Source organism: Panicum virgatum, chromosome 5N (genome assembly GCF_016808335.1).
Source record: "Panicum virgatum strain AP13 chromosome 5N, P.virgatum_v5, whole genome shotgun sequence".
Taxonomy (NCBI): domain Eukaryota; kingdom Viridiplantae; phylum Streptophyta; class Magnoliopsida; order Poales; family Poaceae; genus Panicum; species Panicum virgatum.
This window is the reverse complement of record NC_053149.1, coordinates 40,101,267-40,170,155: the sequence shown is the minus strand read 5'-3', so window position 1 is coordinate 40,170,155 and position 68,889 is coordinate 40,101,267. Positions and strand designations below refer to the sequence as shown.

Below are 68,889 nucleotides of genomic sequence, written 5' to 3'. Positions count from 1 at the left end.
TACCTCTCACGATGTTCCTACCTATGTGAAAGATGGATATTGAAATTATGGTGATGAAAAAAACCACTATTTCTAAAATATTTCCGGCTAACCTACACGCCCGCCGGACGCAGTCCCGCCCTCGATCTGAAATTATGAACATTGAAATTACGTGCTGCTCCCCAATCCCCTCCCACCCCGGTGCTGCTCCCCTCCCTTGTCCATTCCCCTCCTGACGCGGCGACGCCCCTCCTTTCTCCTTCCACGATTCCCCTCCCCTCCCACGCCCTCAACCTCCGACGTCGCCGCACTCCTGTCCCCAACCTCCCACATCGCCACGCTCCCGCCATCCTCCGTTTAACACCGCCTCCGCTCACTCCGCGGTGGCGATGCCGACGCCACGGGCGCCGAGTCCCGCGAGTGCTACCTTCGAAGCCCAACAAGATGGACCCCATTGAGATCCGCCTCTCGCGCTTCACCTGTTGCACGCTATCCGGGGAACCACCCCATACCATACCAGCATCCACAGCTGCCCTGTTACTACTGATGCTGCTTTTTTTTTTTGAGGGTGCTACTACTGATGCTGCTGCTACCACTCCAACCAAAGCTGAAGCCAGGCCTCGCATCTCATCTCGGCCCAAGGCTCCAAGCACCTGTTTCTCTGACCCGGAATGGGTCCGGCCCAAGTAGCTGTCGTAAGAGAGTTCGATTCTTGTATCGGTGAGCAGAGTATAAGAGAGGGGACTTGCCTTGAGAAGGATTCATGTAAAAGACACACAATTCATATGAAATGAATCTGTCCTCGCCAATTTCTTGCTAGCCTTCCCTGGTCTTGCCCTCCTCCCTCAATTCTACTCTATCTGCTAACATTCTGGTATTAGAGACTCGATTCTGGATTCCTATCCCCATCACCACTTCACCGCCTCCAAAAACACGCCGGCGCCTTTGATAAGGGCATGACACCTTCGGATACAACCATTGATTATATGGTGAGCTTGTTCCAAATAAATTTATCATATGGATTTGAGAATAAATTACTACCTAATGATTTAATTATTATTAGAAACCATGGAGATGACGAGGAGGACGTAGGGGAGGAGTTTGGAGGCGTGGTGTACCAGCAAGGGTAGCCAAGCCGAATTGGAGGCCCAATCCAAATTGAGTTCGAGTCTGCTTCGGAGTCCAGGAGCAGCGTGCAGTGAAAACAACGTCGCGGCCACATATGGAGTCCGTTTTGGGCGTTCTTTATATGGATGGAAAGATAATTTCAAGAAGCTTCCAATGAAACCGGTCTCAGTCCCAAATTCGTTAGGAGTTGACGGGAATCATTGAAACAATAGGACGCCCAGAATCTATCACAGTGCTGCAACACCATCTTTTGGGTTGTTGGCTCGTGTATCGTGTTGGGGTTCATGATGGACGTGGCTAGGGGGTTATGCACGCCCCAACACTCATAATCGGTAGCCGCCACCACATTAGTGTAACATCCCGAAAAATTTACCAAGATAAATCACACGCTAAAAATAATTTTCAAAATTCTCTTTCATCGTTGAGCTCAAATCATCCCTAAACCCCTTTTCCGACCGAGCCCCTAATCCTTCGAATTCCTTCCCGGAAATTTTCGCCAACCCTTCTCTTTCTTTCCCTCGTTTCGTGCAACGCGCTGCGCGTCGCCAACCGGCGCGCATGCTCGTCCGGCCGCGGTCGCCGGCGCGATCTCTTTTTCTCTCTCTCCCTTTTTCCTTTTTTTCCTTTTCCCTTTTCTTTTTTCCTTTTTCCCTCCTTCTCCTCTCTTCCTCCCTCTCCTCTCTGTCGCGCCCTCCCGCGCTACAGAGCAGCTCGACGCCGCCCCCCCTTCCTCACCTGCGCGGCCGCCCCGCCCTGCCACCCCGCCTCGTTGAGCTGCTGTGCCCCTTGCCACCTAGCCGCTCGCGCCGACCCGGCGAGCCACGGCGGAGCTCGATGCCGAGCAGCGTCGCGCCGCGCCGTACCCCCATGCCCTTTTCCCCACGCGCTGCACGCCCGCGCCTGTGCACCCACGCGACTGCACAGCCGCGCCGTTCGCCGCTGCCTGACTCGTCCCATCGCCTGGCCACCTCGCCGCTCGCGCCGCTGAGCCGCACTGCAGAGCACAGCACCCCGCCTCGCCGCTCAAGCCCGCACAGCCCGACGCCGAGCACAGCAGCCGGCCCCTCCTCCACGTGCGCCGCCCACCCCTGCTCATCGGCGCCCTCGACGCCCGCGCCGCTCCGCGACGCTCGCAAGCGGCCGAGCGCCATTAAAGTCGCCTCGCCGAGCCACCGGCTGGCCACCACCGCGGACCCCCTCCTCCACCGCCTTATCCCGCCTATAAATAGGCCTCCGCGTCGCTCCCGAGCTCCACCACCCCTGCCGCCACCTCTAGCCCTCCTTCCCGGCCTGCAGCACCGCCGCGCCGAGCTCCAGAGCCGGTCGCCGCCCGCCACAGTCGTGCCGTCTCCTCGCGCTGTCTCCGCCCAAGGTGAGGGCAAGGATAGAATCTCCTCGCCTCCCTCCCCCTTTTTCCCCGGCTCTGGGCCGCCGCCGAACCCCGCAGAGGCGCCACCACGGCCGCCGCCGCCCGTCGGCCGTCGTGGCCAAGCTGCCTCGGACCACCTCCGCCCGAGCTGCGGCAGGGAATCGGATCCTCTCACTCTCCTCTCCCTTTTCCCCCACATCCCGAGCGCCGTCGAGCTCCTAGGCCGCCAGCCCCGGCGCGCCGCCCCCTCCCCTGTTTCTCAGCGGGGGGAGGTAGAAGATGGGCATTTTGCCTGTTTTAATTAAGAGCCCTCCCACCTTTCTAGTTCTTTTACAAAAGAGACCCTTTCTATTTTTCTATTCGCAAATAAACCCTCCACCACATAGAAATAATTCTGAATATGCCCCTACCCCTTTTTCAGAATAACTCGTGTATTTCTAGAAATTGCAACCAAGTCCTTTCTCTCCCAAAATAATTACAAACAGGTCCCTGAATCCTTATTTAACCCCTGAACCCCTCTTTAATTCGTCATTTCATGCGTCAAACATTCCCTGATTGACTTCAAACTTTACCACGCCATTCCTAACATAATCTCGGCCGTGCCATTAGAAAACCGCCCAAAAATATTACTCCTATCTCCATATCTTAATTGTTTCCGATTCGAGCTCAACGATAAAACTTTTATTTCTTTTTATTTATCGTGTGCTTGTTGTGTGCGTCGTAGATCACGGTGTGAACGAGAGAGAACCCGTCGACTAGCAGTACCGCGAGCAAGCGTGCGAGGACCAGTACCGCGACCCCGAACCCAAAGGACAGTACCTCGATCAGGACTTCCCGGAAGGCTTTGAGAACGGCAAGTTCAATCACATCCTTTGATGCATATTTTGTCCCAGTTTTATAAACACAACCTATTGGCCTGTTTTACAAAACTGCATATGTTTTGACTGCTGAAAACATGGTTGGATAGCCACCCCTTGATTTGTTATAACTATTCCTTGACTACCTAGATTAATGTCTAAATATGATCTGTTCTATTTGGACATTAATCGCTGCTAGAACGCTTAGGACCTTAAAAACGGTACAACTTGTTTTATAAAAGGAAAATTTGTGGGAAGGGAAAAATGTGGAATTTTCGAAAGATGAGTTAGATGAGATGGATGGTACTTCTGTGTGAATTGCCGAATGGTGTGCTCGTACCTGTGTGGTTGAGCAAGGTTGGGAGATATCCATCTTATCACAACTAAGGACCGAGTTAATGTGTCATTTTGCCTAACTCCACTATCATGCAAACCACTCGACCGTTGTATGTGGCAACGGCTTAGCATAAACCCCACTAGTTAGTCTGATAGGCATCAGGAGAGCTGAGAGCAATGGGTGACCAAGGAGAAGGGATAAGCTCTGTGTGACTTATGCCCCGGTTAAACCTCGGCAATAGATCAATGGCCCCTTGGTGGATCCCGTGTGAAGCGTCCCCTCATAAGAGAAGACTTAAATGTGATACAATATCAGTCCTAGGAGGCTGATAACACATTTATTACATCAGATGGTACATCACTGTACAACTCTACGCGGTTGTTGGTGGAGAGTGTCTCCGGAACGGACGAACACAACAACAGTAATGGGCAACACGGAAGTCAAGTAACAAAGTGCTCTTTTTTCATTTCCCCAGATCCCCTTCAATGAACATTACACAGGGTATTTATAGGTGGCGTTACAACTTCAACGTACAATTACTCTATTGCACCCCTACAACGGTAATATTCCCGAAATATTCCTAGATGCGAGCGTAATTTGCCCGTTACAACTTGAGTGCGCCACAGCTCAACAGCGGGACCCACGCCGACCCCGGCATCTTCGCCGCATCCGACGAAGCTCCCGGACCCGCTGCTAAGTACTCTGCGAGACTCGTGGCACCAAGTCTTCGCTCCTCTCCATCTTCTTGCTCGTGGAACAGCGAAGACGGAACACCTCCGCGATAGCTCCTGGCGTCAGCTTTAGTCTTCCGGGTGCACCGTCTTTGCTTCCTGACCCGAAGACACGCGAAGATGGGTCACCTTTTTGCTAGTAGACCTTCGGCTCGCCCTTGACTCGATGTCTTCGCGTGCCTCCGGCGATCTGACCGAAGGTGGTGACCCCAACAGTAGCCCCTCGGAGCCTCGTCCCGATCTTGTTAGGGGCGTGGCTTCGACCTTGTGGACGCCGTCGGCGTCCCGAAGCGCCACCCTTCGGGCTGGGCGCCGTGCTGGTGGTCGTCGAAGCGCAGTCCATGTTCACCTGTAAAGAAGTTGTGCCCCCGTCGAAGAAGCCAAGTTTTTCGCTTTTGTAAACGTTAGTTCGCGCGCAAGATGGTGAATTCGAAATTTGGCGGGAGAAATTTGGTTGGCGCGAAGATATGAAAAGACCGTAAAGCCCTCGAATCGTCATGATCCTAAACGCACCGCGCGGGGCATTAGCGTCTTTTCGTCTCGCGCGCGGTGAATTTTCGCACTTGCCGTTTGCCTATAAGTAGTGGCCCTGTTATTCTTCATTTTACTTTTCACCGCCCCTGCTTCCCTGCCTCTTCGCTTCTCGATTTGCGAAGGTCCTCTCAGAGGTCGAGAGTGGAGTTCTCAGAACACTCGGAGTCTTCGGAAATGGCGCCGAAGAGGAATCAACCGGGAGATCCGACAACCACAGTCCTCGGTCTGTCCAAGATGACTTCCTCCCTCCTCGATGACCTGGCACGTCGGGGCTTCATCTCTACTGACGATGTCCATGCTCCACCACCGGGTGAGATTTCTGCACATCCCCGCCCCGATGAGGTGGTGGTCTTCCGCGATTTGTTTACCGCTGGCCTTCGGATGCCCTTGGATCCTGTGGTTGTGGATATTTTTCGTTTGTTTAGAGTGTACTTGAATCAAATGACACCTACTTCGGTGGTTCGGCTGAATCTGTATATGTGGCTGGCGAAGACCTGCCGCCTAACTCCGAGCGCTGAAGGCTTCGCTCGTGCCTTCCGAGTGCATTACCAGCCGAAAAAAATTTCAGTGGAATCAACCGGAGGTGTGGAGATATCAGCTGTTCCTCAGTACGGGTGTTATACCTTCGCATTTCACAAAAATCTTCCCAGCCCGGTCCCGGCGAGCAAGAACAAATGGGCCAACAACTGGTCCTCGTACTGGTTCTACCATAAGGTTACTTTGGACTCTGTCACGGGGACCCATCCTCTCGCCGTCGACCATATCTCTGATCTTGGTGACATTCCAAAGGCCTCCTCCAATGTCCGCACCGAAGATGAGGCTCTTCTCGCCCTTCTTCGGAAACTGTCGAAGACCTTTAGCACCCGCGACCTCGTCGAAGAGTTCGTAGCATGTGGTTGTTTTCCAGTCAAGGCCGGCTGGAGCGTCTCGTCCTGGTTAGCCGAAGACCGCTGGATCGAGGGTATTCCGGTACCTGACTTCGTGACCGTTTTCAACCTTCGGAGTGATCGTGAGTTTTCGAACCTAATCTCGTTAAGGAGGTGCAATGCTTCATGTTTTTGCTTACAGTTGTTGCTAAAACGGCGATGCAGGGGTCGACCCTACTGTCATCGAGACCCGGGCCGACGAGTTGATCGGGTCGGTGTCAAAGGACGAGTACAAAGCCCTCGCCGGCCATCTTGGTGGGGCCCGACGGAACCAGGTGTTCCACGCGTTGGGCGTCTCGGCTCCTCCTCGATCGGCAGAGTTGAAGCTTGCCAAAGGTCATGGCGGCCCGGAGAAGGCAAAGGCTCTTGAGAAAGCAAAGCGGAAAAAAACTTCTTCGTCCGCGGAGCCGAGGAAGAGAAGCCGGCTGCTCGATACCATTCTGCAGCAGTCTCCTCTGCGGAGCAAGGGGGAATCCGAAGATGGCGGAAGTGCGGACAGCAATCGTCCTCCTCTGGAGGCGGCGCCTCTTGACATCCCTCAGGTGGCGGTGCCCCTGAGGGCAGTCCGTCCCGCCCTGGATCTCGAGTTCAGCACTGCCCAGGAGAGCGAAGACGAGGGGCACGTCGAGGAGGTCAACATTGTGGCTGACTCCCCCCGCCGCTTGTCCGCCCTCGTGCAGCCCCTACTACCGGCGATGGAGCCGAAGTGTCTTCTGGAAGAAAAGGTGAAGCCGCATCCTCGTCCCGGAATACCGCATCCCCCTCCGAAGCGAAGTAGAGTGGCAGCGAAGCTTCATCGAGCTCGTCGGACGGCAGTAGTTTCTTCGTCCGCGATGCTGATCCCGAAGCTACTACTGTGGAACTCGGTGCGAAGCACAACATTGTGCTTGTTGGCGGGAAAATTGTGAAATCTCTTCGTTTTGAGAGCCGGGACCGCGAATGTGAGCTTCTGGCCGCGGCAGGCGACTCCTTCTGCTTTCCCCTCATGGAGAAGGACTTGATGGGGAACGGGGGAAAAGCATCCTGGAAAGTGCCCAAGATTTATCGCTGAAGGCCTTCGTGGCTGCGCGGTGTGCTGCTCGGCAACTGGCGGCCGAAAACAGTTCAAAAACTGCTGTTGCCGACCTGGAGGCGAAGGTGGCGTCTCTTGAGAAAGAGAAAACAGAGCTGGAGACGCGCCTCGCCAGATCCACCGAGGAGAAAAACACCCTCACCACGGAGCTCCTCGCGTCCGCTGAACGAGCGGTGAGAGTCGAGGACGCCGCCAAGGCTGCGAAGTTGCTTGCGGAAGACGCCGCGAAGCGCCGAGATACAATGCAACAGTGGCTTCGCACCTTCAAGGAGGCAATAAAGACTGGGTCGGAAAAACTGCAGGAGGAACTGCCTGACCTCCTCGCCCGTTATGGGCTTGTGGCTCTGGATATGTTCCCGGAGGGCGCCGACTCCATTGGCCTGGGCTCCTTCTTCCAGTGGCTTCGAACATGCGTCGCCATGCTGGATGCTGGGGCACACTTTCACGAAGACATCAGCGCCATGGTCACAGTCCGTACGCTCAGCGCCGCCGTGTACAGCCTCTTCCCCTCTGAAGCTGGACATGCTAGCGTTGTGACGAAGGCTCAACTTCATTCCCTTCGCGACCCCTCCTTCCGCTGGCCAGGCGAGGATACTGTCAACCCGGACGCGCTCCCTGCTTTGGCGAAGAACATCGCTGTCAGCTTCATGGAGCGTTTTTTCAAAGGTGAAGGTCGTGCCCTTGTTCAGCGCGAGGTCGAGCGGATGAAGAACCAGGTGACTTTCATTTATCTATTACTATGTTGATTCCTTGACGGAGAACTTGCTGACTTCTGAACTCCAATCTTTCAACTATAGTCTAAAGCTGATGCTATTGCGGAGCCCATTCTCCAAGAGGTTGTGCTCGTGGAAGAGAGACCTGGCGATGAGGGTGCGAACGGCGACAACGGGCGCGGCGGTGCTGATGCAGCCCCAGAGCTTCAAGACCAGACGAGGGCGTCCTCTTCCCGTCCTCCGGTTGGCGAGGTGCGAGGGTCGCAGTAGGCTGTTGTATAGGGTGTCAGTTGTAATAATTATTTTTGTACTCTAACACCTTCGGTGCCTGCGCAGGACCCTGCGTTGGCCCCTGCGCAGGCGGCCGAAGACGTTGCTCCTCACTGACTGAATCGGGGGAACTTTTATGTTGCTGGTGCGTCTTGGACGAAGTTTCATATTCGTTATCCTACGATTTCGTTCGAAGCATTCTGGGCGAATAGGGCGCGTGTGTATGATCGCCGGAACAAACAGGCGAAGCGTTTTTTTGCCGATTTCCAGCGTGATCCGGCGAAACATGCGAGGATCCTTGCTAACCGCAAGCTTCGTCGTGAAATAAAACGGATTCTTGATCCGATAGGCCTTATAATTCTCCGGCTGGTCTGCGCGAGTCGAAGCCGGAGCCAGTGGACGACGAGCCCCTGGCGCCTCACGAATTTATGTATCGAAGCAAAGGCATCTTCGCCGAGAGCTCTAGTTGACGTGCGTTGCCCTCGGTTTCAGGGGGCGACTTTGAAAAGTTTCTTCGGCAGACGGCCGAAGAGATAATAGATGCGGCGGTCCGAGACGTGATATCCGAGGTGGACTGCCTAGTCTTCGAAGAAGAGGCCTCAGATGTGAGCATGTGATTCATTTCTTCGTGCTTTCACACTAAGTGTAATTTCGCTTTGTACCTATATGTACTTTGTAATTTACTTCGTCTCCTCGGGCGATGTGTATCTTTGCTGTGTAACAACATGTAATTTGTAGTTTATTTCAACACTTCGGGCGGAGTGTATCTTCGCGGTGTATTGTGTACTTTGTAATTTATCATATTGTCAGGCGTTTCAACCTTCGATTGTGCACACGTGTGTTTTGCGAAGCGCCACCCCCCCTTTTGCACGGGAGAGGTTACACGTTTTTTTTTTGGCTGTTCATCTTCACTGGCGTCGTGCGTCTTGTTTTGCGAAGCGCCACCCCCCCTTCGCTCGACTGGCGGGGATGATGAACTCCGGCTTCTTATTGAATGTTGCATGCCTGTGGGGACTAGTGCCATCGCTTCGGCGACAGGGCTTTCCACCCGTCGCTCTGGCGGCGGGATTTTCGTTAGGGAACCTTCGGTTCTTTAGCCGGAGAGGTTCGCGCCTAGCCTTCGGTTTTCACACGACAGGACTTTCCACTCATCGCTCCGGCGACGGGATTTTTGTTAGGGGACCTTCGGCTCTTTAGCCGGAGAGGTTCGCGCCTAGCCTTCGGCTTTCGCGCGACAGGACTTTCCACCCGTCGCTCCGGCGACGGGATTTTTGTTAGAGGACCTTCGGCTCTTTAGCCGGAGAGGTTCGCGCCTAGCCTTCGGCTTTCGCGCGACAGGACTTTCCACCCGTCGCTCCGGCGACGGGATTTTTGTTTTCTGGGAAGTGGAGCTAAGGGGAGCGAAGACCTCGATTGGATTTTGCTCCTCGTGCTCACTTCTTTCAAGCGTTAACGGCTTGTTTTCCGCGCCAATGACTCCCCTCTTCGCGTTGACGAAGGGGGATAGATGCTTTTGCGCCTTTGTAACGCGCTCGTTTGTTGGGGGCTTTGTTTATATTTCACAAGGGGTTACATAGGGTCCCGCCTCGTTAAAAACCTCACACCTCCGGCGCCCGAGTGGACACTCGAAAGCTTCCCCCGTGAGGAAAAGAGTACGGGCCCTTTGGTACATTGTGCTAATTTACAGGAGAAAAGGAGAAAATTTTATTCTACGAGCCCCTTCGGTTATTTCCCTCAGGTGGCTTTTACACACTTCCCTATGCGACTTCCCTACACGCAGTATCTTTGTAGCATGTCCTTGTTCCATGAATATGGGTCTTCGGTGCCTTCTAGCGTGCGGAGTCTGCAGGCCTCCGGTCTTGCCATCGATGCGACGATAAACGGGCCTTCCCACTTGCTGTACATCTTCCCTTTCTACTTGGCCTTCGGTATTCTTCGAAGCACCAAGTCACCCTCTCTGATATTCCTGGGCTTCACCTTCTTGTTCCTCCACCTTCGCGTTTCGTCTTGGTATTTACAAAAGTTGATTGCTGCTTGTATCTTACCAGCTTCGATTGTGTCAACTGAGGGCTTGATGTCTTCTTCGATGTTTTCTGCCCCTTCGGCTGTTCTCCAGGATTTGAGCTTTATTTCCTCAGGTGTTACGGCTTCTTCGCCGTATAGGAGCTTGAACGGTGTGAACTTTGTGGTCCTAGACTCTGTCGTGTTATGAGACCACACGACCCTCGGCAGTTCGTCCACCCATTTTCCCTTCGGCAGCTCAGTGATGTTTTTCTTGATACCTGCGAAGATAATGCCGTTGGCCCTTTCCACCGCGCCGTTGGATTGCGGGTGGTAAACCGATGCGAAACATAAGTTTGTGCCAAGTTGTGTGGCGAATTGTCTGAAAGTTGCGTTGTCGATCTGTTTGCCATTATCCACTGTGACCTCCTTCGGGACGCCGAAGCGACAGACGATGTTCTGCCAGAAGAATTTTTGCAGGGCTCCTGCTGTGATGTCCCTGAGTGCTTTGGCTTCGACCCATTTGGAGAAGTATTCCACCGCCACAGCGGCGTACTTGTAGTTTCCTGGAGCTGTGGGCAACGGTCCCACTATGTCAATTCCCCATCGCGCGAGGGGCCACACCGGGGGTAGTAGCTGCACCTCGTCGGTTGGGAATTTGCTGTAGGGGGCATGCTTTTGACAGTTTGGGCACGTGCGAACCACCTCATGAGCATCTGCCACGCCTGATGGCCAATAGAAACCTTCACGGAAAGCTTTGCCGACCAGGGCCCTCGTCGCGATGTGCGAGGAACACATCCCTGCATGTATCTCTTCAAGCAGCTGTTTTCCCTCTTCGCGTGAGATGCACCTTAAGAGTGGTGCGCAGACTCCCCCTCGATATAACTCTTCACCTATGATTCTGTAGTTTCTCGCTCGAAGTGCCATTCTTTTTTCTTCCTTCTCGTCCTCCGGGACAAAGTGTCCGTGAAGATAGGCCATTATGGCGGCCCTCCAATCTTCGCTGGTTATGGCATTGATGAATTTAGCTGGTTCTTCGGCACAGTTTACAGAGGCCTGCTTTAATGTTTCGAAGAAAACATCTGGCGGTAATGGATCAAATTGTGCTGCTGCCTTCGCCAGTTGATCAGCTTGCTTATTTTTTGTTCTGGAGAAACTACGGATGCTGAACCCCAGGAAGTGTTTCTCCATGCTTCGCACTGCTGCCAAGTATTTTGCCAGCTCTGGCTTGAGAGTCCTGTTGGATTTGTTTATTTGACCTGTGATCAACTCTGAATCGGACCTGATAGTCAGTCTTCGTGCGCCCAGTGCCCTTGCTTTGCGAAGACCCAGGAGAAGGCCTTCGTATTCTGCTACATTGTTTGTGCATTCGGTGAAGTCAAGCCTTACTGCGTACTTCAGTTGTGTACCCAAAGGTGCTGTAAGAACTGCCGAGGCTCCTGCTCCATCTCTCTGGTAAGCCCCATCACACTCCAGTTGCCATATTGCTTCTATCTTCGGCTGCTCTTGCGAAGGTGCGACTGGTGTCCAGTCTGCGATAAAGTCTGCCAAGACTTGTGACTTGATTGCTGATCTGGAGACGAAGTCAATGGTGTGCTCGGCTAGTTGCGTAGCCCATTTGCCTATCCTGCCGGAGGCTTCTCTGTTCTCAAACATGTCCCGAAGTGGGAAAGATGTTGGAACCTTGATTTTGTGGCTCTGGAAGTAGTAACGCAGCTTGCGTGATGCCATGACCACCGCATATGCCATCTTCTCCATTTCTGAGTATAGCAACTTTGACCCGTTTAGGGCTTCGGAGACGAAGTATATGGGCGACTGGGTTAGTGCCCCTTCGACCATACGCTCTTCGACAAGGGCGGCACTGACGGCTGTGCCTGATGTGGAGATGTATAACAACAACTCCGCCTTCTCCGAAGGGCTGGACATGACAGCCAACTTCTCGATATACTGTTTGAGGTCTTCGAAGGCCTTCGCCTGTTCTTCGCCCCATTCAAAGTTGCCTGATCCTTTCAGCGCCTTGAAAAATGGTAGGCACTTCTCAGCTGATTTTGATATGAATCGATTTAGCGAAGCCAACCTACCCGTCAACTTTTGTACCCCCTTTCTGGTGGTCGGTGGCTTCATCCGCCTGATTGCTTCTATCTTCTCCGGATTTGCCTCCATTCCCCTTTCTGTTATCATGCATCCCAATAATTTTCCTCTTCGGACTCCGAAGACGCACTTCTCCGGGTTCAGTTTCAAGCCATGGCGGCGAAGGTTCGCGAATGTTTCGCAAAGATCTTGGATATGGTCCTCCCTCCTCTTGCTTCGGACAACGACATCATCGACATACACGGAGATACTCCTCCCCAGTTGATCTCCCAGTACCTTCTTGATCATTCTATTGAAAGTGCATCCTGCGTTGCGGAGGCCCTCCGGCATTCTCACGTAGCAATATGTCCCGAAGGGGGTAGTGAAGCCGGTCTTCTCTTTGTCCGCCTTGTTCATGAATATCTGGTGATAACCTGAGAAACAGTCCAACATGTTGAGCATCTCTGAACAAGCTGCTGCATCGACCAAGGTGTCAATTCGCGGCAGTGGGTATTCGTCCTTCGGGCACGCCTTGTTCAAGATTGTGAAGTCAATGCACATTCGCCACTTCCCGTTCTTCTTTGGTACCATTACGACGTTTGCTAGCCATTCTGGGTACTGGACTTCGCGAATGACGCCCGCGTCCAGCAACTTTTGTACCTCGGCTTGAGCCGCTTTCTGTCTCTCTTCGGACATTGATCTTTGGCCCTGCTTCACGGGTTTCGCCTCTGGACTCACCCTGAGCTCATGCTCGATGACTTCTCGATTGACCCCTCGCAGATCCGAAGAGGACCAAGCAAACACATCTTGATTGTTGCGGAGAAACTATATAAGCCTGGCCTCTTCGGCCTCTTCAAGCCCTTTTCCGATGATCACCATTCGATCAGGCACATCCTCGCACAAGGGCACCTTCTTCGTATGTTCTGCTGGGGATACACCCCCTAACTTCTCAGGCTCTTCGCAGTTTTCACCATCATTGACCTCATTTGGTGCTTCAATGACATGGACGTTCTTGTCTGAGGTTGATGCGTTGTCCTCGCACCTTCTTGCTTCTTCTTGGTTTCCGAAGACTGTGATAATTCCTCCGGCCGTGGGTAGCTTCATGCATAGGTATGACTGATGAATTACTGCTGCGAATTTGACCAAGGTGTTACGACCGAAGATTGCGTTGTAGGGATAGTTGATGTCGACCACGTCGAAGGTGATTGCTTTAGTTCTCTGTCCTGCACCTTCGCCAAACGTTACGTTGAGCTCTATCTTTCCAAGAGCTTCGATTCTCTTGCCTCTGAACCCAATGAGTGGATACTGTGACTTCTTCAGCGCTGCTTCGGTGAACCCCATTTTGACGAAACACTGCCAGACGAGGATATCTGCAGAACTCCCGTTGTCCACCAAGATTCTCCCTACATCATTCCCCGCAAAGTGCACTGAATTTTTGCCAATGTTCGCCCTTATGACGAGGGGGTCATTATGTGGGTAGTGCTGCAGTCGAAGGTCTGCCTGCGTGAAAGTTATTGGGACATGCGACCACGTTGTCCGGAAGCATCGGCCTTCGCTGACGTGGGAGACTGTTCTGAAATATTCTTTCCGCTGCTTCTTTGTCTCATGGACTGGTTCGTTGGATCCTCCGGAGATGGCATTGATTATGTTGACCCTGCTGCCCGAAGGTGTGTCGATTGCTCGCTCGGGGATCTGCCCCGGCTCTAGTTTTGGCGGTGGAGGTAAATTTGTTGTGTCGCAAGAAAGCGGTGTTGAGCTTTTGGACCATGACTGATTGTACTGTGGTGGTGGTGGTAGCATTGGAAATGATTGTTGCGGAGATGGTGCATATGGCAGTGGGTTATAATTGAAAACCGAGTACCACACTGGCCAATTTGGTGTAGGAGCCCAAGTATTTGCCGTTGTCGAAGACTGAGGCGGTATCTGCGAGGTATGATTGACTGGTTTTGCTGGCTGGGAATTCTGCCGATCAAACTCCTCTTTCCTTTCAATTGCGAAAGGGCACTCGTTTGTCCAGTGGCCTTTGTCCTTGCCGTGGAAGAAACAGAACGGAATTTTCTCCCTTCGACCACCGCTGTCCCTTCGTCCTTTGCTTTGTCGGTCTTCGCGATGGTGACGATCATCGCGGTTGGATCTTTCTTCGTGTCGGTCCCTTTCGCCTTTACCCTTGTGACGGTGTCTGTCCTCTCGGGGTCCCTCTTTGGATATGTTGTTCACTATTCTTTTCTGCCTCGGCTCATCGGCGTGCCATGGTTTCAAATGGGACCTCTCGCTGCTTCGCGATTTCTTCTGCTCGTTCTTTTCCTCGAGCCTTCTCCTCTTCGCCCGGTCGAATATGCAATATTCTTGCATTATCTCGAACAGCTTCGTGACTGTCTTTGGCTTACACCGGGATATGTATTCCCCGCATGGTCCCAGATTTATCCCCTTCACCACCGAATCGATGATGCTTTGGTCGGCAACATTGGGTGCTCTTGCGCGAAGCTTCATGACACTCTGGAGATATTGTTACAAGGTCATGCTTCCTTGCCTTAGATCGTGGAAGTTGCAAGATGTGACTTCGTCGGGCCTTACGGCGCGGAAGCTTGAACATAACTCAATGCGGAGCTGCTTCCAAGACAGAATGGTTCCCAGGGGGATGTTTGCATACCAGCGCTGCGCCAAGCCCTTCAATGCGAGGACGAGCACCTTTGCCTTGCATGCGGTGCCTCCTCCTGATGCTTCGATGGTGGCTTCGTACTTGAGGAGGAACTCTTTGGGGTCTGACTCCCCATCGAACTGAGGCAATATCGTCTGGGCCACTGTACCTCCTCCAGCTCTTCGGACAATGGCGATATCCTGTGATGGCTTCTTCGGTAACACTCTTCACCGTCTGACTCAGAATGGTCAGAGATCTCTTCGACCGGCACGAACTTCTGGCGGGACCTTGGTGGTTCTTGCTGTCGCGGGTTGGCGACGACTGCCTTCCTCTGGGGTGGTCTTGGTGGAGCCTGCAATTGCTCCAGCTGCAGCCTCTGGCACGGAGCTTCTCCTGCATCGCCTTGCAGCGAAGCTCCTCCTCCTTCAGCTTGTTGTACTGCTCTTGACGCTCTGCTTCGGTGAGCATGGTCTGCTTCCCCTTCGCCCTTGTCATCACTTGTGGCTCCGACGGTCCTGATTCCAATGCCTGCTGCTGAACCCTTCGTGCCTCTTCGATGCGAGCATCGATGCGACGCATCGCAGCGATGTCTTCGGCTGTGACGCCGATGTCCAGAAGGTTGATTTCAAGCTGGCCATCTGCGAGGGCTTCGACGGAGACGCCGTCGCTGCTAGCCCCGTTCGCCTGTGTTGCTGCTGCTTCGCCCTGCGAGGGCGTCGTCATCGTCGTTTCCTCCGAAGTGGCTCCGGTGGTCCCTCTCTTCTTCGTTGCCGCCATGTGGTGTATCGAACCGACGGGTGGGCGCCAAACTGTTGGAGGAGAGTGTCTCCGGAACGGACGAACACAACAACAGTAATGGGCAACACGGAAGTCAAGTAACAAAGTGCTCTTTTTTCATTTCCCCAGATCCCCTTCAATGCGCATTACACAGGGTATTTATAGGTGGCGTTACAACTTCAACGTACAATTACTCTATTGCACCCCTACAACGGTAATATTCCCGGAATATTCCTAGATGCGAGCGTAATTTGCCCGTTACAACTTGAGTGCGCCACAGCTCAGCAGCGGGACCCACGCCGACCCCGGCATCTTCGCCTCATCCGACGAAGCTCCCGGACCCGCTGCTAAGTACTCTGCGAGACTCGTGTCACCAAGTCTTCGCTCCTCTCCGTCTTCTTGCTCGTGGAACAGCGAAGACGGAACACCTCCGCGATAGCTCCTAGCGTCAGCTTCAGTCTTTCGGGTGCACCGTCTTCGCTTCCTGACCCGAAGACACATGAAGATGGGTCACCTTTTGCTGGTAGACCTTCGGCTCGCCCTTGACTCGATGTCTTCGCGTGCCTCCGGTGATCTGACCGAAGGTGGTGACCCCAACAGCGGTAATGGGCAGTGAAGCGCCACTATCACGAGAATAACAACTAAAACCCACACAACGACATTAACTACGAAGAGGTCATCAGAGTCTTGCACCATACGGAGCTTTCTGCGGGTGACCCTATCCACAGTCAAGGTTGGGTGCAGGACGGAACCCCTACTCAACGTCTTCGGGAACGTAGTCTGGATCTTCCTCTGTAAAAATTAAGAATGGGGTGAGTACAAACGTACTCAGCAAGTCCAACCACACCCACGAAGGGGGTATAAACAGAATATCATGCACCGGGTAAATCAAGGGTAAGGCTATGGCTTAATTTGCGGAAAACTAATCTTTATGCATGGGTTTATTTGAAAGAAAGGGGTTTTCAAAAGCCATTATCTTGCACTGAGTAACACGTAGGGTTGATCCACACATGTGTAACACCCATGTGTTAATTAGGGTGCTAATTACGTGTTTAATCACTAATCATGGCATAAGCATGTCATTAGCGCTAATCGCGTTCGCATAGTAAACATCCAATTAGCCGTTTTCGATCCCGTTTTTCTCCCTAATCCGAGCTTCGAATCAACTTTCGCCCAAAACAAAAGTTGTAGACCTTCTCGTCCTCTACAACTCTTATTTTGGTCAAATATCAAGTTGTTATATGAAAATTTGAGTTTTGGGAGGTCAAACGTGAGACAAATTTTGGTCAAATGGATCACTGTGCTGCACTGCTCTCCACTGTGTCGCCGCGGCGCCCATACCGGCGACTGTCATCGTCGACGAGCTCCTCCACGCATCGATCATCCCGGTGATCCTCGTTCTCCGCGTGCGTCGCCTTATCCACCGCGAGCACTGGAAGCTTCTCATCCCTTCCCGTCTCTTCATCGCTTTCCTCGAGCTCGCGCGAGCAATGCACGAGCTGAGCCCGCCACCGCTCGCCATGCCAGCCCTCCCCATCGCCCTCGCTTCGTTTCTTCACGCCCCAACCCTCCTCGCCTCGCCCCACACCCACACCGCACAGCCCCGACCTCGATCAGGCCATTCCCCGGCCAGAATCGGGCCGCCGCCACCATCCACCATCGTCGTCCGCCCCCGAAGCTTCGCCCTCGCCATTGAACTCCTCTCTCCGGCCGTCCTCCGCCCGATTCAAGCCCGTGGTGAGCTTCCCCGCAAGCCCCTCCTGCTCCCCGGCCCTTTTTCCCCTCGATTTCGCGACCGCCGGCGTCGGAACGCCGCTGCGCCGCCGTGGCCGCCGCGGGCCCCCCTGCGCGTGCCCGCACGCCTCCGCGCCGCCGCGGGCCTCCGCGCCGCTTCGCCCTGAGCGCGCCTCTACGCCGCCCTGCGCGCGCCCCTACCCCACCGCTCCGCCCTGACCGTGGCCCTGGCCGCCCCGCCGCCGGGCCGTGGCCACGGCCATGGCGCTCGCGCGGGGCAGAGCAGGGGAGGGTGTTGGGAGCTGGGCTCCCACTGGTATGTGGGGCCCGGCTGTCAGCCCCCCTTTAGGGTTTTCTTTATTATTTATTTCGGCTGAAAATTTTTAAAATGTGTAGAAAAATATAGAAAAATGTGAAAATGCAAACTAAATGTTTTTGGGTTGCTTAGACCAAGATCTTCAGAGGAAAAATACTCGTGCTTGTGAAATGTCACTTTTGCCCCTGCTGAAATTTTGGTTTGTGTTTAAGCTAGTTTATTTAATACCGGTTGTTTTGTTGCTCTAAAAATTATGAAATTTATTCAGTAAATTACTCTTGGTATGTGTAGTGCACTGAAAAATTTTCAGGTGCATAGCCTATGTGTATGTTTGCGGATCTTTTATTGCTTGATTTTTCCTTCTAGGGCTAAAAGAAATACCTTTCTATATCAATAAATGTTGGTAATTTATTTATGCACTCCTTATCAGTAGTTTTTCATGATAGATAAGTTGTGCTACCAGATCCTTGCGGCATGTTAAGTTTTTGTGTTTAACTAGTTCCTAGTTGTTGTCTTCCTTTATTTTTTTCGCCGTTGCTAAGCATTGCCTTATTGCTTCTTCTTGTTTATGGTTTGCGCCTAGCTTTCTTAAAGCAAGTTTAGTAGTGTTGTTGATAGGAAATACTTCAGGCTAAACTAGGTTGAAAACTGAAACCTCTTAGCAGCACCAAGTCGTTTCTTTTTGCTTGATAGGTGATTGCCAGTCGTATCTTCTTTTCATCGTATTGCATTGCTTGAAATGCATCACATCATGAGCACTCATGCATCGTACTGTGTTCTAACTGTTGCATGGAAATACTCTTGCTTGTGAAATGTCACTTTTGCCCCTGCTAAAATTTTGGTTTGTGTTTAAGCTAGTTTATTTAATACTGGTTGTTTCGTTGCTCTAAAAATTATGAAATTTATTCAGTAAATTACTCTTGGTATGTGTAGTGCACTGAAAAATTTTCAAGTGCATAGCCTATGTGCATGTTTGCGGATCTTTTATTGCTTGATTTTTCCTTCTAGGGCTAAAAGAAATACCTTTCTATATCAATAAATGTTGGTAATTTATTTATGAACTCCTTATCAGTAGTTTTTCATGATAGATAAGTTGTGCTACCAGATCCTTGCGGCATGTTAAGTTTTTGTGTTTAACTAGTTCCTAGTTGTTGTCTTCCTTTATTTTTTTCGCCGTTGCTAAGCATTGCCTTATTGCTTCTTCTTGTTTATGGTTTGCGCCTAGCGTTCTTAAAGCAAGTTTAGTAGTGTTGTTGATAGGAAACACTTCAGGCTAAACTAGGTTGAAAACTGAACCCTCTTAGCAGCACCAAGTCATTTCTTTTTGCTCGATAGGCGAAGCCGTCTACGAGGTAGTCGCTGAGCCGATCCCGGAGCCACAAGCAGGGGAACCGCAAGCCAAAGCAGCCGCCAAGCCAGATCCAGAAGACCTCGCTAACCCCGCTGACTTGCAAGGCAAGCCCCGGAGCATAACCCTAATTTAAGTATTCAATGTTTATTTAAGTATTTGTGCATTTAAGTTTTAGGAGTTGTATGAAACTCTAGTATGCATATTTTCCCTAGGTACGTGCGAGTCCATACTAGTGTGCAGGTGTCATTAGCAATGCTTTGCTAAGTAGGATCTCGGTAAAAATCGAGTGATTACTGTCACTCGCGAGTTTTAGGATCTTGATTCCTTAGCGAGCTATGGCTTTGAAATGAGTTGATGAGTAAAGAGAAATGGAGACCGGGCGGAGATGAGTTGGATCTGGATATGAAAGGAATGGAAAGTAGCCTCCGCCTATGTCGATTGAGGACCGTACCGTTGTTGGCTGTGCTGACCAAGTTTGAACAGTACTAACCACATGCCGGAAGTAGGAGGTAGTCGAAACCGGTAAGCTAATTACCCGATTTGCAACGAAACTTTGAATCGCAACCCGCTACTCTGGGAGTGGGATGATGGCGGGTGTTGGAGTGTATGTCGCCTCCGGGTTCTCCGGGAGTTCGCCGTGAGGGGCCCTTCACCCGGGTTTTGGCAGGCGTGATTCAGACGTCGGGGTAAAGAGGGGAACGGTTGATGTGTGTGACCCGACGGGGTTTACGCGTGTCGTGTGAGTTAGGTACACCTTGCAAGGTTAAATCGGATCGATTCGCCGTCTCTCTCGGTTGAGAGAACCTTGGTCACTTCGTCACATCGTAGTAAAGGATGAAATGAGAATGAGTTGAAGGCGTTTGAATGGTTTTAATACAGGTTTAATGTGATCAACCAGGTGTGCTCTAGATGTTCAGGCTAATCTAGTTGTTACTTGTCAAACGAATTGTAGCTAAAATATTGAAAGTAAGGATCCAGCATTAGTAGCTTTTCTGCAAAACAAACCTAGAGCCAAAAGCCTGCATGTCTAGAAGTCGGCTAAGTATATACAATAGTCGAGTAAGCCTTGCTGAGTATTAGTATACTCAGGGTTGTTGTTGTAACCCTCCTGAGCAGGTTGTGTCTCCGCTAACTTCGAGGAGGTCTGTACGTCCTGGATTGGACAACCGCTTCCTCCGGGTTGGACCGTCGAGTGGGCCCCATCTTCCCCGTGAAGATCGGGCAAGTTGGCATCACATCGGTGGGCAGGATGTCACCTTGTATCGTCATCGTGGTTACCGTATTGTATTTCGAACTCGGTTTTTAAATTTCCGTTGTGTGTTTGAACTCTGTCGTTTGTATTTAAAGCTTTTATGTAAGATCAGTGTTGTAAATTAATTTGAAATTCTCTATATGCTTGTATCACCTGTGCGAGTCTTCTAGTACAATTATGATCCTGGAGTACAGTAGTTTAATCGGGATTTACCCGATAGCCTGCCAGATTACACTGTTTTAAGTGCACAGTAACATGATTAAGTATTAAGATAATGGTTAGTGCATTTAAGCCGGTTTAATTTAGGTGGTGCTGCTACAACAGGATCCCAATTTTAAATTGCTACCGGACTCCTCGTCCGCCGTAGCACATGGCACAGCTGCCGGACACTTTTCCAAAACAACTTACGCCAATCCATCCCTTCCCAGAAGAAATGCTAGTTGTGTGACCAAACCGCAACTTTACCCACAAGCGGGGTACCACAGCACGATCACCTTAGTGTCGGTGCAGATCCCAACAAAGACATTACCCATCTTAGCTAGACTTGATTAGCCACCACGGGATCCACCAAGGGGCCACTGACCTATCACTGAGGTTTAACCAGGGCATAAGTCACACAGAGCTTATCCCTTCTCCTTGATCACCCGTTGCGCTCAGCTCTCCTGAGGCTATCAAACTAACTAGTGGGGTTTATGCTAAGCCGTTACCCATACAACGGTCGAGTGGTTTGCACGATAGTGGAGTTAGGCAAGATGACACACCAACTCGGTCCTTAATTGTGACAAGATGGATATCTCCCTTCGTCGCTCAACCACACAAGTACGAGCACACCATTTGGCAAATCACACATAAGTGCCATCCATCCCGTCTAAACTCATCTTTCGAAAATTCCACAATTTTCCCTTCCCACACACACACATTTTCTTTTTATAAAACAAGTGGTACCGTTTTTAAGGTCCTAAGCGTTCTAGCAGCGATTAACATCCAAATAGAATAAATCATATTCAGACATTAATCTAGGTGGTCAAGGAATGATTATAACAAATCAAGGGGTGGCTATCCAACCATGTTTTCAGCAATCAAAATATATGTAGTTTTGTAAAACAGGCCAATAGGTTGTGTTTATAAAAACTGGGACAAAACATGCATCAAAGGATGAGATTGAACTTGCCGTTCTCAAAGCCTTCTGGGAAGTCCTGATCAAGGTACTGTCCTTCGGGTTTGGGGTCGCGGAACTAGTCCTCGTTCACTTACTCGCAGTACTGCTCGTCGACGGGTTCTCCCTCGTTCATACCGTGATCTACGACGCACACAAGCAAGCACACAATCAAGAAAAAGAAAAATAAATAAAGGTTTTATCGCTGAGCTCGAATCGGAAATAATTAAGATATGGAGACAGGAGTAATATTTCTGGGTGGTTTTCTAATGGCATGGCCAAAATTATGTTAAGAAGGGCGTGGTAAAGTTTCAGGTCGATCGGAGATTGTTTGGCGCATGAAATGATAAGTTAACGGGGTGTTTAGGGCTAAACGGTGGTTCAGGGACTTGTTTGTAATTAGTGACAGGCTTGATTATAATTTTTGGAAAGATCAGGGAGGCCCTAGAAAATAGGTAGGGGTCTATTTATAAATAAGTTATATAGTGGAAGGGTTTGTTTTGGAATATAATAAAGGAGGGGGTTTCTTTTGCAAAATGGTTAGAAACGCTACTAGAAACCTAACTTAGGCTGACAGGCTAGTACAATGGCCGACAGGCTATTGGGGAAACTGTAGATGTCCAACGGTTAAGATGTCGCCGATGGTTAAAAGTTGAACAGTCGGTGTTTGTAACCGATAGCTGACGATCCAATGATTTCCCGTGGGTCTGATGTTAACCAGTCAGGCATTAGATCAAATGACCTAGAGGGCTATGTATTTGCCAACCGTTTCTACATGACACACGGTAAATAGACATGATAGCCAACATTTACACAATCACCTACAGTTTTAAAAGGATGGTAGGCTATTCATGAACTATAGCCGATGGTTACTCGTTGACCCGTTGGCTTTTATGTTGAATGGCCGATGGTTCGATCCCTTTTGTCAATAGTAATATTTTCACACATGGTGATTAGCAACATTGGCCAATGGGTGTTTATGTAACTCCCGACTATTATTAGTTGTAGTGGTTGATGGTCATGACCATATCCTTATATATAGTCCATGTAATGCATATTTGTTTCCTTATTCTTTTTTATTTACATTGCAGGGATTATTCATATGATTGTTTGCAAAGCTATCATTAATTATTCATATGCTTTTGAGTTTTTCATTGGATAAAATTTAATATTATCCTTATTTTTGTGCATCTAACTACACTAGCCACTCTGTTATGGAGATTCTCCATGCAGCTTATTTGGTTGTAGCTTTCTTGCAAGTATCCTATGAAAAATGCCCATTTAGTTTTTTTAGGGAAAAATGCCCATTTAGTTCAAGTCTTATCAAACTTGGCGTTCTACGAGCACCAACGATTTACATTAGAATAGTTTAACTGAAGTTTTATTTATTTGATTCTATATATGCAATATCAAATTTTGCTTAAATATTTTAGTAAATAAGAAGAATTATTTCACCAAGATGTAACTAAATTATTAAACTCCAAAGTACTAGAGGCATGAAACTATATTAATTAGCCCTAGCTTGACGGCTTTACCGGATCGATGAAGCCAAAGGTTCAAAACTGAAATCCTAATTCTTCGCATCAAAATAAGTCAAAGTATATTGCTATATGTATGTACTTCATATATGAAATATTAGTACTACTGCATTTATTGAATTGCTGTCAAGAATTTTTCCAAGAAGTAAATCAGACATGGGCACCAAATAAGCAACATGAAAAAGTTAGGTCCAGGAAAAAAAAGAAATATATTGCTATATGTATGTGCTTCGTATATGAAATATTAGTTTTGCTGCATTCTTTGAAGGCAACGTATCTAGTGCAAACCAAGGACCTCGTGTAAACCCGTGCAAACCTACTAAACAAAGTTTCAAAAAATTCTGAAAAAAATCATGAATGTGCTTCTCAGCTTAACTCATCTATATATAAAATTTCATGGTAAAATTCGTCTTACTCTAGAAGTTACAAAAAATACAAATTTTCTGACAACAATAATGGTTCAAATGCATCTCAAATTTGCCTTTTTTGTAACTTCTAGAGTAAGACGAATTTGACCATGAAATTTTATATATAGATGATGTAATCTGAGAAGCACATTCATGATTTTTTTCAGAATTTTTTGAAACTTTGTTTAGTAAGTTTGCACGGGTTTGCACGAGGTCCTTGGTTTGCACTAGATATGTTCCCTTCTTTGAATTGTTGTTAAAGAATTTTTTCTAGAAGTAAATCAAAAATAGGCACCGGATAAGCAACATAAAAATGTTAGGTCCAAGAAAAAAAATAAGACGGCACCAGGATCGAAAACAGGACCAATTAAATCCCAAGAGTGCATGCGACCAACTCAACAACAACCAAATCTTGACATGGTGTGGGATATAAAAATATATATACTAATATATGGTAGTTAATTAAATATAAATCTGCAAGGGAAGTAGAGGCGGCGGACGGAGCAATTTTAGCGCGCAACGAAAACTTTGCCGCGCCCAATCTCTCCACCACTTCCCTATGATCACGCCCGCCTTCTGTCAGACCGTTCCTTCCTAAAAAGCCTTTTCACCTCCTCCAATCTAATCTAATCTAATCTAATCCTCTTCTCGTCTGGCGGCTAGCAGCTGGCGGCTGGTGTGCTATTGTGTGGTTGCCCAGAGATCAAACAGGAGATCATTATTGGCTTCAAGGGAAAAGCAAGAAATCAAGTCTCCCTCTCATCCCGTCTTATCTGTTTACCATCCCCCTGCTGTCTTTTCTCTTTGTGATGATTTAAGTTTCCATTGTTGTGCTGCGATTTTTTTTGCGGGTATGTGCTGCGATTGTTTGTGGGTAATTTGATAACCCAATGGTTAAACGTGGCTATCTCTGATCCTTGGTTATGGCAGATTGTTTGCATATATATCATGTATGAACGAATTTAGTTAGGGTTCTTATTCAATCTGTACTTTTTGAGCTTTCACGTGTGCAATAGTTTGATGCTAATATTGCCTACCTGGTGCTATAATTGATCTGTCTCATAAATCATTGGTTAATTGGTGGAACAGTATGGTGAAAGTGTAACAAAGAACAGAGATCACTATACACTGAGTGCATAGGTGGTTCTTAGGAGCTGCTCTGTCATATATGAATGTGTGGGTAGAATGCCACATGGCAAGCTGGGAATTGCTGATGGGGCAATTAGCATTAGTGAGAAGGAAACAATTAAGACAAGGAAGAGGTGTGCACAACCGAATACTACTGCTAGAGAGAAGCGGCTTGAAAGGGAGAATAAAGAGCTCCGAAAGGAAAATGATCGTTATCAGGAGCTTCAACGTGTTGTGCGGGTAATATGTGTTGTTAATAACTATATGCTTAAAAAGATGTAACTGTTGCTAATATTCAAGTGTTAATAGGCTCTGGCTGCTAAAGGGGGAATGGATTATGATGCATTAGCTAAGGAAACTGTACCTAACTTGGTAAGTTAAGCTCTGAATTTTTCTATCACATAAAGGCTATAGTACATTCTAATATGGTCCTGAACTAGCATTCAAATAACTATATCCTATCATTCTAGAAAATAATACTCTCAGCTTTTTGTGTGACTACAAGATCTAAACCCTTAACTTGAGCTAAAAATCTTTAGTCCCTGGTATTTATGTACAAAATTTAGGATGGAATGCTCCCAGATCTCATTTTCTTAGATAGTTGGAACTTGAATAAATTTAGTCTCAAGCACACATATGGTTAAAACAAACTAAGATATCACACTAGTTGTTTATCTTTGTATTTTATTCCGTCCATCTCAGTTTATTGCCAAAAAGCTAAAGGTGCATACTAATATGCTGACCTGCAGGATGCTGAATTTGAGGATGCAGTCTCACAGGAGCATGATGGAATTGGTCATGATATATCTGGACAGGTTCGTATTAACTGTGCAAACAATGTGTTCATGTAATAGCCAAGATTGTTGTAACAATTGGAATACAAGCAAGTTTTGCGCTTACACATAATTTTATATAGGAAAACATTGATAGAATAGACTGCCGTGATGAGGACAATGAAGGATACAATGATAATGATGAAGGATACAACGTTGATGATGAAGGATACAACGATGATGATGAAGGATACATGGACAATGAAGATGACGAGAATTATCGCAACTATGGTAGGGACAGTGATGATGAGGATTACAACCTTTGGTGACGAGGACATACTTTTCTTTTCCTCGCTGGAGATCATATGCCGCAAATGAAAGCTGGTGTTGCACTTTGGAGTTGGATGACGTTGTGGGCCTTAAGCCATATTGATAGTAGTATCTTAGTCAAGTATTTTTATTATTTACATTAGTAACTTATCGAATTATGCCATTTGCCACTTTTAGAGTATATGTGTACCTTTCTTCCGTACTTGTTACTATACAATATTAAATGCAATTTCTGAAATGCTACAAATTTTCACTATTAAGCATTTGCAATTGATCCTCATGATCACATATTAGTTTTACGTGTCTGAAAATAATCTTAAGCTGGATGGATATCTCAAAATGGTTGGATATTTATATTGCCGATGGTCAAATTATATGTTGGATACTCGAAACCCGACGGTCCAATGGAACTGTCCTATTTTGTTATAGCCAAGGGGAATATAAAACCCTTATATATATACATGACCGATAGTGTAAAATCCCTGACCGTTAAGAAAATCTCATCAGCGAATACATTTCCCTACGGTGAAACAAATCGTCATGGATCAGATTACGGTCGGCAAACCATGTTGGGCCCACTATCGAAACGGAGGGTGAACTATTTAGTTGCCGATGGTCAACTGTCGGGTATTTGCTGTTGCCTATTGGTTTACCGACCGCCCCTCGGTGAAAGGGGGAATGCCCGACCAAGAGTGGCCGACGGGAGATTGCCGACGGTATGCCCTCGGTTATTACCTTTACTGATGGTACAAGTTAATGCCCGACGATTAGAAAACTGTAGGCTATTCTTACGATCCTTGTAGTGAAAGGTGGAAGGACTCTTAATAGAATAGAGGGAAGGAGGGGGGCCTTTGGGCAAATTTGCCCCTCCTTCTTCTACCTCCCGACGGGGCAAAACAGGGGAGGGGGATCAGGGCGCCGGCGGTGCCTGAGCCGGCGGCCCTAGGGCACGACGGCGGGTGGGAGCCGGGGGAAAAGGGGAAGGGGCCGCGGGGAATCGTTTCCCCCTCTTGATTTGGGCGGAGGCAGTCTGCAAGGGCGGCACCATGGCAGCCGGCGGCGGCCGGCGTGTGTGGCGGCGGCACTGCGAGGCCCGGCAGCGGCTAGGGTTAGGGGGAAACGTCGAGGGAGGTGAGGGCATTCTATTGCCCCCCTCACCTTGGACTGGAATGGAGCGAGGAGGCGGCGCTGCGCAGCTTGGGAGGAGGCTAGCGGCTGTGGTCGGCGTTGTGGTGGTAGTGGGTGACAGGAAGGGCCTATTTATAGGCAGAATGAGGTGATGGGGGAGTGCTACGGTCGGCCGGTGGCGCTGTGCTGCGCGGGCGTCGAGGCGGGCAGGGGAGGCGGTGGCGTGTAGCGGGGAGGGCAGTAGCTGGGAAGGTGGTCGGCGCAGGGGGGTCGATGCGCGGGAGCCGTGCAAGCTCTGCTCGTAGTGTGCCCGAGCGCCGAGGCGGCGGTGCTGTGTCGTGCGGCGTGGCGAGTGATGGGACGGGTGAGCAGAGGGGGTGGCGCTGTTGCTTGGCGACGGGCGGCGCGGCGAGTTCACGTGGGAGCAGGGAGCCTGGCGTGCGTGGGCAGGGCGCGTGGGCGCGTGGGAGGGGCCGGGAGCAGAGGCGTGCGGGGCAGGGAGCAGAGGAGAAGGAAGAAGAAAGGAGAAGGAGGGAGAAAAGAAAAGGAAAAGGGAAAAAGAAAAAGAAAAAGGGGAGGGAAAAAGAAAAAGAGAGAGAGAAAGAGAGAGGGAAGGAGATCACGTCGGCGCTGATCGCGGCGATGACCGCGACTGGGCGAGCACGCGTGTCGGTCGGGCGTGACGTGCGGAACGATGAGGATCAGGGAGACGGAACAGTGATTGGATTCGGATGTCGGGACAGAGATTTGATGGAAAGGGTTCCGGGGAATTTGGGGGAGCAAAACGACGAACTGAAATTTTGAAATGATTTCGAGTAATTTCTTTAGGTGAATTTTTGGGATGTCACACCGTGGTGGCTAGTCAGGTCTAGTTAAGGTGGGTAATGGCTTTGTTGGGATCTGCACTGACACTAAGGTGATCGTGCTGTGGTACCCCGCTTGTGGATAAAGTTGCACACCTCTGCAGAGTTAAAATCTATTCGAATAGTCGTGCCCACGGTACTGGGCGAGTTACGGTTTGGTCACATAACTAGTGTTTCTTCTGGGAATGGATGGATTGGTGTGAGTTGTTTTGGAAAAGTGTGCGGCAGCTATGCCGTGTGCTACGGCGAATGAGGAGTCCGGTAGTAACTTAAAACTGGGATCCTGTATGGATCAACCTACGTGTTACTCAGTGCAAGATAATGGCTTTTGAAAACCCATTTCTTTCGAATAAACCCATGCATAAAAATTAGCTTTCCATAAATTAAACCTTAGCCTTATCCTTGATTTACCCTGTGCATTATATTCTGTTTATACCCCCTCCGTGGGTGTGGTTGGACTTGTTGAGTACATTTGTACTCACTCTTGCTTAATTTTTACAGAGGAAGATCCAGACTTTGTTCCCGAGGACGTTGAGTAGGGGTTCCGTTCTGCACCCAACCTTGCCGGTGGTGTTGTCCCTATTCAGGATACTTTCGCTGGTGCGATACTCTGAGCCCGAGCTGGATCTCATGTGGGTCGTGCTTTGGTGTATCACCGTAGCCTTTTTACTTCTTGTTATTGTCTGTCTCGAGTGTTCACCTCCTCGGAGGATTGTACGGTGATGTACCATCTGATGTAATAAATATGTATCAGCCTCCTGGGACTGATATTGAATCACATTTAAGTCTTCTTTTATGAGGGGATGCTTCAGGTGGTATCAGAGGCGTAGGTTGGCCGTAGGACGTGACCCTAGGATCGAGACCCCTTTTTCGAGCCTTTCCACATTAGGACTTGCCTTGCTTAATCCTTTTTCCACTCATACACTCACCATTGACTCTTGCCCTGTTCTAGATGGCTGACAATGGATGGAGTGGCGGAATCTGCCACGTAGAGCCAGGCCTTCCGAAGTTATTGCTACTCAGCCTGGAATGCATCGGAGTTGTGGACCCACCGGAGTACGTTTACCGGGAATATGACTCCAGGGGCACCCTTCGGTGTGATATGATGATCTTCATGGGAAAAAGCACCCGCTACCCTGACGTGGAACCCTGGTTCATCTCGACCACGGGCTTTCGCTTCCCTGACACCTACCGGAAGGCTGCCCGAAAAGCCCTGCGACGTATGCGTGTGGCCTACAAGCATCATCTTCAGTGGACTCCTATGGGATTTTTCCCGCCTACTGGAGGAAGAGGACGCTCATGGATTGCCCGAATGAGAGGACTCAGGAGAGAAGAAGAAGACCTAGAAGATACTATCTCCCACCTATCCATCTACCTCACCGGCCTGGATGAGCTCTACCGCGAACAGGCGGCACAACGGAAGCACCAAATCTGCAGGGCAGAAAAGGCAATCCAAGAAATGGAGGAACAACGGATGAGAGCCGTACGAGCCGAGAATTCCCTAGCCACTCTCCAAGCCCAATGACGAGGCTCACAGAGGAGTAGGTGAGTGGATAGAAGAAGAACCCGAAGAAACCCATTGGGATAAGGGTACTCAGACCGAAGACGATGTGATGGAGCAGTGTCTTCCACCAAAGAAGCGCCCTATCCAGATCGAGGAAGAGTCCCCATGATAGGAGAGTAGCACACCTAAACTTGAACCCCTATCCTAATAATCGTGTATCCATGGAAAATGTACCCCACCATGTTGTAATAATAAGTACCATCTATCCCCTGTGTACCCAAGTATTTGTGCAAAACTTATTCACCCAATCTTTGTTTTCAGATGGCTGAGGAAGGATGAACCCAGGGCCTTTGCCAAGTTGCACCTGGCTTCCCCAGCCTTTTGATCAACGCCCTGGAGTGCCTTGGTGTTTCGGAATGCCCAAGGTACTATAGCAGGGAGTACGAGCACCATGGTACCCTCCGCTGCAGGGTGATCCTGGTCATCTCCAGAAGTGACCGCTACCCCGACATCTAGCCATGGCGAGTGACCGCCACGGGATTTAGGCACCAAGACACCTATTCCTTGGCCGTCAGGAAAGCGCTCCGTTATCTGTGCCAGATTTTTTAAGGACACCTAGCCCCCACTCCGATGAGGTTCTTCCCTCCGGCCATCAGGACCCCAGTTTGGGAAGCCCGCATGAGAAGCCTGGAACGGCGCCGCCATGAAGAGGACCCCCTGTACCAAGTGGCTACTTACCTAGCCTCCTTGGATCAGCTCTTTGACGAGCAAGCCAACATCCTGAGGGAGCAAGTTCACCAGGCCGAGCAAGCAGAGCTCGCTATAAGACTGCAACAGATCCGGGCAGCTCAAGCCGAGGGGAGAGCCGCAGCCGCGGTCAGCAGCGAAGCGGTTGCCCAATAGAGCCTCAGGCATGCACGAGACCGGCGTATGCAAGAATGGGCCAGAAGTAGAACGCTAGTCCCGGCAATTGGGGAAAACCAAGTCCTACTTGGAACACCTGACATAGGATGGGGACCAATGTTGGGAACCCCACAAGCCCCACCCGAGAACCCTGAAGGGTCTACCGCCGCCGAAGAAGGGGAAGCTGCTGGACAACCCCTGGAAAACGGGAACCTAGAGGACAGCGAACAAGGACTACTCGCACACTCTGCCCCAGAAGAAGGCTCGCCCCGCTAGTAGCTTGTCCCGAAGCCACCCTAGAAGAAGCCCCCCAGTCCCTCTGGCTTAAGTTGTACCCTTAATTGTGATCTTTGTACCCAGACGTGTAGTACGCGTTTGGCCTTGTCCTAGTGTGTACCTCCTGCAGTAATAAAGTTGTTTGTGCTTGTTGTTTGCTAGTCTGTGAGCTTATCGGTAGAAGGTGGATTCTGCCTTTTCAAAAATACGAACTAAACAACTTAAACATCAATTAATCCTAATCTCAATCTCACCCAATCTACAGATGGCTTCTCGAAGCAGTTCGAGAGCCTCCCGCAATCGGACCCCTGCAGCCCTTGGAGCGGGAGGACAGCCTAACGGACAAGACCCTATTCAGAACGAACAGGAAGTAAGCCAGAACGGAGGAGGAAACCAAAGAGAAGTGCCACTGCCACCGCCTCCACCTTTCGGGGACCTGGCACAGGCAATAAGCAATCAGACCCTCATACTGGAAGCCCTGGCCAATACCCTCATCAACAAGCGGCAACGAGAGCAGACCATGAATGACAAGCTGACAGCTTTCTTGAGGACCAAGCCACCCACCTTTGCAGGATCCAGCATCCCCTTGGAGGCAAATGACTGGCTGCGTGAGATCCAAAGGAAGCTCGAGCCATTCGAATGCCAAGACCGAGACAAGGTTCTTCTGGTAGCTCACCAACTCACTGGAACTGTTTTAGCTTGGTGGGAGAATTATTGCACCGCTGCCGAAGATGCCTCCACCATCACTTGGGAGGAATTTGTGAAGGAGTTCCGTCGCTACCATATCCCCGTAGCCACCATGAAGCGCAAGGCGGATGAGTTCCATGCACTGCAGCAAGGGAGCATGTCTGTGGAAGAGTACACCTACCAGTTCATGGAGCTTGCCCGCTATGCACGAGAAGAAGTAGACAAGGATGAAAAGAAACAGGACATGTTCAAGAAGGGACTGAGCCCAGAACTCCGGACCTTGCTCACCCCTCAGATTTACCCAGACTTCAATACTCTGATAAACATGGCCATCCTCACAGAAAGGGCCAAAGCCGAAGAAAGGAAGGAAAATAAGCGTAAGTTCCTGGAAAGCAAGGCCTGCCAGCAGGACCGCTTCCAGAAACCAAGGAGCTCCAGCTATATTGCACCAAGATCTCAGGCCCCAATGCAGTACAGGACCCGGTCCCAAGTGACAGGCTCCTAGGCCCATAACACACAGTTCAGAAGCCAGAACACTATGAAGGCCCCGCAGAGCAATGCAAGCCAAGTCACCACCACCAACAATAATGCTAGGGCATGTTTCAACTGTCGTGAGACAGGGCATTACATTGCCAACTGCCCATATGCCAAGAACAAGCCTACTGCATCAGCCTTCTCCAACTCGGTGAATGGGCCTAGGCCACCTGTATCCGGAGCCAACCGTGTCCTCGTCGGCAGCAACAACAAGGGCAACAACAACAGCCAGCAGCCTTATGGACGAGCCCGCGTCAACCACATCAACGCGCAGGAGGCTCAGGGTGCACAAGGAGTGGTACTTGGTGAGTTCCTAGTCAGCTCAACTCTGGCAATAGTATTATTTGATTCTGGAGCATCACACTCATTCGTATCGTCAAGTTTTGTGGATAAGCATAAAATACCTACGGTACTACTAAAAACACCCTTATTAACCCGGACGCCTGGAGGTGACATCAAGTGTCAACTGGGTTGTCTACGGGTAAGGATCAATTTAAGTGGGGTAGAATTTCTAGCAGACCTAGTGGTACTTAAGTCTAAGGCAATAGACGTGATCCTTGGAATAGACTGGTTAAGCCTACACAATGGTCTCATAGGTTGTACCGACAAGGTGGTACACCTAACGAACCCAGAAGGAGTACGAGTGACCTGCCATAACCAGGGAAGTGGACCAGACCCAATGTTTTTTAGCATGGAAGCTAAGTCTTTGGAAGAAGTTCCAGTAGTAAACGAATACCCAGATGTTTTCCCTGAAGAACTTCTCGGAATGCCACCATATAGGGATATAGAGTTTGTCATCGACCTTGTCCCTGGAACCTCTCCTATAGCCAAGAGACCCTATAGGATGGCAGCCTCTGAATTGACGGAATTAAAGAAGCAACTGGAAGAACTACAACGAAGTGGCTTCATCAGACCAAGCTCGTCGCCTTAGGGAGTCCCAGTCCTATTTGTCAAGAAGAAGGATGGGAGTATGAGGTTGTGTGTAGATTACCGGGCACTGAACGAAGTTACCATCAAGAATAAGTACCCCCTCCCCAGGATTGATGACCTTTTTGATCAACTAAAAGGAGCCAAGTACTTCTCCAAGATTGATCTGAGGTTAGGACATTATCAGCTCAAGATTAGAGAAAGTGACATCCCAAAGACAGCTTTTGTCACCCGTTACGGGCAGTTTGAGTTTACGGTGATGTCTTTTGGTCTCACCAATGCACCTGCTTATTTCATGAATCTCATGAACAAGGTGTTTATGGACGAGTTAGATAAGTTTGTCGTAGTCTTTATTGACGTCATGCTCATCTACTCCAAAAGTGCTCAGGAGCATGAACAACTCCTAAGAGTGGTTCTGGAAAAGTTGAGAGCGAACAAACTCTATGCCAAATTCAGCAAGTGTGAATTCTGACTTGAGAAAGTAGCTTTCCTTGGTCGCATTCTGACCGCAGAAGGAGTAGCAGTGGACCCTGAGAAGGTCGAAGCAGTTTCTAACTGGCAGCAACCGACCAATGTTAGTGAAATCAGAAGCTTTCATGGATTAGCTGGGTATTATCGGAGATTTCTTGAGGGACTCTCCAATATAGCCCGGCCCACGACAGAGTTGCTTAAGAAGGAAAAGAAGTTTGTCTGGACAGAATCCTGCGAAAGGAGATTTCAGGAATTGAAGAGGAGATTGACAACCGCTCCAGTACTAACCCTACCTGATATCCACCGGAACTTTGTCATCTATTGTGACACATCCCGCCAAGGGTTAGGGTGTGTTCTCATGCAAGATGGGAAGGTAGTAGCTTATGCTTCCCGACAGCTCAGGCCTCATGAGCAGAATTACCCAACACATGATCTGGAGTTTGCAGCCGTAGTGCATACCCTCAAGATTTGGAGACATTATCTAATTGAAAATAAGTGTGAGATCTACACCGACCATAAGAGTTTGAAGTATATATTCACCGAGCCAGATTTGAACTTAAGGCAAAGAAGGTGGTTAGAACTGGTTAAGGATTATAATGTGGAAATTCATTACCACCTTGGCAAAGCTAATGTGGTAGCCGATGCCTTAAGCCGGAAATCTTATGGACCCAAGGATGCCCATCTGCAGGAAGAAATGGCACGATTGAATGTGCACATTGTCCCTCGAGGTTCCAGTCGCAAGATGAGCATTCAACCCACTCTGGAGGATAAAATCAGAAAGGCCCAAAGTTCGGACGAGGACTTGATGAAAATCCGAATGCATACTGGAGAAAATAAGGCACCGGACTTTAGAGTGGATAATGAGGGAACTTTATGGTATAAAAATAGGATTTGTGTGCCTAAGGAAGGAGACTTCCGGCAGATAATTATGGATGAGGCCCATAACTCGGCCTACTCCATTCACCCAGGATCCCCCAAGATGTATATGGATTTAAAACAAAAATATTGGTGGAAGGGAATGAAGGCGGATATTGCACGGTTTGTCGCCCATTGTGATACTTGTCAAAGGATCAAGGCCGTACATCAGAAGCCAGCAGGATTGTTGCAACCCCTACCCATCCCGGTTTGGAAATGGGATGAGATAGAAATGGACTTTGTAGTGGGTTTGCCCAGAACACAGAAAGGACATGACTCCATATGGGTAATAGTGGACCGACTCACTAAAGCGGCTCATTTCATACACGTGCGGACCAATTACGGTGGAGAAAAGCTAGCTAAGCTTTATGTGAAAAACATAGTAAAGTTGAATGGTGTGCCTAGCAGAATTGTTTCAGATAAAGGGACCCAATTTACCTCTAGGTTTTGGAAAAGTTTGCATAAAGCCATGGGCACCAAATTGGATTTCAGCTCCGCCTATCACCCACAAACGGATGGCCAAACAGAAAGGGTAAATCAGATTATAGAGGATATGTTGAGAGCATGTGTCCTTACCTATGGCAAGGATTGGGAGCAGAGTTTTCCCTATGCAAAATTTTCATACAACAACGGTTATCAAGCAACCTTGGGCATGTCACCATTCGAAGCTCTTTATGGGAGAAAATGCAGAACTCCTCTGATGTGGTCAGAGGTTGGAGAACGTGCCCTAGTTGGACCCGCACTCATAAAGGAAGCGGAAGAAAGAGTGGCCGAGATTAGAGAAAAGCTGAAGGCCGCCCAGTCTCGACAGAAGAGCTACGCAGACAAGAAGATACGAGAAATAAGCTTCAACCCGGGAGAGTTCGTCTACCTTAAAGTTTCACCTATTTGGGGAACTCGAAGATTTTAGGTACACGGAAAGTTGGCCCCTCGGTACATTAGACCGTATCAAGTTCTGAAGAAAGTCGGAGCCGTAGCATACCGACTTGAGCTACCAGAAGGAATGTCAGATATATACCCGGTGTTCCATGTATCCCAGCTAAGGAGATGTTTGAGGGTACCTGAGAAAAAGAGCATGTGCCAGAAGAAGAAATAGATCTACAAACAGACCTTCGGTACCAGGAAGTACCTGTTAAGATTTTGGACACTGTCACTAGGAGGACAAGAAACTCCGAAGTACGGATTTGCAGAGTTCAATGGAGCAGACACGGAGTAGAAGAAGCTACATGGGAGCGTGAAGATGCTCTGAAGAAAGAGTTTCCCCATATGTTTAGGAGCCAGCCGAATCCCAAAAAATTTACCAAGATAAATCACGCGCTAAAAATAATTTTCAAAATTTCCTTTCATCGTTGAGCTCAAATCATCCCTAAACCCCTTTTCCGACCGAGCCCCTAATCCTTCGAATTCCTTCATGGAAATTTTCGCCGTCCCATCTCTTTCTTTCCCTCGTTCCGCGCAACGCGCTGCGCGTCGCCGACCGGCGCGCGTGCTCGTCCGGCCGCAGTCGCCGTCGCGAATTCCGCCGGTGCGATCTCTATTTCTCTCTCTCTCTCTCTCCCTTTTTCCTTTTTTTCCTTTCCCCTTTTCTTTTTTCCTTTTTCCCTCCTTCTCCTCTCTTCCTCCCTCTCCACTCTGCCGCGCCCTCCCGCGCTGCAGGGCAGCTCGACGCCGGCCCCACCTTCCTCACCTGTGCGGCCACCCCCCTGCCACCCCGCCTCACTGAGCCGCTGTGCCCCTTGCCCCCTAGCCGCTCGCGCCGGCCCGGCGACCCACGGCGTAGCTCGACGCCGCGCAGCGTCGCGCCGCGCCGTACCCCCTTGCCCTGTTCCCCCACGCGCTGCACGCCCGCGCCTGTGCGCCCCTGGCACCACGCGGCCGCGGCGCTCACCGCGCCGCTCGCCGCTGCCTAACTCGTCCCATCGCCTGGCCGCCTCGCCGCTCGCGCCGCCGAGCCGCACTGCAGAGTACAGCGCCCCGCCTCGCCGCTCGAGCCCGCACAGCCCGACGCCGAGCATAGCAGCCGGCCCCTCCTCCATGTGCGCCACCCACCCCTGCTCATCGGCGCCCTCGACGCCCGCGCCGCTCCGCGACGGTCGCAAGCGGCCGAGCGCCATTAAAGTCGCCTCGCCGAGCCGTCGGCCGGCCACCACCGCGGACCCCCTCCTCCACCGCCTTATCCCGCCTATAAATAGGCCTCCGCGTCGCTCCCGAGCTCCACCACCCCCGCCGCCACCTCTAGCCCTCCTTCCCAGCTCAGCACCGCCGCGCCGAGCTCCAGAGCCGGCCGCCGTCCGCCACAGTCGCGCCGCCTCCTCGCGCTGTCTCCGCCCAAGGTGAGGGAAAGGATAGAATCTCCTCACCTCCCTCCCCCTTTTTCCCCAGCTCCGGGCCGCCACCGAACCCCGCAGAGGCGCCACCACGGTCACCGCCGCCCGCCGGCCGTCGTGGCCAAGCCGCATCGGACCACCTCCGCCCGAGCTGCGGCAAGGAATCGGATCCTCTCACTCTCATCTCCCTTTTCCCCCACTTCCCGAGCGCCGTCGAGCTCCCAGGCCACCGGCCCCAGGCTGCCGGCACGCCACCCCCCTCCCCTGTTTCTCAGCGGGGGGAGGTAGAATAAGGGCATTTTTCCCCATACCCCCCTACCCTTTCCCTGTTTTAATTAAGAGCCCTCCCACCTCTCTAGTTCTTTTACAAAAGAGACCCTTTCTATTTTTCTATTCGCAAATAAACCCTCCAACGCATAGAAATAATTCTGAATATGCCCCTACCCCTTTTTCAGAATAACCCGTGTATTTCTAGAAATTGTAACCAAGTCCTTTCTCTCCCAAAATAATTACAAACAGGTCCCTAAATCCTTATTTAACCCCTGAACCCCTCTTTAATTCGTCATTTCATGCGACAAACATTCCCCGATTGACTTGAAACTTTACCACGCCATTGCTAACATAATCTCGGCCATGCCATTAGAAAATCGCCTAAAAATATTACTCCTATCTCCATATCTTAATTGTTTCCGATTCGAGCTCAACGATAAAACTTTTATTTCTTTTTATTTATCGTGTGCTTGTTGTGTGTGTCGTAGATCACGGTGTGAACGAGGGAGAACCCATCGACGAGCAGTACCACGAGCAAGTGTGCGAGGACCAGTACCGCGACCCCGAACCCGACGGACAGTACCTCGATCAGGACTTCCCGGAAGGCTTTGAGAACGGCAAATTCAATCACATCCTTTGATTCATATTTTGTCCCAGTTTTATAAACACAACCTATTGGCCTGTTTTACAAAACTGCATATGTTTTGACTGCTGAAAACATGGTTGGATAGCCACCCCTTGATTTGTTATAACCATTCCTTGACCACCTAGATTAATTTCTAAATATGATCTGTTCTATTTGGACGTTAATCACTGCTAGAACGCTTAGGACCTTAAACACGATACAACTTATTTTCTAAAAGGAAAATGTGTGAGTGTGTGGGAAGAGGAAAATGTGGAATTTTCGAAAGATGAGTTAGATGATATGGATGTCACTTCTGTGTGAATTGCCAAATGGTGTGCTCGTACCTATGTGGTTGAGCAAGGTTGGGAGATATCCATCTTGTCACAACTAAAGACCGAGTTGATGTGTCATCTTGACTAACTCCACTATCGTGCAAACCACTCGACCGTTGTATGTGGCAACGGCTTAGCATAAATCCAACTAGTTAGTCTGATAGCTATCAGGAGAGCTGAGAGCAACGGGTGACCAAGGAGAAGGGATAAGCTCTGTGTGACTTATGCCCCGGTTAAACCTCGGTAATAGGTCAATGGCCCCTTGGTGGATCCCGTGGTGGCTAGTCGGGTCTAGCTAAGGTGGGTAATGGCTTTGTTGGGATCTGCACCGACACTAAGGTGATCGTGTTGTGGTACCCCGCTTGTGGGTAAAGTTGCACACCTCTGCAGAGTTAAAATCTATTCGAATAGCCGTGCCCACGGTACTGGGTGAGTTACGGTTTGGTCACACAACTAGTGATTCTTCTGGGAATGGATGGGTTGGCGTGAGTTATTTTGGAAAAATGTCCGGCAGCTGTGCCGTGTGCTACGGCGGATGAGGAGTCCGATAGCAACTTAAAACTGTGATCCTGTATGGATCAACCCTACGTGTTACTCAGTGCAAGATAATGGCTTTTGAAAACCTCTTTCTTTCAAATAAACCCATGCATAAAAATTAGCTTTTCGCAAATTAAACCCTAGCCTTATCCTTGATTTACCCTGTGCATTATATTCTGTTTATACCCCCTCCGTGGGTGTGGTTAGACTTGCTGAGTATGTTTGTACTCACTCTTGTTTAATTTTTACAGAGGAAGATCCAGACTTTGTTTCCGAGGACGTTGAGTAAGGGTTCCGTTCTGCACCCAACCTTGCCTGTGGTGTTGGCCCTGTTCAGGATGCTTTCGCTGGCGCGATACTCTGAGCACGAGCTGGATCCCATGTGGGTTGTGCTTTGGTGTATCACCGTAGCCTTTTTACTTTTTGTTATTGTCTGTCTCGAGTGTCCACCTCCTCGGAGGATTGTATGGTGATGTACTATCTGATGTAATAAATGTGTATCAGTCTCCTGGGACTGATATTGTATCACATTTAAGTCTTCTTTTATAAGGGGACGCTTCAATTAGGGTTTTGTTTGAGTTTAGTTATCCATGGAGAAACTGAATCGTTCATTGTAACTATGTCGCTTAGTCCTTTTATAGTGATCCAGAGCTCTTGTTCTTATTCTTCACCATTGTGGCGATTAGTCCTTTTCTGATCAGAACTTGAACCACATCTTTATTTTCGCTTCATACACATCTGCAATTTCAGATTGTGTGTTTTACCCTTTGTTGCTTGTGTTCTTCGATTCGCGTGCAGGAAAAGTCTTCTCGGCAAGGTCAATCAAGTTGTGCTTGGTTAATAACCAACGGAGCAGCGGTGTAACAGTTGCGGGACTTCGAATCGTGTCTAATTAGAAGCCGGATCTCCAACGTCACATACTCCACCAATCGAATTTATCCTACCTCTCGAAAGATCGGGCCAGTCTTACAGAATGGATCCCAACTCCAAGTTGATCATCGACGAGCTTTCCAAGCAACTTGACGCCAGCGACCACAAGTGGGAGCAGCACCTCCACGACTTTTGAGACCAGCCACGCCGCCCGCATCGACCACCTCAAGTCTGGAGCCTTGGTGTTTGACGAATGGCGTCTCGGGTCAAGGCTTCCATGGACGATGTCAAACTCGAGCTCGGCAAGCTGGCTCGCTACTGGGACCGCTCAGTGCGCGACCACTCCGCCTCCGACCCCGGCCTCATCCCCATCCCCCAGTTGGCGTCCGAGCACCCACCTGCTCCGGATCTGACAGCCGACGGCCCCGCTGGGCACCGCGTCGACTCTTCTCCCCGGGATAATGATTTTGGAACTATGTTCTTCCAAACCCATGTCCCGTTCAAGTCCCCATGTCCCGTTCAAGTCTTCATAGACAAATGACAATGACAATGGCAATCATGCTAGGTTAGGCATGCTGACCGTTGACTTTAGTCAACAGTACAGAGAATCGGTGGATTTTCCACTTAAGTTTCTATATCACGATTGGATCGTGCTTGGTGGTACAGGTTGCTGTCGTGCACTAGCACTTGGTTGGCAACTTGGCACCGGCTGCTGCCCAGCCTTCACGTTCTTCTTTAGCGTACATCAGACGAAAGGCTACACGGCCCTGCTCTATTCGAAGCAGAAAGATCATAGGTGATAGTAGACCTGTAATTGCAAAAAAAAAAGTAGTTTTAAAGTAGTGATCAAATCATTGATTTGATATATAATTAGTATAAGATGTTGATCATATGCCTTTTTGAGGTGGTTAGCAAGCTAGATCTTTTTCCAGCCTTCTTGTAATTGCGAAAAAAGTATTATTTGTCGGAATCGCATTTGCCAGTATCCAATCGAATCTATTCAACAAATACATTTCTGTCTTCTTCCAGGAAATAGATATAGCGAGCAGTCATTTTATACGTATTTTTCACACGAAGTGTCTTTACAGAAATTAGGAAGTCTGGATTCAGGAAACATAGCAGGTTATTACAAGACCACAAGTTTATTGTAGATTATTATCATGAAAAGGATTAACAGAATACAAGAAATGGCTGCTAAGTTAGCAGTTCACAAGGCTAGTGCTTTCCCTGATCTAACTTCCAGACCACAAACATACATATTATTCACTCATCTTCTTCCGAGATTGTGGTTATCTCAGAAGACAATTGGTAAGAATCTGCAGCACCCATATGATCATCATCATCATCACAGAAGAATGGCCTAGAAGGCATTTGTAGGCCATCAGTCCCCCCTTCGAGCATCTCTATGACCTCACTCATCGTTGGACGATCGTGCGGTTTCATCTGAATGCACCGTAGCCCAACAATGCAAAGCTTCCTCTCCAGCTCATGCATGTCCCCCGCAGCAGATATCTCACCAACTTCTTGTTTGGCAAGATGGTCATAGACCCAGGATGGGTAGTATGCCTTACTTGTGCTCGCTGCACTCTGCTCTGCATTTCTTCGGCCTCCAGCCATCTCTAGCAGCAGCATACCAAAGCTATAAACGTCAGATTTGCTGGATATGGCACCAAAGCTTCGAGACACCATTTCAGGAGCTATGTACCCAATAGTTCCCCGTAGGGCACTGGCTGGCACAAAGCTCGTGTCCCTTGGGTACAACTTGGCAAGGCCAAAATCAGCAACTTTGGGTACAAAAATTGCTGTCAAGAAGAATGTTGTGTGGCTTGATGTCAAAGTGAAGGATCTGCATATCGCAACCCCGGTGCAAGTAGTTGATGCCCCTGGCAATGCCTAAAGCGATGTCGTTAAGCTTATCCCAGGAGAAGCTTCTCTCAGATGAGAAAATGTACTTGTCCAGGGAACCATGGGGCATGTACTCGTAGACCAGCGCCCTCCGCATTTCCTCTGCACAGAAGCCCACAAGACGAACCACATTGATGTGGTGGATCCTGCCAATGGTCGAGACCTCACTGATGAACTCGTCCCCATTGCAGTTGGAGTTGCCCAGCATCTTGATGGCTACCTGCACATTGCCTGGGAGTAGCACGCCCTTGTATACGGACTTACGGAGCCGTATCCTCCCTGACCCAGCTTGTCTCTGAAATGGCTAGTTATTTCAGTGATGTCGGTGTACGCAAACCTAATCGGACCAAGCATTTGCTGCATCTGGAGGAACTTCTCAACTGCATCAATTGTTATCCTTGTTTTCCAGTACTTGTGGACAAGGAATGCAAATACTACCAGTGCAGGGAGTAGTAACCTGCATAGTACTACCCAAAAAGTTGCAAATGTATAACATAAGTAGGTTATTGATAACTGTAGCCCGTGATGATTATATTAGTGACAAGTAGGTACAGCCCACTTACCAAAATGAAACTTGGTAATACTTGTAGCAGATACAATGGCTATCACAACCCTCTGGGACTTAGCATTTTGGGTGTCGTAAGAGTTTGCACATTCAGCTGAAGTTACTTCACTCCAGAAGAAAGCACGAGTCCAATTTAAGATGCTTGTGCCATGTAATCGATTGTGGAAGTAGCTGCAAGACACCGTCATAAAGAAACGAATTAAAGAAGGAACACATAAGTTTCTGTATAATTACATGATAGCCAAATTCAGAAGGAAATGAGACTACAAAATAATCAGTGCCATACTCGATCCAGAGAGAAGAATCATTTTTGCATGTTTTGAATATCCAAGAAGCATTGTTTCGATGCATATCATAACCCGAAGGAAATCTGACAGAAAATCCTTTCTTTACCCAGTTTATGATGTCTGCATAACTGGCATTCTCTAAGTCTGGGTACCAGGAATACCAGTCACCACCAAACCGAATCATGGCCAAGTACCCACAAGAAGGATCAAGAGACAGTACATCACAAGCCATAACCGAGACATAAACAAACGAACTGTTCGTAGTCAGGCAAGGAACAGGCTTGTACCGGCTAATATTCGTTATTGCTTGAGAACAATTAACGAAGCATGCCCAATTGGATTCAGTGGCCAAATCGTAAAGCCAATGTGAACCACTTCTCGGGACACCATCGCGAGAGTAAGGAAGCTGATCCCATCGAGGAAGAAGGCAACTGCTGTGTACATCCAAGTTGGCGTCCAAAACCCAGAAGTACCTAGAAGTATAGCTGATGTTGGTCACGAAGTATGTCCCCGTGTTGATGTGAATTGCAGCCTTGCTGTTGCTACAGACTAGCTCGTATGCTGGCACACCGCACTCCCGAGGGTCGCTTGGCCTACGGAAAGGGTAGGATATATTGTGAAGATCACCGCAGGAGAAAGAAGGACACTCAATGGCCCCCAGCATCTGCTACTTCAACTGCAATCACAGAAATAAAGACAAGTAAAGCTTGCCAAGTAGTAGCAGAACACGAGTTCGCCATGAGAGAGATTTCTATTAGCTGGTTGCTGCAAGCTAGCTAGGAGTGATGATGATAGCCTCAGCCAGGAAGATTAATAGTTACCCAAGGCTGGTTGGTTCTGCATGATTGGGATGTTGTTTGACTGACCAAAATATTTTCCAAGTCAAAAGGCATCCTCTTCCACAGGGAAGGGCTTCTTTTTTCCACATATATTTACAGTTAATGGGACAGGACTGGTTTGTATTGATTCTGCGATCACAGTAGTGCGCGGCACAAAGTTTCCACTCAGAGTTGGAATTCCTCCTCAGACACATTATTACAATATTTCTTTTTTTAAATGGCACATGATTACAGTTAATAACACTACTGCACAACTTAGCCCGACTCTTGAAGTTAGCAATCTATAAGAACTAATGCTTTGAAAAGCTTGCAGCATTTCTCTTCCTCTTCTGCTCCCAGTTACAATCAACATAAGAAGATGACTGGATTTCTTGTGACAGCCCTGCTGCTGTGTCTTCTCAAGGATGGAACGTCCATGACTACGGTGTGGGATGATGAAGACTTCTTCCGCTACTGTCCACCATCTCGGTGCAGCAAACATGGGCCGGAGATCAGGTTCCCTTTCCGGCTTGAATCCAGCAATACATCATCATTATGCGGAGCATCAGGCCTGAAGCTAGCATGCTCTGGAGACGACACCATTCTGTTCCTCCCACAGAACAAGAGTTATAATTTCAAAGTGACCACCATGGATTACAAGAGAGGTTCCCTGACGCTCTCACCGCGTGTGAACAACTCCTCCCCCTCCTGCAGACAGATGCTCATGTCAGTAGCATTACCTCATAGCACTGTCGACGCTGAGGGACCTTTCCCACAGTTATGCACTGATTTTGGATATGCGGTGATAGTAAGCTGCTTAACAGAGTTCACACCAAGTGATCGTGCTGCCAATTATATCTACGGACCAATCTCATGCCTTAGTAATATGACCAACTTCTCCTATTTGGTTGATGCTAACGCATACCAGTGTGTTCTTCCATTAGATTGCAGGATCATACCTGATAGCTTCTTTCTGATGACATCTTATGGTTCAACATTCATGGAGAAAGCAGAAGGAATCCTCAATTTTTCTGAGGCGGTGACTGCATATGATTGCTATGAGAATCCTGGACGTGAGATTTTTGAGAATTGCACACAGTGTGAACGTGGTGGGCGACGCTGCGGATTCAGCCAACAGAGGAACCAAACTTTATGCATTAAACAAGGTATAACCTCTAACTGGTCAAATCCATATTTGCATTGTCGGCTTATCTTGAAAAGTAGTGCTGCAGATCATTTGGGTAGCAAGCCTCGGCAATCAAATTAAGGCCAAGAAAGTCTGATCAAAATCGCAAAAGAAAGCGGGAACTACATGTTATGCACACTGCATAATGCGTTAGCAAGCCAGCCCCATTTTGCAAGCATTTAAGCGCCTAACTCACTTCAGTACATGTAGAAAGGTGGACACTGCAGCCAGAAGGTACCCATAAAAAATGCTTCAATACTGAAGAAAAAAGGAATGCAAATTCCAAGTTGAATAGATAAAACATTAAAAATGAATGTTTAATAAATATAGAACACTACTGTTAAGCATCTGTGTGATAAGTATGATAATGCAGTTTTAAATAAAGATGGCTAGATATGGAACAATGGCAATTGGTATGAGTACTTGGAACAATTAGAGGCCAAAGTTTTACATGCAACAACTTACTGCACTGCTGTAAGCACTTCCATAAGAATTGCAAAAAAACATAACTGAGATGAAAAAAAAGCAAACCAACTCTACCACAGTAACATTTCAGCAACCCCACAAAGATGTCCAAGAAATTCATGTTTCAAGGGCAGTTACTGGATATGAGCTTGTTAAACGGTTAACAGGAAATTGGATTTCTGTTTTCCATTTTGTTCTGCAACATATAGGCTCCTTCACTATTGACATGAACAGATAAATGGAATTGCTGTGACTCAGAGACACATGTTACTCAACAACTTAGCTAGAATTGTTTGGGTCTAGCAGCTTTGCGTTACTTTATCGGCATTGAGAATAATAAGCTCGCATCATCAGCCAGATATCCTTATGCTGGAGCAGTAGTAGAGCCTGCAACCAGAAAAGATGCAAATATCAATGATTTGTGCTCCTAAAAAAAGGTTAATAGATTTGAATGCATAAGTTGCCTCAAGAAAGCAAATTGACAGTGTCAGTTAAGACATCAAAAGAGGCAATGAGTTGCTGATGTTATATACCTGCTGAAGGTGAATATAAGGAGTGTACAAAGTGGCATCCCTGCATATAAGAACCACTTTTCTCTCAAAAGGAAATCTTCCTTGTGATGATATATGCTGAAAATTATAAATGTAAGCAGGATTACTCTTTATATTCATGTAATCACAGCATAGCCATTCCTCAAAAGTTGAAGTTCTATTATGTACTCTGAGGACTGGGGCCACATCATGCAGCTACTTGTACTACAATAAAGGACGTTACCTTTTCTTTCTTTCTCAACAATTCACCTTTTATGTACTAAAACCATCCATAGAGTCTTATTTTCTTCTTTGGTATTTGCAGGTTCACGCATCAAAGTAATTGCAGGTAATGCTGCTAATCAGTATTTCCTTGTATCCGAATTAGAAAAGCTATGTATTACACACAAATTATTATTTTGCTCAACTATGTCTCTTAATGTTATCTTATCCCCAGTTTCCCACTACAAAAATAAAGGGGTGCTTTTCTATCCTGATACAGTATGCTGATTTTGCTATTCTTTTCTTGTCAGCTACCTCCACTGCAGCCACATTAGTTGCCCTTTTGTTTATGGTGGGTACGGCACTCTATCTTTCACTCAAGACAAGATATAACAAGGAGATACACTTGAAGGTCGAAATGTTTATGAAGACATATGGCAGCTCGAAACCCACAAGGTACACTTTCTCTGAAGTTAAGAAGATAGCAAGGAGATTCAAGGAAAAAGTAGGCCAGGGTGGATTTGGGTCTGTATACAAAGGCGAGCTACCAAATGGAGTGCCTGTGGCTGTCAAAATGTTAGAGAACTCTGCAGGAGAGGGAGAAGAATTCATCAATGAAGTTGCAACTATAGGACTAATTCATCATGCAAATATTGTGCATCTATTGGGATTTTGCTCTGAAGGAACTAGACGTGCCCTTATTTATGAATTCATGCCCAATGAGTCATTGGAGAAATATATTTTCTCGTGTTATTCTAGTACCTCTCAAGAACTCATACTACCAAACAAAATGGTAGATGTCGCTTTAGGCATTGCCCGTGGAATGGAATACCTACATCAAGGATGCAACAAGCGCATCCTCCACTTTGATATCAAGCCTCACAACATCTTGCTGGACTACAACTTCAATCCAAAGATCTCAGACTTTGGCCTTGCAAAACTGTGTGCAAGGGATCAAAGCATCGTTACCTTGACAGCAGCAAGAGGCACTATGGGGTATATTGCGCCAGAGCTCTATTCTCGTAATTTTGGGGGCGTATCCCACAAGTCAGATGTTTACAGTTTTGGCATGCTGGTGTTGGAAATGGTAAGCGGAAGGAGGAACTCAGACCCAAGTGCTGACGGCCAAAATGAGGTTTATCTCCCAGAGTGGATCTTTGAGAAAGTAATAAATGGGCAGGACATGGTAGCTAGGGAAATGACAGGAGAAGAGAAAGAAAAGGTTAGACATCTGGCCATCGTGGCACTATGGTGCATTCAATGGAACCCAAGAAACCGACCCTCAATGACAAAGGTGGTAAACATGTTAACAGGGAGATTGGAGAATCTTCATATGCCCCCGAAGCCTTTCGTCTCATCTGAAAGCCATGAGATGCCATAAAAATGGAGGTATCATCATTTAATGAATAATTGAGAGATCTTATTAGTTACTCCAGTGTTGCGCAGTAATGATCTGATAGCACTAGCATGGAATGTATTTCGATCTTCCTACTGTATTAGCACGTGGCTTATGAATAAGAGTCAGTTGCCACCAAGTAATACTAGTTATTTGTAACATTTGGGACTCGATTTGAGTTGCAATTTTATAATTCAAAGATAATGTAGTCTTTCCTTTTTCTGATTCTGTTCTTGTGACAATTTTATGTCCAACCTAATTTTTCCCCTTTCTGCAATGCAGTCTTCTTCACTGTACTCCTCATAAAAAAAAACATGATCTGTTTGCGTAATCAGTGCTCAGTGAGTCAGTAATTCAGTACTGGGTGCAAAATTCTGGTGGAGCATCCCATATTCCTATATAGGGTGGACAATCATGTTTTTTTTTTGAAATAAGGTGGCCATTCATGTCAATTTTTATTATTCCCAGCCCCTGGTAATATATATTTACTATGTGAATGGATGAGCAGGACTGGTGCACAATTTCTACAAGTGCAGCCAGAAGGAGCATAGGCTCATCTACACTCCCCTGGAAAACTTACTGGAAAAAAAATGCATACACGTCGATCAAGGATAATTACACTGACACACAAAAAATTGTTGGCCGTACGCCTTCTGTGAAAATACAAAACGTCTTTATCATTTCTGTGAAAAAATAGGTAATTTGTCGTTCTACATATGGTAAAAATTTGGAAGAAAAATGTGTGTGTCAACATCTACAAGAATGCATCTTTTCCTCTAATTCTGGAAACGCCCAACTACATGTTTGACAGGAGGAGTAGCTAAACCTAAGGTCACTCAAACCTTCACCCAATTTCTAGTCAAGATTTTCCAATGAACGAGAGCAGAGGTGATTACCTTGACGATGTCCAAATTTCCAAGGAAATGGCGGATCTCGGATGCATGGAGCCGCCACTACACGGCCGGCATCCGCCGGAGCAGAGATGCCGGCGAGCAAGAAAGGGCGTATATATCCGTTAAGGTGTAGCATGGTGGAGGCCGTAGCGGCGCTAGGGAGGACGTGAGGCTTCCTAACCGCCGGCTGAATGCAGTGTCGAGCCCAGTGAATCTCATCGCTGCACGCACCAGGTCGCCCGCCGCGACGGCGGGCGGCGGCCGCCGGGGCTGCTGGGCGGAACACCTCTGGGTGGGCGTCTTTTTTATTTTTATATTTTTTAAAAAAAATTACTGAAATATATTTTTGTTTCAGATTTTACAGTTCTATACCTCTACCGCCCGGCAGGGGGCGGTAGGGACCTATAGATTTACTCTATAGGAATCATGATTAATTTTATAGAAGTAAACGTAATGAACTTGAAACGCCATCCAAAAACTTTATTTTAATTAATCTAATATCTAGAAATATGTTATGGCTTCAATTATAACCACTAATCTGAATCTTAAGTGCTTACAATAATAAAAAAATACTAATCATAAACTTAAACATACAAAAATTTTGGAATGACAAAGTTGAGAAATATTGGTTACATGCGGTTCAGATCCAAAATCCAACAGAGCTTCGCCGGTGGAATTACCTCCCGCACCCCTCCTCTCTCCCTCTCCCCTCTCTGGATCTCGTGGGCAGAAAATGAGGGCGCGAGGGAAGGGACGGAGTTTTATATTTGGGGCGGGAGCCTGTCGCCGGTCTGCCGCATCTTGCAATGGTAATTCAGATTCACCAGAAGACCGGTGATTTAGGTGAAGGGTCAACACACACAACATCTGACTGCAATGAAGAAATGGAAGAGGATAAAGAAGAAGAGAACATGCAAGCTCCAGAACCAGAACCACAAGGTTTGGCAGATGAAGGCGAGCGGATACCTGGAATTGTGTAGGAAATAGAGAAAGAAGACCATGATGCGCTAATAATGGAGCAATGTGGGGGACTCATCGGACGATGAGGACGCTTCCCAGTGCTAGGTGAATGGCGTGAAGAGGGTTTTGGGAATCCAGTGGTACAAGATATTAAGAGTTCGGAGTTTGAATACAGAGTGAATGAGGTTGTATAAGGGGCAAAGTATCGTACCATTGAGGATGTGAAGGATGCTGTGAAGCTTTATGCTGTATCTCTGAGGAAGGAATTCAGAGTACTGAAGTCTAGCAGCAAAGAATACGAGGTGAGGTGTGCAGATAGAGACTGTACATGGCGAGTGCATGCATATAAGGGAAAGTTCAAGACACACTGTGAATGTTCAATCGTTACACCACATACTTGTAGATTGACAGGTGTTGTGGGACATCATCGTAATATCACATCAACTTTCGTGGCTAAAAAGATGTATGGGGTGATTCTTGACAAAATAGATTACGAGCCTGCATTGATAATTAGGGACATTGAATAGAATTTCCAGTATATGATCAGTTATAAAAAGGCTTGGCGGGCTAAACAAAAAGTATTTGAGATGAGGTTTGGCACTTATGAAGCATCATATGACAACCTACCTCGTATGCTTGAAGCAATTGTGCACAGAAATCCTGTAACTGCTTTTGATACATACAGTGTACCGAGCTTGTTAGGGGGGCCAAGCATTCTGCTGCGAGCTTTCTTCTGCATTGGAGCATGTGTCAGGGCATTTATTTACTGTCTTCCTGTTCTGTGTATTGACGGCACTTTACTGACAGGGAAATATAAGGGAACAATATTGACGGCAATCGGAATTGATTGCAACATGCAGATAGTTCCCATCGCTTTTGCCTTTGTTGAGAATGACAATACAGAAAGCTGGTACTGGTTTCTTGAACGTCTGAAGAATCATGTTGTTGTTGGAAGGCCTAATGTTTGTCTTATCAGTGATAGACATGCAGATCTCCTTGCAGCTATAAGACAGCTACAAGAAGGTAGTCCATTTTCACCTCCTATATGGCCAGATATTGTCAGTAGGTGGTGTGTGAGACATATGACTGCTAATTTTTATGAGCGGTTCAAGAACAAGGATCTGATGAATTTGTTCAAGCGATTGTGCACTCAGAATCAGCAGAGGAAGTTCGATGCTTTGTGGGGTATAATTGATGATATGAGCGTCGAATTGCTTAAGAGTCAGGCCTCATCATCCAGCAGGAGACGTTCTACAGATTCATTAGTTGGACATGCTAAGCCATTTTCACAGTGGATTGATGGTGCGCCTAAAGAGAAGTGGTCACTTCTGTATGACACAGATGAGAGACGTTATGGGATCGAGACGACCAATTATGCTGAATGTTATAATATGGTAATGCGTCGTGTTCGTGGATTTCTTCTTATTGGCATTGTTGAGTTCATCATGTATTGATGTATAAGATATTTTATGGAGCGATACGCATCAGCCGCATCCTTACTTAATGATCCAGGAGTGCATTTTTGCAGAAGGGTCAATGAGTACATGGAGAGAAAAATTGAAAAGGCTCGATTTCACTCAGTCATATCGATGGGCACAAAGGAGCAAAGATTTGAGGTATCATGCAGGGACAGGATCAGACAGGGTGTCCGCAGACATAGGGTAATTCAAGAAGTCTTGATAACCATTGACGGGAGGGTGTTCTACCGATGTCAGAAGTCAAAGGTGCATCACTTACCATGCTCCCATGTCATCGCGGCTTGTTCTGTGTCTGGGTTAGATGTTGTGTCATATGTTTCTCAATATTTCACAAAAGAAGCCGCAGCACAGGCTTGGTGTCATGAGATATACGGCATCGGTATTCTAGGCCCATTCACTCAAAAAAATCCCCATCCAATGCTCATCCCTGATGCAGCTACGAAGCGGGGCATAGGCCGACGGCAGACACGTCATATCCGGAACGGAATGGACGAGTCCGAGGCTGGAAAGAAGAAAAAACATTGCAACTTGTGTGGAGCGGACGGTCACACTTACAAGAAGTGCCCACAGCTTTCAGTACACACTGCTGCTGCCGAGGCTGGACCTTTCGGGAATCCGACGGATGGATCGGCTCCACCTAAAAGAATTCGCCGCATCTAATTGTGCACGTAACAGCTTGCAATGTATTTGTGTGTACGAAACTAAGTATATTATGTATATACTATGTCTAGATATCTTGTATAATTAGTTGGCAGTTCGTATTTGTCTCGAATTTGGTTATAACGAATGAAACCTTCAATGTAATATGTTATGTGGTATTTTGTTTAATGTTTTATTTATATTTCATTCATTGTATCTTATGTGGTATTGTATCATAAATATAATCATTGCAATCAAACATAGCAAACATATAAGTATTGCAATTAAAGGTACAGACGTCTCGTCACAATTTACATCACAATAATATAAGGGAAGGGGCGGAGTTTTATATTTGAGGCGTGAGCCTGCCGCCCCCACCACTTGGCGGCAGGGGGCCTGCCGCCCGGCAGGAGGGCGGCAGGCACCCGCCAAGGACCTCGCGCAAAAAAAAATTATTTTAATTTATATATAGGTCCGTACCGCCGGGGGGCGGTAGGCCATAGAGCTGTAAAATCTAAAACTAAAAATATATTTCTGCAAAAACTTTTTTTGAAAAATATAAAAATAAAAAAGACACTAGGTACCGTGGGAGTGTGGTGCGAAGACGAGTAGGTTGGGCCTTGTGCGGTACGCCGGGCGGCCCCGTTTCGCTCGATGAATGAGTCAGCCCAGCAACGAAGAAATATGTCCGAGCCAATACTGCCCATCAAAGCTAACCCAAGATACGGAATACCTTTCGTCAGGTGTAAAAAAAACCCGTCAAAACAAATAAATCCACAGGCTCCGAGCATCTCCAAAAGCTTTTATATTTTATATTTTGGATGAATTAGCTAAAAAAAAGAAAAAAAAGACAAAAAAAAACTCATATCTAATAGAAACTCTATCTACCTTGTTTTCTATCCAGAGAGTGCCACTGGGCATCTTTGCCTAGCGCTGAGCGCTAGCCATTTCTTTTTGGATTTTAAAGAAACTGTTGAATTTCATCTCTTTTTCGCTAGTTATTTTATTTTACATAATAGCTATATTAAGATTTTAGCTATCCGTAAATACAAGAGCTCTTGGAGATGCTCTGACACCGTGACATGATCAATGCTAGCGTGGCACGCACAGTAATCCGACGTGGAGCTAGTAGCCATCCGCCACGGATGCAATCGATCATATGTATCTACTCGGTGGCTAGCTGTAGCTGCCTGCCGGCGTAGTGCGGCGTCGGGTACTCTGTACACGTTGAGGAGATGGATGGATCCTATTTTTCGGCACGCAGAGCTGTTCGAGATGAGTTTGTTACCGTGGGTCCGAGGGACTCGCGTACGTCCTCGATAGCGTAGGATCCATGGGATAATATCACGGTCGATCTAGCTGGCAATCACAGGGTCATTATCCAAAAAAAAATAGCATGGTCAGTAATGAACAGTTTTTACTGGATGGATGGATTTACTTGGATTACAGTTGATCGGATAAGATTGATAGGGCTCTATTATCTCTCCAAGACTCTAACTACCTTCTCCTTCTATCTACTAGTGTTCCATATAAATACCTACGGTAATTAACTCGGCTGCCAACTCCTCCTACTTCGTCGTCTCTTCCTATCCCCTCCTCTTCTCTCCGGGCGCAGTCGCAGTGCATCGATCATGGCCGGCAGCAGCTCCGCCGACAAGGGCAAGGAGTACCCGGGGAAGATGACCGTCTTCGTCTTCCTCGCATGCCTCGTAGCCTCCTCCGGCGGCCTCATCTTCGGCTACGACATCGGCATCTCCGGTAAGTATTGATCATCCATCGACCATGGATGGATCTGTCGTTGATCGAGTTCGATCGGCCACTCATGAAGTCCGGATGATGAGAGACGCAATCCAATGCTGCAGGCGGCGTGACGTCCATGGACCCGTTCCTGATCAAGTTCTTCCCGTCGGTGTACGCCAAGGAGCAGGAGGTGGTGGAGACCAACCAGTACTGCAAGTTCGACAGCACGCTGCTCACGCTCTTCACCTCCTCGCTCTACCTCGCCGCGCTCGTCGCCTCCCTCTTCGCCGGATACATCACCAAGAAGTGCGGCCGCAGGGTGTCCATGCTCGGCGGCGGCGTCATCTTCCTCGCCGGCGCCATCCTCAACGGCCTCGCGCAGAACGTCGCCATGCTCATCATCGGGAGGATCTTCCTCGGCATCGGCGTCGGCTTCAGCAATCAGGTATATATATATAGTAGTAATTAAGATCTGCTATATATAGTAATTAATATAAGATTATTGGATCAGGAAACTGATCGAATCTACTCCAATATATATAATTTGCATGATGTGCAAATGTGCAGTCCGTGCCGCTGTACCTGTCGGAGATGGCGCCGGCCAAGATGCGCGGCATGCTCAACATCAGCTTCCAGCTCATGATCACCATCGGCATCCTGGCCGCCAACCTCATCAACTACTTCACGGCCAAGATCCCCGGCGGCTGGGGCTGGCGCGTCGGCCTGGGCCTCGCCGCCGTCCCGGCCGTCATCATGGTCGGCGGCTCCATCTTCCTCCCCGACACGCCCAACTCCCTGGTCGCCCGGGGCAAGCCGGAGAAGGCCCGCGCCATGCTCCGCCGCATCCGCGGCACCGACGACGTCGACCTCGAGTTCGACGACCTCGTCGCGGCCAGCGACGCCACCGAGGCCATCGCCAACCCCTGGAGCACGCTCCTGCAGCGCCGGTACCGGCCGCAGCTGGCTATGGCCCTCCTCATCCCGACGCTCCAGCAGCTCACGGGGATCAACGTCGTCATGTTCTACGCCCCCGTCCTCTTCAAGACCATCGGCTTCGGCGGCACCGCCTCGCTCATGTCCGCCGTCATCACCGGCCTCGTCAACATGTTCGCCACCTTCGTCTCCATCGCCACCGTCGACCGCCTCGGCCGCCGCAAGCTCCTCCTCCAGGGCGGCACCCAGATGATCCTCGCCCAGGTACGGAGTACTATTATCTTTCTTGTAATTAATTATTACAAAATCCATTCATCATTATCCTGTCAACATTAACAATAATCCAATTTTAATTTGTCGGCAGTTCGTGCTGGGGACGCTGATCGCGGCCAAGTTCGGGACGAGCGGCGTGGCGGAGATCTCGCGGCCGTACGCCATCGGCGTGGTGTTCTGCATCTGCGTGTTCGTGTCGGCGTTCGCGTGGTCGTGGGGCCCGCTGGGGTGGCTGGTGCCGAGCGAGATCTTCCCGCTGGAGATCCGGTCGGCGGCGCAGAGCGCGGTGGTGGTGTTCAACATGATCTTCACCTTCGTCATCGCGCAGGTCTTCCTCGTGCTGCTCTGCCGCCTCAAGTTCGGCCTCTTCTATTTCTTCGGCGCATGGGAGGTGGCCATGACGCTCTTCGTCTACTTCTTCCTGCCGGAGACCAAGGGGATCCCCATCGAGGAGATGGACACCATCTGGGGCCAGCACTGGTACTGGAAGCGATTCGTCGACGGCGGCGGCGGCGGCGGCGGCGGCAAGAACAACAAGGTCGAGATGACGTCCACGGCCGTATGACAGTAGTAGTGCTAGCTAGCTAGTCGATCATCAGTTCGTGAAATGTTCAGTTCAGTGCTGAACGCTGATTGATCAGCGAGCATCTCGAGTGTCATCATATACCTGTTACTGTAATGGTAAACAAAATTAGGACTTAATTATATAAAGAGTGTCGATCTAGGCATGTGTTATTTACCACAGATGCAGGCTACAGCATGGTGTTTCAAACTGGTTGCTCCACACACACAAAAAGAAAAGGATGTTTCAAACTGAACTGAACAATCTGCAGTTCTGCACAGGCAATGCTCCTAGCACGCTGCAGTATACATGTGGCAGATCCGACACTTTATATTCTACCGGTTAATATTGTTCTGCTGCCTTGCTTGGCTTAGCTGACGCTATCGATAGAAACAGTTAGGCCTTCTTTCATGACTGCTAACTACCATTTAGAAACAGTTTTGCGTACAAATTGGACCAAAATTGAGAAGGAACACGGTGAACACGGAAACGTAGAGTAACAACGGAATTCCAGTAACAAACACAATAAGATTTGGCCCAAACGTGACAAATGGGCCAGGCTGAATTCAAGACAATAGACAGAAAATAATACAAAACAGCCCACAAGGAATATCACATGAGAAATCGACAATATAACAAGATATAATCACCAATCACAAAACTAGTTAGCCGTAAAATTAATTGACTGATGACGAAACCAAAAAAAAAAATACTCCAGACTCCAGGGGCAGAAACACGGGAGGGCTGGGAATGGGCCGTCAACAAAACTTGGGCTAAAAAGAGGAAACAATATTTTTGCCGGTTTCTCTTCTCCTCCCGAAATCTTCCCCTTTCACTTGATCCTCCTCGATGCCGCCGAGGAGGCGGCGGCGAGCGCCCCCCACCGAACCGCAGCCGGAGGAGCCTCCAGGCGCCGACGCGTCGTTGGAGGAGCGGCTGGCATGGGAAAGCCACCAAGAAAGTACGGGCACCCTAAACCCCTCCCCACTCCCTCCTTCCCCATCTATGCCAGCGGAATGCGCTGAATTTCCCCTCTTAATTGATGCACCTTGCAAACATTTCATTAGGATGCCAAGGATTTCGTTGCTCTCAAGTATATTGCGCTAGCTGTACCCGTTGATCAAGCGGAATGGGTGGCTCACTTGGCCCTGTTTCTCGGGAGCTCTTATTGGCAGCAAAGTATTATCCACTTCCACAGCTGATTTGGCTAGCTGTTCGAGTTCTTAGACTGAAGAATCATATGAATCTAACAAAAATTATGTGAAACTACCATCATGAATGGCTCCAGAAAACCTGATGGTGGGTTAAACTGTTGAAAGTAGTTCTGTTTAAGCAGATTCAGAAGAGTGGCTTCAAACTATGATTCAATATATCCTGCTGAGGCGCTATTGTTGAAGGCCAATTGAATGTACTGTTCAATTGTTCATCGCATTTGGTACTCTCATACAATGATTATTATCCAAATTGCAAATTGCTAATCCAGGGTTCCAATAAACAGGTGAACGCCAGATTACTGCCATCGAAGCGGTCAAAGAAGCAGAGGCTGGGGACATACGTTCTCAGTTGCAATTGGTGCGGTCCTACTTATCCAAGGAGCAGCTAGAGGCAAATGCCTTGGAATATTTTCAGGAGAACTTGCCCAATTTATCAGTTGTCTCTAATGAAAAATATGATGTGCTTGAGCTGAAATGGAATGACGGTGACACATGCATAAATGAAGAATTTGTAGATGACACGATTCTGCAAGCTTCGAATGCATCATTGCCAACTGCTGGTGGTCTTCAGTTCCCGGGAGTTTCAGGTTTGATCATCTCACCTACCAATAGTTTATTTACTTGATGGGAACTAACCAGTAGCAACCTGCTTAAATCATTTCATCACCACATTTGCAGTTGGAAAGGACTTGTATGGGCGCACTAGCAGTTTCAGTGATTTTGTAAGTATTTCTGTCATTCTGTGTGTCCAGACACCATATGTTTCTGCTTTACCCTTCACTATTCTTATTAGTGTATGTTGCTCTGAAGGCTTGGAGTGAGCTACCTGAAGGCCAAATGGCAGGAGCAGGAGATGCTTTTCAGACACCTGGGGTATGCATTTTTCCTCTGTGGTTTACACACTTGGTAAAATATTGTATTACTTTAATTTGTAATTCTGCATTACGCATCATGTTTGCTCCAAGTGGATGAGTTGCTTCTAGATTGCAAGAGTTTAAACATGATCCTTCAACAGGTTGTGAGTAACCAGCTGTCATTTGGCATGACACCAAAAACCGTAAGGTTACCCAAGAATGGTGAGATGCTCCTATCTGTGCATGGTTCACCTCTTGGGGTCTACAAAGAAGAAAATTTAGAAGCTATTAAGGGTATCCATCCTTTTCTGCTGCTAACTTTCCTTTATCATAAGCGTCATTTGGTGTTTCCCATTGTCTAACCATTTTTCTCTTCCAGAATCTGGTAATGGAACTGAAGACGCTCCCAGCTAATGCAGGTATTACTAGTAAGAAGTTGTGTGATTGGTTCCTCACAGCGTTTACACTTCTATCTCTTGATTGTTATTTACACTGCAGGATGTTACCATCCCTCGAGGTTTTGACAATAACCTAAATGCTGCTAATCAAGAGTTTGACAATGTACTCTGTTAACTAATCCTGTTGTGCTGCCAATGGGTGGCTAGTTAAATGGGCTACAGCTGACACTGACAACTCAAGTATCGTGAATCTCTCGGTCTTGAATGTTTATACAGGCAGGAATTGATGTGGGGTTCAATCCTCTCTTCAGTTCCTTTCTTCTTTGAATCTTTACGAAACAGGGGTGCCAACTCCTTTTATGCGCAGAAGATAAACTGGCTTAATGTATTTAGGTAACTCCGTAAATTTGATGAATAAAAGTTTTAGGGTGCCGTCTTTATTCAGCTGAGATGGTGTATCAAGGGCTTGGGCATTGTTCTTGTTGGCATTCCTGCCCTGCCATGAGGCCAGCAAAAAAAAAAAAAAAAAAAAAAACAGTTGAGGAAGAGGTGCGTCCTGTGAGCAGTTACTGTCACTCTTTGACTCTTTATGCGTGCGAGGGCTAGAGCCTGGTTGCAGGCATTTTGTTATTCTTCTGTGTTTGAAAACTTAATTAGAGATATAGAGCAGCCTTAATCTCAGCATGACCTAGGCAATGCACATATGTCCTCACATAGTCTGCTGACACCTCCCTCCAACCAACCGAAGTTATAGGTGGTAAAGAATCTTATAATTTGACTTACATAATTTAGTGGACGAACTTTAAAAGAATCGGGCTCTAGTCCTATATAATTTTAAGTTAAAAATATATAAAAATTAAATTGAATTACGAAGGAATCACTAGGACCATGGTTTACCACTCGCGCACACACAATCCAACCCGCGTCGGCTGGCCGACCACGAACCAACTTGATTAGTTCCCGCGTTATCAGCTCTAATCCCATGTGTAAACCTACCAGAAGATACCACTGCCACCGCACCAATTCGCTCCGCTTGAAATTAAATCAAAATCCACATCAACCACTTAGGTCGGTCGGCTCCTCCTCCTTTTTCTTGTTGAATTTAAAATAAAAAACGCAAAAGAAATATTTCATTTCTCGAGCAAAAAATTCAGACGGCCACGGCAACTGGCATTATTCCAACACGCGGCCGTTGACAAAACCGCGCGCTTGGATGCTTAGTCTAGCTGCATCCAAAATTCCAAAACTTTATAAGATTTCCCGTCACATCAAATCTTTGAACGCATACATAAAATATTATATGTAGTTAAACAAATAATTAATTATACAGTTTGTCTATAATTTGCGAGACGAATCTTTTGAGCCTAGTTAACCCATAATCGAATAATAATTACCAAATACAAACAGAAGTACTTACAGTACCAAAATTCCAAACATTTTTACAACTAAACAAGGCCCAGTCTGCCGTTTCCATCCCAAATTCCCAACCCAGCAGACATTCCCAACCACCAAAGCCTCCGCCGCCTCCCTCCATTTCTTCTCTGCTTCGTCCTCCCAACCCGTCGCTGAGCACCCGCTACGAATCGCCCAGAAAAGCTCTCCTCCTCCGCCTCGCCCGCCAAGAATTTGTGGTATCTGCCATGGACCGGTCCAAGTCGTACGCCGGCGGGCGCATGCAGATCGAGCCGTACTACGGCAGCGGCGGCGGCGCGCGGCCGGACTTCCGGTCCTACTCGTACAGCGCCGGCGGCGGCGTCGGAGGCGGGATGGGGATGTCGTCGTACTCGTACCAGTACGAGTACGGGTACGGCGGCGGCGCGGCGGGGGCGGGGGCGGGGGCGGCGGCGGACGGGGACCTGAAGCGGAGCAAGTCGTCGAAGCGGCGGTGGCTGGCGCTGGGGGACCCGGACTTGGATCGCAAGCGGCGGGTGGTGGCGTACAAGGCCTACGCCGTGGAGGGCAAGGTGAAGGGCTCCTTCCGCAAGAGCTTCAAGTGGATCAAGGACCGCTACCTCCACCTCGTCTACGGATGGTCCTGACTCCTGACTCCTGAAGCAAATCAGCAGCAGCAACCTCTAGTTTTGGCTGCCTCTTCTTCGATTCTCTCTCCGTTCAAGTGTTCATGCTTGTTTGCTTGCTTGCTTCGATCATGGTGAGTACGACACGATCGAGTAAATATTAGTAAGAAACAGTATACATACACATTACACGCTGCTTCGATTTTCCTTCTCCTTTTTCGGGGGCTTTGGTAGTAGATGGTGTTTGTTCTTGATCGATGATGATACTTCAAACAGTCGAGTGTTATATCCCAAAGAAAAAAAAAACAGGTCAAGTTGTGTTTGATGGATGATGTAACCTAATGAAGGGGATGTTGTTCGAAATTGTTCTTGGATGAGTCCATCGATCGTTTGATCTTCTCAGCTCTTCTAGATGGGCTGTGTTCAGATGTAACAAGCTCTTTGATTTGTTCAACTTTTTTCTGGTCAATTAGTGCGCGCTGCTGACGCGATTAGCTTTGCGTGCGTGGAAGGGCCAAGGAAATTAAAACTTTCACTGATTTTGACTGGTGGAAAAACCGGTTGATTTTATCTGTTTTTGATTGATTAAATAGTATTCTGTGATAGAAAATAAATCGGAATAAATTGAAAATAGAAAAGCCGGAATACATGCAAATAAGTCTTCCATGGATGGATCGGTTGGCGATCCATGACATAAGCGAAGCATGCCTCTCCTCAGTTTTTATTGTAACGAGTTCTTTACACAAGTCTTCAGCATCACTATACCAGTATAATACCATTAATTTGACGAGTGTGCACCAGTCGTCTCAGCTAACAAGTATGGTTTGTGAATTTGTTTCGTTTGTTTACTGCGTCCACTAGCTGGACGTACACGTAACCGAGCTTACGCGATAAATGGTTTTTTAGTCTGAAATGATTTTTTTTTAAAAGGAAGTCTAAATGAAATGGACAGAAAGTTGCGACGAATAGTACTCGGTGTCTCACTCTACCTTTCGTCTGTATGATCAGACTCAGACAAGAGGAGGTTTATTAACTCCTCAACAATTTACAACAAAATGTAGGGGTTTCGTGCAAATATTTTTGAGAAACACAATACATATTCATAAATACGCACTCATTCAATTCAATTTTATGAAAACACGCACACAACCATACTGGTAGGAGCATACGCTCACAAATACACACATACTCTCAATCCTATGAAAACATGCACGTAATTTTATCCCTACGAGCATCTTCAAGACACTGAGTCGATAGACCTTCAAAATTAACGAAGTCATCTTAAGTGTCTCGCTATCCATAGAAATATTGTCTACCATTGAAAGAATAACGCCGATTAAATTATAGAATAAATTTAGAAAAATACACACACCTATGTTGAGTCGGGAAATAGATTCCACCACATGAAACCTTAGCCACAGAGCAAGTTTGAATTCTGCTAACGATAAATCCACCGTCAGTCCATCGATTGCGTAGTTGCATATGCATGTATCAGTGAGTGATGATGGTGCAGCTTTAATTTGCTACCGATGGAGATGGGCCATGGGATCCCAGAGCACCGCTAAGTACTCAACCCTGGACGTCGATGTGCTCGATCCTGCGGCGGCCAGCTGGGCGCCTTCGAAGTTCGACGGGGTCCACACACAAAACAGATATTCCTGGCGCACATGGACATGGACAGACAGGGACAAGATGGTGGCGGGCGCCTGACGCGGCTAAGCATAAGCTATAGTAGATGAACCAGACGGGCCCTGTCGCTAGCTGTTGCTATCACTACCACGCGCGTAGCTGACAAACCCCAAAATTCTTCCGTTCCAAAGCTCTGAGACACGGGCGGGGGCCTTCATCTACTGTTCTTCCTTCCTCGTGTCAGCAACTAAGCATGCACTTTGACTCTGCCGTGGGTGCCGGTGATCGGCAGCGTAAACCGGCCTGATTAAGTTTTCTGCGAGTTTAATGCTAGATACGGAGTACGTGTATTCCTGGTCTGTGCAGATGTATAAAGTTACAGTTGCTTTGTTGCTATAAAAGAATGCCTAACTTGTAGCTGAATGCTGATCAAGTTAGCAATCGGGAGATTACGGCCGGATTGGTTCCTTTGGATAAAGGAGCACATGCTGATTCAGAAAGAGGAAGAGGAAAAAGGCATTATCGAAAGTTGCGACTACAAGTTTTTCAAAAAAAAAAATAGTTTCCGCACCTTGGTTTTGGCTATTTCAAATTTATATACGTACAGAAGAAAAACAATCGCTGTTTGGTTACTAAACCGGGAAAACCTATAAAAACAGCACCAGATAAGTTATTAGGATGGCTAACTTTTTCATTATTTGTATGGTAAATTTTCGTTTACATTATTGAAGTATCTCTGCCTGGCATTGAATAGAGAAGCAGAGCATGTTTCCCGTCACATCAGCTTTAGTATTTCGTGTAAATCCTGAAGGTCTGAAGCCGTGGCAATTGCTCCCTCCAGTCACAAGTGACGCTTTCCCTATTCTTAACTTTGATTGATTACTTTTTATGTGTTGAGTTTGGATATTGAAAAAATGGTATGAGCCTACTTGTCTCTAACTTTAGTTTAATAAAAACGTTCCTTTACCATGTTTGATAAATATTTATAATAACGAAAGGTACTACTTAAACTTAGGTTCGAAAACTCTGTTGATATCCAATATACTGTATCACTTATTTGTAACTGGACGGAGTAAACCTACAGCCATCAGGTACTACCCACTTTGTGGAAAAGACAGCTATAACAATCCAAGGTGGGAAAATGAATGTGCTATACATTAGATATATGAGCAATAACACGAAACCTGTTTTGAAAATGAACATACGATTTTTCCTGATAAAGGAAAACCAAACATTCCAGCCTCTGAATTATAGCGCTATATACCCTTTTTCTAGATAACGGAAAAGCTTCCGTTTTTGCATTATGATGCATACATCCATTGCCACATTATTACTCATCCAAATCATGAACTCTGAATGGGGTGAAAAAATATAAAATATATACTATACATGACGTCAACGGCCATCAACTTCATAACATGGCATGCTTGTGTGATATCCTCTCACCATTCTTTTGCAACAATCTCTAAGATAGTATGTGCCCCTGTAAACCGCATTTATAAAGGATGTTATAGATTTATTATTGAAAACATCATCGCACCTACATAATCATATATCCTAAAAGAGAGCAGCCACCCCCACTAAAGCTTTTCTTATTTGCTTAATTCCCATGTTGACAAGCTAATCATCTATGATATAATTAAAAAAAATCTTTCTATTTCCGTGAAGATTGTTTTGACTTTCATCGGACCTGTCTAGAATTGGGAGTCATCAGGCTTCTGTTCCATTTAAGTGATAGTTTTGCCATATTTAAAATCCTCACAGTGGTCGTCCGATTCAGCAAGTACTGCCACTTTATCCTCCTCGCGCACCCCTACACAGCGGAATCAGTGGCCAACGTCTTCTTCGCCGAGATCGTTCGACTACACGGCGTTCCACATGATCGGTCGACTTCTTCGCCACAGTCCATGGTCTCGGACCGGGACCTCGTCTTCACCTCCAAATTCTGGCGCGAGCTCATGCATCTGATCGGTGCCAAGCTGCACATGACATCGGCTTTCCACCCCCAGTCCGACGGCCAGACGGAGGCAGCCAACAAGGTCATCGTCATGTACCTGCGCTGCTTCACCGGCGATCGTCCCCGACAGTGGCTACGCTGGCTCCCATGGACGGAGTACATCTACAACACCGCCTACCAGTCAGCCCTCCGCGACACGCCGTTCAGGGTCGTCTACGGCCGGGACCCCCCCTCCATTCGCTCGTACGAGCCGAGGGAGACACGAGTCGCGGCGGTCGCCAAGAACATGGCGGAGCGCGACGAGTTCCTCGCTAATGTTCGTCTCCGCCTCGAGCAAGCCCAGGCGGTCTACAAACGCCACTACGACAAGGGTCACCGGGAGCTCCGCTTCGTCGTCGGCGATTGGGTTTGGCTCCGCCTGCACCAACGCTCGGCGTCCTCGCTCAAGGCGCCCACGGCTGGCAAGCTCAAGCCTCGCTACTATGGGCCATACTGCATCATCGCCGTCGTCAACGCGGTCGCCTACCAGCTCGAGCTTCCACCCCGCGCTCGACTCCACGACGTGTTCCACGTCGGCCTCCTGAAGCATTTCGTGGGAACGCCTCCGACCGCGCCGCCGAGCCTGCCGCCGGTTCACAATGGCGCTGCCGTTCCAGAACCTGAACGTGTCATCCGTTCCCGCTTGGCCAAAGGTGTTCGCCAACTCCTGGTTCACTGGAAAGGTGAGTCCGCCGTTTCTGCTACCTGGGAGGACGCCGACGGCTTCATCGACCGCTACCCCAGCTTCCAGCTCGAGGACGAGCTGCTCGTCGAGGGGGGTAGAGATGTCATGTGGGGCCGGCACTACAGCCGCCGATCGCGCCCACAGGAGCAACAGCCGGCGGCGCCAACTGGTTAGGCACAAGTTTAGGCATGTTAGCATGCAAATTAGCTACAATTAAGGGGTTTGTTCCCTCTTGTTAACCGGTCATGAGCCTATTTAGTGGATGTAATCGGCACTCTTAAAGATTAAGCAATCACAGTTATCCCTAATCTCCCTCTTCTCTCTCTACCTCTCTCTCCTTCCACCATAGAGCGCCTGAGCAAAATCCCCAGCGCCATTGCCGGCCAAGGCTACGAGCTCCGTATTCGTGGCCCTCCTGTCTTGTGTGCTAACGCCCTTGACAATAAGCTTCCAAGTTCCAACCATTGAAACAGAACATTTCAATAGACACTGAAAGTTGACCTAGATAAGCACATCCTGCAGGCACTATTAGTTTTTGCATGCTACACTAACCTACCAGTAACCAAAAGTTCATGTGCAGTCCTAGAGACATACAAGTTGGCATGCTTATATGCAAGGTAAAAACACACTAAGTGGAGATGTCTAGACATGCAACATTTTGAATCCCAATCTTAATGAATTAAGTTAATTCAATCATGAATTTATTGGATATGAGATCCAGCAGGCTAAGACAAATAACATATATGTATTAATGTGAGATCAGGAAGGCCTGCTAAATAACAGAAGAAATAATGTTACCTGTCAACCATCAATTAAAGTGACTTTGGATAGTTCCTGAAATCCTGAACACCTCAATGCTTTTTTTTTTTAGGATTTGCTACTCCATAGCCTAACCAAACATGGGCACATGGTTGGCGCGTCAGTTTGCAACCAGCACCTTCTGTAGGGCACTAGGGCTCCACGGCCAACATCAGCTATTTCCCCTGTCATTCAAACCAACACAGTAGAATCAGAGCATGTACCCAATACACATATTACAAATATAATAAATGAAAATGTCGGCCGATGAAACATCTGTAAATAGACACCTGATGTTCTCATATTAGGTGATAGGCTAGGCAAGCATAAAACTCCACCAAATTTACTCTGTTGTACAACCATCCTGGTTAGTGGTTTTCATCAACGAATACTAAAAACATGTACACCCTCTAGAGACTGCAAAGCTAGAGCTTTCGAACCACCTACATGCTTACATTTCAACATCCATAAACATCATTTAAGACTAACAATGCACAGATCACATTCACATTGATAATTAAATGAGGAATGTGATGCACAACTTTCAGCTAAGGTGCTAAAAAATATTATCACATAAAGCATACACTACTACATTGGCTCTACTAGTTAAGATTTTGGGAAATAAAGCAATCCTAATAAAATTTGATTTGCACTTCATCAAATTGCATATAATTGCAAATGTTGGGGTGCCAACTACTACCCCTAAAGGTCAGCACCAACCCTCTTGGATTTAATTAATCGAACCATGTCACCAAATCTGCCATACTTTGAGAAAAAAAAAGTTGGTTCAATTCATTGAAATAAAGAGGGTCAGTGGTGCCCCTTGGAGGCACCAATTGGCTCCTCTGCACAACTGTAAGTCTGAAACCTATCACTCATTCACTTGTGATGAAGGAATGGATGGTCAAGCATGTTCAAATAAATCCTGGTGCTAAATTTGCAAAAGAAATCCTTAAGAGTTTAAAGAATGCATGCTTATCCATATATATAAACATATAAATAAAATGAAGCAACCTTAATAACAACGTGATCCACATGATCGTCTCTAGGCTGCAGTAGGACGGATAGAGATGAGGCTTGAATCTTAGTTGAAAGCTGATTCCTAACTTGCAAAAGTTCTGGTGTCATTCAGTGGTACCTGTGACCAAATCTCAGGGCACACTGTCTTGTACCTCATTGGTTTGACACCAATCTTCACCATATCAGCATAGAGCATCATGGCATTTAAGACATAGCCAAGCATGCACTGCCCACGAATCAGTAGTGTATAGGTAAAGCTATCAGGCACCATACCTGACTTTCTCATATAAGAGAAGAGCTTACCAGCTTCGTAGTGTTGGCTATCTATGTAGAGTCCATATATCAATGTCATATATATCACACAGTTTGGAATCAAATGGTCTTCTTCAGTCGTAGAGTTTGAGAAGAAAGAATGAAGATCATTGTACTTCATCCCTGAGTACTCCATCACAAACCTGACCGCATCCTGAACCCGATTCTCTCTGCACAGACCATCAGCGAGAACTGACACTGTAATAGCATTAGGTGAAATACCTTTTTCTGTCATCTCCTTAAGCAAAAGAAAAGCAGCATCTATGCCACCATTCTTGGCATGGCCACAAATAAGAGCAGTGTATGTAACCACATTAGGCTCAATCCCTTTAGCAACCATCTCAGTGTATATAGCCATTGCTAATTGCGTATTCCCTACCTTTGAATGCCCATCTATCAAGGAGGAGTATGACACCACATTGGGCTCAATTCCAACCTCAGTCATTCTTGTGCATGTTGACAGCGCTTCCTCCAAATTCCCATTCTTGCAGTACTCATCAATCAGTGCATTGTAAGCAGCTGCATTCAGATTAGCACCAGATTGCCTCACTCCTTCAAGGAACCTGGCCGCTACCTGTGTTTGCCCTCCATCACAAAGGCCTCTCACAACTATGCTGCAGGTGAACTCATCTGGACACAACCCTAGGTGAGTCATCTCCTGATAAACTGCTAATGCTTCTCGTGGATTTCCAGATTTGAAAGCTCCATCCATCAAACTGTTAAACACAGGAACTGTAGGAGCAACCCCGAAGCTGGGCATGCTAAGAAACATCTCCTTTGCTTCACTGAACCTCTTCACCTTGCAGAAACCATCAATCAGGGTTGTAAAGATAACAGCATTTGGAACGAGGCCACTCTTCAGCAGTTCCTGGTACAGCACAAATGCACGGTTGACATCATGTATTTGACAATGGCTGCTCATCAGCACATTGTATGTGTACAGATTAGGCTGCATCCCTGCTTCCTTCATAGCATCAAACATCTGCTCAGCATCACCAATGCAGCCCTCTTCACAGAGCGCACATATCATCGTCGTGTATGTGACCACATTCGGATCAATCCGCCTCGCCACCATCTGATCCCACACTTCCTGAGCCTTCGCCACAGCACCCTGATGCCGGCACGCATTGATGAGCGTATTGTACGTCACCACGCTTGGCACCATCCCCCGGCTAAGCATTTCGTCGAACAGCTCCCAGGCGCACCCGAACCTGCGCGCTTTGACTAGCCCATCCAGAATCACGTTACACGCCGGTAGCTCCGGCAGCGTCCGAAGGCGGCGGAACACGGACAGCGCATCGTCAAGCAGCCACATCTGGCAGAGGGCGATGACGAGCACGCCGAGCGCTGGGGTCGGGGAGCTGGAGGTTGAGGCGAGAGCGGCGAAGGCTGCTCCGGCGGCGGTGGGGACGATGCAGGCGGGGCTTCGGCCGGGGGACGAAGAGGAGGCCTGGACGAGGGATTTCGTCAAACGGATAGCGTGCGCGAAGTTCTTGGCCGCGGTCGCGCCGTGGACGGCGGCGGCGAGGCGCGCGGCGCGGTCGCGGGATGGAGCTGGGGTGGCGGCGGCGGCGGCGGCCGCTGAGGGGGCGGAGAGGCTGTGGCGGCAGCGGAGATGGTGGTGGGTGGCGAGGGGGTGGCGCCGGGAGGAGAGAAGGCGGCGGAGCGACGGGTTGGGCATTGGGACGGCGGCAAATCCCCCCGTGTTTGACTACGGGTTTGTTCATTGTTCTACCATCTGATGACGTCACAACTATTTGAGCATCAAAGGTTTTTTTTTAAAAAAAAAGCTTTGAGCACCAAAGGTTTTAGGCAAAATTAGGTCCTGGACATTCAAAAAAGATGTCTTTTGCTAGAACACATCAAAAAAATTTGTCTTTGTCCAAACACACTAAAATTCTTTGGTAATTGAGTCCTGGACACTACACCTCTTATAAAAATCAGTTTTAATAGAAAGGTATGCGAAAAGACAAAATCGCCCCCTACCTATTCTTTCCCTCTCCTGCTGCCGAACGGGATGGCAAAAAAAACAAAAAAAACAAAAAACAAAACGGATCGGGACTTGTTCCTCTCGACGCCGCTCCTGCTGCTCGCCTGCCGCCAGCTTACTCCGTGGCTCCGTCAGCGCTGCTCCGGCAGCTCGCCTGCCGGCTGCCGCCAGCTTCCTCCGTCCGGCTCCCTCCCGGTGCTGCTCCTCCCTTGGCCAGTGTCCTGAGGTCGGGGGCCTCTTCCTCCCTGGGCGGCGGGAGCACGCAGGCGAGCTGGCGAGGTACTCAAGGAGGAGCTCGTCGGAGAGAACGGAGATGGGGGAGCCCTCGGCGTTGGAGCTCCGTCGCCGCCGACAGTGGCCGCTAAAGTCCGCCTCGAGCGCCGGCCACTTCCGCTGTCGTCCCCGACGCCCGCCCTTCATCCTGGCCGCGGCGAGGCGGAGCCATGCGACAGCCGCGTCGAGCCCGAGGCGCTGCTGTGCTATCTCCCGGCGCCGCCGTCGCGCTCTCGACGCTGGGCCTCGCCGTTGCCTTGCACCATCTTCTTCTCCGCCGCGTACCACGACGGTCGTACCGTCTTGTTCTTCGCCGAGTCAACGTGGTGTCTTCGGAAGGCGATGACGGCGAGGTGGAGGCGCGAGGGGAGGCGATGGCGAGCAGGATTTGGAAGAGGAGCAGGGGTATAACGGTCATTCTAGGTGGCTTTGTATTAAAAATGATTATAATAATAGGTGCAGTGTCCAGGACCAAATTACCACAAAATTATAGTGTGTTTGGGCAAAGACAATTTTTTTTGATGTGTTCTAGCAAAAGACATCTTTTTTGAATGTGCAGGACCTAATTTTGCCAAGGTTTTAAGGTGTTCTCTTGGGGAGCATGAAGCTGCTGCTACTGCTCATTGAACCCGGACGAGTTTCAACTAATCACCCATCACAAATATAGGTGTGTTTGATCGTAAGCATAATCTTCTTTTTCTGTAAGAAATTGTAAGCATAATCGTATTGGTGCCTAGGAAATGCGACAGTTTCACAGGATTTTTGTCGAATTTGATAAGAGACAATTCATTTGGCGTGATGGCGCTTAATCTCCCTCTATTTTGACAAATATAACGATAGCCAAAACTTAAAGTGAAATTAGTAATCATCTAAATTGAAACTCAACAAGAAAAAAATATGTTACACTTCACCCTTCGAACATCCAATGGAAATATTTTTCATTCGCGTTCTTGTGTGTGGAGTGATATGTATATTTCCCCTCTGTTGACACAGAATTGCGCTAAGCACACTCGAATGCTCTAGAACGCGCAAACGATCGTCAAAATGATCAGCACAGTGAATCCCTGGACGAACCGGTCTGACCAGTCTGGAGCAGAGAACTGCGCGGACCTTGAAACACGAGCTCAGGAGGGACCCGTCGGAGCTCGTGCAACTAGGATTGCTCTGAGGTCGGCAAGGCTACTCAGAACGTCTTCGCGTCGCCGGGACATGAGAAGAACAACAATTAGGGTTTAGAAAAGGTTAGTATTTGAGAGAACAAAAAGTAATGTAGATTGATTTAATTCGATTGGGAATATTTCAATCGGCCTTAATCTTTATATTTAGGCCGGAGAAGTCGTACCTAATCGGACTAGAACTGGATGGTCCGACCGGTCAGACCGGTCGGCCTCTGAGTCTGCCAAATTTAACTGTCAACACCCTCCCTGCGTGAACAGAAGTTAGGGTGTTTGTGTTGATATCCGTAAGCTGCCTCACATCTCTACTGAAATATGGTTAAGATGAGATCAACAATTTGATGACTACACTTTAGACAAGATTTGTTGGCGTGCCTAACTTTTAGATTGGTATGTTGTGGGTAGAAACAAATTAGCAACCAGATCACCACCAATGGCCCCACCTGTTTAGTCCGGACTCCGGACTACTGAGCTTCAACTAGAGTCCGAATGTCCGATTAGCACGATCATGTGCAGCCACTTGAAGTGCAATTCACGCCGAACAAAAATACTCTTAAAGTATTTTTTATTTTTTTTCTTTTGAGCAAAGAGAGTCCTTTTTAGATGACAAACAGAAAATAAACAAATCTTCTCAGTCCGGGAGTATTTTCAGGCCGGCCCTAATAGAAAAATAGAGCCCAATACAACATCACGGATTGGGCTTCTAGCGGACCTCAGCACCACGAAAGGCCCTCCTTGCGAATAAGGCCAGCACAGAGCCCAGGCCCAGCCGACAGCCGCGGAACACGGCCGTAACCGGCGCCGCAGCACCGGCGCGGCGAGTACAGTAGTACTAGAGCCAGCAGCCAGCCTTGGCGCAGCCGCTCCCCGTGTCCGTGTGCCCTTTCCGTCCTCGTTCCTCTCCCGTCGCCGGTGCGCCCGCGCCCTGTCTCCCTCCCGCGGCGAGCGATCGGGAGGGGATCGGGATGGCCTCCCACCATTCCGAGCCCTTCGACCCTGCCCCCGCCGCCGACGCCCCCGCAGGTGCGGCGCCTGCCTCTGCCTCCTCCCTCCCCCTCTCGCTCTCGATCGTCCTGGTGCCTCGGCGCCCGAAAGCGCCGCCTCTGCTCGCGGCGGTAG

At 48.1% G+C, this 68,889-nt stretch overlaps 7 protein-coding genes, 1 long non-coding RNA gene and 1 pseudogene across 10 annotated transcripts in view; 6 read left to right on the top strand and 3 right to left on the bottom strand.

Annotated features, from left to right (window-relative positions):
• Positions 1–23,825: 23,825 nt before the first annotated feature.
• Positions 23,826–25,545, top strand: LOC120672277 (coiled-coil domain-containing protein 1-like). The gene is made up of 4 exons (XM_039952600.1): positions 23,826–24,524; positions 24,594–24,656; positions 25,034–25,099; positions 25,201–25,545. The coding sequence occupies exons 1-4, from the start codon at positions 24,342–24,344 to the stop codon at positions 25,384–25,386; spliced, it is 498 nt and encodes a 165-aa protein (XP_039808534.1). The 5' UTR covers positions 23,826–24,341; the 3' UTR covers positions 25,387–25,545.
• A 14,113-nt stretch (positions 25,546–39,658) lies between these two features.
• On the bottom strand, positions 39,659–42,164 carry LOC120673258 (annotated as a pseudogene).
• An 87-nt stretch (positions 42,165–42,251) lies between these two features.
• LOC120673259 (rust resistance kinase Lr10-like) lies at positions 42,252–46,155 on the top strand. The gene is made up of 3 exons (XM_039954022.1): positions 42,252–43,297; positions 44,638–44,661; positions 44,846–46,155. Exons 1-3 carry the CDS (start codon positions 42,511–42,513, stop codon positions 45,913–45,915), a joined length of 1,881 nt encoding a protein of 626 aa, XP_039809956.1. The 5' UTR covers positions 42,252–42,510; the 3' UTR covers positions 45,916–46,155.
• Positions 43,892–47,113, bottom strand: LOC120673260. The gene is made up of 3 exons (XR_005674600.1): positions 46,827–47,113; positions 44,316–44,411; positions 43,892–44,169 (listed from the first exon to the last, which is right to left on the bottom strand). It is a non-coding gene; the product is annotated as an uncharacterized LOC120673260 (long non-coding RNA).
• Positions 47,114–51,463: 4,350 nt separating this feature from the next.
• LOC120671882 (sugar transport protein MST8-like) lies at positions 51,464–53,603 on the top strand. Its single transcript, XM_039952143.1, has 4 exons — positions 51,464–51,658; positions 51,763–52,085; positions 52,208–52,837; positions 52,938–53,603. The coding sequence occupies exons 1-4, from the start codon at positions 51,532–51,534 to the stop codon at positions 53,409–53,411; spliced, it is 1,554 nt and encodes a 517-aa protein (XP_039808077.1). The 5' UTR covers positions 51,464–51,531; the 3' UTR covers positions 53,412–53,603.
• A 592-nt stretch (positions 53,604–54,195) lies between these two features.
• On the top strand, positions 54,196–56,318 carry LOC120676965. The gene is made up of 7 exons (XM_039958311.1): positions 54,196–54,369; positions 54,907–55,209; positions 55,301–55,344; positions 55,433–55,495; positions 55,638–55,770; positions 55,856–55,895; positions 55,975–56,318. Exons 1-6 carry the CDS (start codon positions 54,258–54,260, stop codon positions 55,888–55,890), a joined length of 690 nt encoding a protein of 229 aa, XP_039814245.1. The 5' UTR covers positions 54,196–54,257; the 3' UTR covers positions 55,891–55,895; positions 55,975–56,318.
• Positions 56,319–57,341: 1,023 nt separating this feature from the next.
• Positions 57,342–58,340, top strand: LOC120676024 (ATP-dependent RNA helicase DED1-like). The gene has a single exon (XM_039957237.1). The coding sequence runs from the start codon at positions 57,515–57,517 to the stop codon at positions 57,911–57,913; it is 399 nt and encodes a 132-aa protein (XP_039813171.1). The 5' UTR covers positions 57,342–57,514; the 3' UTR covers positions 57,914–58,340.
• A 2,908-nt stretch (positions 58,341–61,248) lies between these two features.
• On the bottom strand, positions 61,249–66,055 carry LOC120675809 (pentatricopeptide repeat-containing protein At5g61400-like). 2 transcript variants are annotated; one of them, XM_039957018.1, is made up of 2 exons: positions 64,324–66,055; positions 61,249–63,185 (listed from the first exon to the last, which is right to left on the bottom strand). In XM_039957018.1, exons 1-2 carry the CDS (start codon positions 66,011–66,013, stop codon positions 63,070–63,072), a joined length of 1,806 nt encoding a protein of 601 aa, XP_039812952.1. In that variant the 5' UTR covers positions 66,014–66,055; the 3' UTR covers positions 61,249–63,069. The 2 variants fall into 2 exon arrangements, with proteins under 2 accessions (XP_039812952.1, XP_039812951.1); XM_039957017.1 differs by having other exon boundaries at positions 63,072–63,185; positions 64,015–66,053.
• A 2,567-nt stretch (positions 66,056–68,622) lies between these two features.
• Positions 68,623–68,889, top strand: part of LOC120673811 (piRNA biogenesis protein EXD1-like) — a 5,861-nt gene continuing 5,594 nt past the window's right edge. The window contains exon 1 of one of the 2 annotated variants that reach the window (XM_039954822.1): positions 68,623–68,793. In XM_039954822.1, coding sequence (XP_039810756.1) covers positions 68,736–68,793 — 58 coding nt within the window. In that variant the 5' untranslated portion in view covers positions 68,623–68,735. The remainder of the gene's footprint in view (positions 68,794–68,889) is intronic. The other variant, XM_039954821.1, reaches the window with a different exon arrangement.

Excerpts from the sequence above, each read along its gene's own strand:
- LOC120672277 (XM_039952600.1), top strand. The coding sequence starts at position 24,342 with ATGCCACATGGCAAGCTGGGAATTGCTGATGGGGCAATTAGCATTAGT. Across the intron at positions 24,525-24,593 it reads AGCTTCAACGTGTTGTGCGG|GCTCTGGCTGCTAAAGGGGG; the intron begins GTAATATGTGTT and ends AAGTGTTAATAG. Across the intron at positions 25,100-25,200 it reads GTCATGATATATCTGGACAG|GAAAACATTGATAGAATAGA; the intron begins GTTCGTATTAAC and ends AATTTTATATAG.
- LOC120673259 (XM_039954022.1), top strand. The coding sequence starts at position 42,511 with ATGACTGGATTTCTTGTGACAGCCCTGCTGCTGTGTCTTCTCAAGGAT. Across the intron at positions 43,298-44,637 it reads AACTTTATGCATTAAACAAG|GTTCACGCATCAAAGTAATT; the intron begins GTATAACCTCTA and ends TGGTATTTGCAG. Across the intron at positions 44,662-44,845 it reads ACGCATCAAAGTAATTGCAG|CTACCTCCACTGCAGCCACA; the intron begins GTAATGCTGCTA and ends TTTTCTTGTCAG.
- LOC120671882 (XM_039952143.1), top strand. The coding sequence starts at position 51,532 with ATGGCCGGCAGCAGCTCCGCCGACAAGGGCAAGGAGTACCCGGGGAAG. Across the intron at positions 52,086-52,207 it reads GCGTCGGCTTCAGCAATCAG|TCCGTGCCGCTGTACCTGTC; the intron begins GTATATATATAT and ends GCAAATGTGCAG. Across the intron at positions 52,838-52,937 it reads CCCAGATGATCCTCGCCCAG|TTCGTGCTGGGGACGCTGAT; the intron begins GTACGGAGTACT and ends ATTTGTCGGCAG.
- LOC120676965 (XM_039958311.1), top strand. The coding sequence starts at position 54,258 with ATGCCGCCGAGGAGGCGGCGGCGAGCGCCCCCCACCGAACCGCAGCCG. Across the intron at positions 55,210-55,300 it reads TCAGTTCCCGGGAGTTTCAG|TTGGAAAGGACTTGTATGGG; the intron begins GTTTGATCATCT and ends CCACATTTGCAG. Across the intron at positions 55,771-55,855 it reads AAATTTAGAAGCTATTAAGG|AATCTGGTAATGGAACTGAA; the intron begins GTATCCATCCTT and ends TTTCTCTTCCAG.
- LOC120676024 (XM_039957237.1), top strand. The coding sequence starts at position 57,515 with ATGGACCGGTCCAAGTCGTACGCCGGCGGGCGCATGCAGATCGAGCCG.
- LOC120675809 (XM_039957017.1), bottom strand. The coding sequence starts at position 66,013 with ATGCCCAACCCGTCGCTCCGCCGCCTTCTCTCCTCCCGGCGCCACCCC.